Source organism: Pongo abelii, chromosome 4, assembly GCF_028885655.2.
Source record: "Pongo abelii isolate AG06213 chromosome 4, NHGRI_mPonAbe1-v2.0_pri, whole genome shotgun sequence".
Taxonomy (NCBI): domain Eukaryota; kingdom Metazoa; phylum Chordata; class Mammalia; order Primates; family Hominidae; genus Pongo; species Pongo abelii.
This window is the reverse complement of record NC_071989.2, coordinates 121,738,473-121,810,561: the sequence shown is the minus strand read 5'-3', so window position 1 is coordinate 121,810,561 and position 72,089 is coordinate 121,738,473. Positions and strand designations below refer to the sequence as shown.

General features: G+C 39.7%; 1 long non-coding RNA gene across 2 annotated transcripts; it reads right to left on the bottom strand.

Annotated features, from left to right (window-relative positions):
• Positions 1 to 30,359: 30,359 nt before the first annotated feature.
• Positions 30,360 to 66,677, bottom strand: LOC129059498 (uncharacterized). Of its 2 annotated transcripts, none has more exons than XR_008525439.2 (6): positions 66,580 to 66,677; positions 55,770 to 55,865; positions 42,529 to 42,659; positions 34,385 to 34,539; positions 32,273 to 32,376; positions 30,360 to 30,925 (listed from the first exon to the last, which is right to left on the bottom strand). It is a non-coding gene; the product is annotated as an uncharacterized LOC129059498 (long non-coding RNA). The 2 variants fall into 2 exon arrangements; XR_008525440.2 differs by having other exon boundaries at positions 30,448 to 32,004.
• Between the last annotated feature and the right edge of the window lie 5,412 nt (positions 66,678 to 72,089).

Genomic DNA, 72,089 nt, shown 5'->3' with positions numbered 1-72,089 from the left:
TCCATTCCTTCAAAGCCCCCATATTGAAAGACATCTTCTGGTATAATCTTCAAAATACCATTCCCTTGCTAAGCAGAGTTAATGGCTTTGTCCCCAATACATCCACAGCTCTATGAAATACATACAGACCCTCTACGAAAACACTTTGTATCATAGTTATTGATACAAATCTCTCTCTCTTCCTAATGGAGACCACTTATCTTCAGGTATAGGGCCATGTCACCTCTTAAATGCCCAAGACCTAGGTTACCTAGTACAGTGTCTGGGCCTAGAACCAGTCAATATCGTTTAGAACTTTGTTCCCTTCAAATCTCATGTTGAAATATGATTCCCAAAGTTGTAGGTAGGGCGTGGTAGGAGGTAACTGGGTCATGGGGGTGGATCCCTCCTGAACAGTTTAGCACCATCCCCTTGGTGATAAGTGAGTTCTCGGTTAGTGAGTTCACATGAGATCTTGTTGCTTAAAAAAGTTTAGGACCTCCCCTTCTCCCTCTCTTGCTCCTTATCTCACCATGTGACACGCCTGCTCCCCCTTCACCTTCCACCACAGTAAAAACTCCCTGAGGCCTCCCCAGAAGCCACTATGCTTCCTGTACAGCCTGCAGGACCATAAGCCAATTAAACTTCTTTTCTTTATAAACAGCCTTATGTATTTGTCATAAAGATGCAAGAATATTCTAATACATCAATAGTCATAATTTCTTATTTATTTTTTATTACTGAACAACTGTGTCCAGTGAGCATAGTTATAGTGAGCACTTATATTTGTTCTTTGATGTAACTTTCACAGTAGCCCACATTAAAAGACTGAAGCCCAGCCAGGCGTGGTGGCATACATCTGTAATCCCAACACTTTGGGAGGCCAAGGCAGGCAGATCACCTGAGGTCAGGAGTTTGAGACCAGCCTGGTCAACATGGCAAAATCCCGTCTCTACTAAAAATAAAAAAATTAGCAGGGCATGGTGGTGTGCACCAGTAATCCCAGCTACTTGGGAGGCTGAGGCAGGATAATCATTTGAACCCGGGAAGTGGAGGTTGCAGTGAGCCAAGATGGTGCCATTGCACTCCAGCCTAGGTGACAAAAGTGAAACTCAATCTCAAAAAAAAAAAAAGACTGAAGCCCTCAGAGGCTAAGAAGCTGGCCAGAATGACACAGTGAATAAGTGGTATACCAATGGTGGAACTCTGATTTCTTTGAATCCAGTGCCTGGGCTCCTGACTCCTAAGCTATAAAACAGTTCATTTAATAACTCTTCTGGTAAAGAACTCACTGGCACCTCTAAAATTTTGGAAGCTCACTTGAAAAGAAGATGTAGGCTCTATGCCTATGTCATTCATCTGTTATTAAAATGAGAACCTAAAATTCCTTAGGACACTGCAATGTTTTGAAAGTGTTTTGCCAATGTAGGTGTTCACCATCAACTTTGCCCTGTTCAATAGCCAAGGAAGCATCCTTGTCCTCCACATGTATGTAGCCACTAACCCCCACTGGGAGAGCAGGAACATGTAAGGAAAGCATGCCTAAGTGGGTCATTTCCACCAGTCTCAGAAAGGATCTGGAGTCACAGAAATAAACTGAATCAATACTCCTTTGGAAACAATATGTCAGACAATTTATCTGAAAGTTGGAAATAAGGCCAAAAAAAAATGGTGCACAGCACATACTTTCAGAATCTTATGGAGCCAATCAGCACCCAATAACTGTCTAGGGGAATGCACTGTTTACTGCTGATTAAAGGTCCTAGACTAGTCTAGGACCCTTTCCCTACCTTGTAGGTTTCTGTTCAATGGAACAGATAACCCCAAAGATTTACAGCCTGCTGTACATTAAACAGTTTTACAGCTAACTCAGCAATCTTATCCTAATATGTTTTTATTAAATTGTTCATAAATGCCCTAGCTCCTTAAATGTTCTTTGAACCAATATTAACATCTAACTGGCTCCTTCATTAATTAATGAGTTAAATCAGTGATACATGTTCATTATATTTTTGCTTGGGAATCATGATTTTACCTCTTTGAAAATTATACTTCAAAAATATGTTAAAGACTTTACACTCACGTTAAGAGATTCACCTGATATAACACAAGGACTCAGGCAATCTTTTAAAAATCCATCTGTTATTTAAATTTCCCTTGTGAAAAAAAAAACTGTTTTTTTTTTTTTAATGTGCTAAACTGAAATATGCTTCACTGGCCTTAGACATGTTCTAAAAGGTACAGTTATGATTGATCTAAGATAATTCAACACTAGGAAATTACATTGGGAGCATTTCTCAGGCTGATGGAAACTACATGTGGGCTGGATACAGCTAAATAAAAATAAGACTTCACAGTTGTTCATATCACACTCTGTTGTATTAAAGGTAAACTCACAGGCTGTATTTTCTCACTTTATTCCTTACTGACATGAACTATTTTGAACTAAATTTAGCAACAACGGCCTTTGAAAAAATAGTGTTATCTTCAGTAGTAACTCGAGAGTCTAGACATATAACTGCTACCAAAATTCTTATCCTCTAAAGAATGTTTTCCCAGGATGATTTCACAAGGTCTCCTCTGATTATATAAGATTATTCAGTAATTGCCTGCTAGCCATCTTTTCCATCAAAGCTGAGACTCATCTGGGCTAACCTGTAAGATGAGGAAAAGCCAGAGTCTACTGAAACAAGGGCATTTGGATTCAGGGCACTCAAGATGCAAATAATGTCACATTTCTCCATAGTAAATGTGCACATACAACTAAATAATTGAGTGTGTGTGTGTGTGTGTGTGTGTGTGTGTATCAGCTTTCAGTTTAACACATTAAAAAAATAATTTTTTTCACAAGGGAAATTTAAATAACAGATGGATTTTTTCAAAGATTACCTGAGGTCTTGTGTTTTATCAGTTGAATCTCTTAATGTGAATATAAAGTGTTTAACATATTTTTACAGTATAATTTTCAAAGTGGTAAAATCATGATTTCCAGGCAAATATAACAGCCAATTTTCAGGTTTTCCTCCATACATCTTATACCATGCAACAACCTAGAGTTTTTATGGGCCCCGGGTCACGAGGAAGGGCCTGTTCCTCAGCTGTGTGCTCAGCATTGACCTGCTTCTGGCCCAAACCAAGTCCATTTAAGTATAGGTAGTTCTTCTGACAATTCTGCTGCCTCCAGGCCAAGTTTGACCTTGGGGACCTTTGCCTCCACTCTAAAGGCCACAGCTCTCCGTGGGCTCACCATGCAAGCACCACCTTAGAGGCACTAAGCGCTCAAAGACTCCCAACCTCTCCCCATTCCAGCCAGGGAAGTACTCAAAACGCTCCTGGATAGATGTGTCTTCCTTCAATTCCTGGAAGTACTAAGCCTCCAATCCCCTCCTGCTCCACCAAATCTATCTTTATCTTCAAAGCAGACTAAAGCCTTCAAAAACAGATTCACGCTTAGACTGCCTTGCCTACTTCAGGGCCAGAGCTTTCTACTTTCGCCCTATAATGCACAGATTGTAAACTGCAATATGTGGGTGATTGAGAGGAATGGTGGGACAGAAATGAGGAACTCAGAGTGCAAGGAGAGACTAGCCTAGCCGGGGATGGGGAGGTGGGCCAAGGGTGACATATAAGAAACAGACTGGTAGATCTTTCATTGTTCTATAGTTCAAGCCAACTCTCAAGAAAATAAGTTGTTTCCCAACAGATTTTTTTTAAATCCAGGCTCCTCCAAATAATAGCCATATGACCCCAGGCAAGCTATTTAACCTCAGTTTCCTTATCTAAAAATGGGGTTAATTATGGTACCTATGTTATATGGTTGGTTAAGAATTAAATGAGTTAATAAGTGAAACGTGATTAGAACACTTCCTGGAACATAATTATGCCATAAATCCTAGGTATTAGTGTTATTATTATTATTATTGTGCCACAATAAATTCTCAATAAATTGCATCATTATACTCAATGTATCCCATTAGAATGGAATCACAAGGGTTACTGAAGCTGAGACACATTGAGACAAAGTCTCTAATCCCTGGGAAGAACTGCAAATATCCTACCAGGGAAAGTCTATATCATGGTATTGTGCCTGAAAATGAATGTTGTCTCAGAGCCTCATTCAGAAGGGTAGCTACAGCTAGGGACTCATTCACTCAATAATGTGAGGAGCACACAGGTCTGGAAATTCTCTTATCATGCTGTTCTTCTCTCTGAGCCCAGAACATGTCACATGCCTAAGCAGGAAGCTTGTCTCCTTCTAGGAAATTCACAACGCAAATTTGATTTATACTGTGCATACATGGGAAGCATTTAAGCCCTACTGGGGACCATAGGAATATGAGTGATTCAAATGGATTATGTACAGGGTAATGAAGGTAGAAATTTTCTATGAATCCAAAACATTCATATTTATGTATCCAAATCAAACTGGTTATCTGTTTTTATTTATTCATTCACAGATATTTATTGATGGCAGGCACCCTGCTAGTGCTTATGATATAGTGCTGAAAAAGACACAGTCCCTTTCCTCACAGAGCTTCAGTCTAACAGGGCACACTGAACAAATGCTGGATGCTATGGGGGCACATATGTGACTTCATCTGGTGGCTTAAAAAGGATTCCCCAGAGAAAATGAATTCTAAGACTAGAAATAAAAGGCATTTTAATGATGGGTAGATGGAACCATTCAAAAGCACTTGGCTGAAAAACAACATGAGAACTCAGGGACCTGAAAACTCTAATACCACTGGAACACAGAAAGCAAGGGAGTAAGTAACAAGAAAGGCCAGAGACACGGGCAGGGAACCAGGTTTGTAAGACCTACAGACTATGATAAGGAGTTTGAATCTTACCCTGACGAAATGAGATATGATTGTGTTTTCATTTTAAACTGATTATTCTGGCCACAGTGAGGACAATTGATTTTAGAGTGGCAAAATTGGATACAGGGAATTCAACAGAAAGCTATTGCAGAAGCAGATGACCAATAATGTTGACTTAAATTAGAGTGGTGACAGTGAGAAAGGAAAGTAGATGTGGATTCCAGGGCTATTTAAGAGGTGGTGATAATGATCGGTCATGGAGATTAAGGAAGAGGGATAAGCAAAGACCGCTCCTAGGTCTCTGGCATGAATTGCTGAGTGGGTGGTGCAAATCATTTACTCTTAGAAAGAACATTGGAGGAGAAGCAATCTTGAGCTGATGATCATGAGCTCATTTGGGGAACAGGAACTTTGAATTGAGCATAATATATCAAAGCGGAAATCTCAATTAGGCAAATTGATGGTCAGAAGAAAAAAAAAAAAAAAGCCCTGGACAATAAATATTTTGAAAGTTGTCTATATACAAATAGCCATTGGACCCCGCATGGTGGCTCACGCTTGTAATCCTAGCATTTTGGGAGGCCGAGGCGGGTGGATAGCCTGAGCTCAGGAGTTGGTAACCAGCCTGGGCAACATGGTGAAACCCTGTCTCTACTAAAATACAAAAGAAATTTGTGAGGCGTGGCAGCAGGCGCCTGTAGTCCCAGCTACTTGGGAGGCTGAGGCAAGAGAATTGCTTGAACCCGGGAGGCGGAGCTTGCAGTGAGCCAAGACTGTGCCTCTGGACTCCAGCCTGGGCGACAGAGTGAGACTCATCTCTACAAAAAAAAAATCCATTGAAAACAGAAACCGGTGATATCCACTGGGAAGAAAATACAGAGTAAGAGAAGCGGGGCAAGACAACTTTGAATGAATAGACAGAAAGGATCAAGAAAAGAAAACTGAGGAGCTGGCTACTTAATAAGATTAGAGAAGCCAGGGAGTCAGGAGCAGAGCCTGCAGTTCTCACCAGGCCTGTCTATGTTACTGAACCAGAAACCAAAAAGAATCTTCCTATAGGAAGATCCTAGAATTTGTAGGTAGGAGTAATAGATGACTCAATAAAACCTAGGGAGTAAAAGAGATATATAATTTAAAAAATAAGATCCTATGTGAAGGCTGTGTTTATTCTGTATCTAAACAAAGCCTGAAAATTCAACATTAAACAGCCAATCATCACCCAGATTGAATTCTTTGCAGATGTAATTTGGCCTTACAGATAAAAACTGAAGAGCTAGAGCTTTTGAGAGTGGGTTTTAAATCAAACCTCCTAGGTGATGGATGAGTGTACGGCATTGATTTGGTGGTGGTTTCATGGATGTATACTTTTATCCAAACACAGAAAGTTTAAAAGAGAGTACTTCCCGGTAGACATTGTGTCTCATCTTGGTATTCACTGCGTCTTACACTGAGCCTGCCCGTCACATAGCGGGTGTTGAACAATTACTCTTGTGTTTCAGTATTAAACTGTTTATGTGCAAGGTTCTGCATTCCTCTCTGCAACAGTATTACTATGGCTGTGAAGCGAGGTTATGTGTGAGGTTGTGTGGGTAAGACTCATAAAGAAGTACAGAACAAATAAATAAACAAACAAATAAATAAAACCTCTGATTTGCAAAGACAGTTACCTCTCTGTGTTTTGGTATCTTGGACCTCCACAAATTGTTACGGGCATTTAAACCAATTATTTTCTTCCTAAGATTCATTTTCGTGAGTTTTTTGTTGGCTTGTTGGTATAATATTACATCTCTAAACATTTAATGCTTTAGAAATTGGTCAGAAGTTCATGAGAACTACTTGCTTTATCTGTTAAGCAGGACTTTACTCCCGGATGAAATACAAATTCTAAAGCTAACTCATTAGTTATTAAGAGAAAAAAATCACCAAAATTTTTCTTCTATCAAAACGAATAAGCTACTTTTCTTAATATTTGAATTATAAAACAGCCTCCTATTTTTTCCATTATTAAGTCATTAGTTTTGTTGGCATTTCACATTACATCTTCCCGCTCAATGCACTCTTCTTGGATTTCTTTTCATTGTATCATGCCAAAAGAACTAAAAATTAGAAAACGGGAAGCTTATTTCATTTTGAAAGTCATTTGATATTAAGATCAAATAAAATTTCATGTAGTGGCTAAAGCCAGACTCTTCCAAATGCTCTTTCAGCCACTCTCTTCCAAATGCTTATAGTGCATACATCTAAGTCATACAAAAAGTTGTAACATTTTAAAAAACATATTCTATACAATATGAGGTGTCTAATTAAACAACTATAAAGAATCTAAAATTACTAAAAGCAGATGCCAGTCAAAATCTACAACCATGTTCCCCATTTTCTCATGATCCTCTTTTTAAAAGCAATTATTTAACAATGCAATATTGAAATACGAAAATTTTAAACTGAGAATATGACTTTTAGAAGATTTATTTACTCAACTCTTAAGAAGGAAAGCTAAGGTTTCTTAATGGCTTGTTTCTTTTCAGTTGTATAAAGACCAAATGATAACTTCTTTCAAAAAGAATGAGAAGCTGATAGCTACTGATGGAACAGAAGACTCAAGAAGAAAGTTGTAAGTGGAAGACACTAATTAAAGGAGGATCCAGTTTCACTTGCACTTAGATGTAGAAAGCCACAAAATAATGTGGCTTTCACATAAACAGGAACAAAGCTGGACAATCAATAAAATCATGATTTGCCTTGAGCTCAGCAGCGAGCTAAGGTAGCAAGGCAAACAAGTGCACTAAATTTCAGATGACAGGCCACTCTGAAGAGAGATCAGATGCATGAATGGCTTTACCTTTGGCAAGGCACAGCATGAAAACGCAACCACCTTATGGGAGGGTAAAAAGAAAACATCAAATTTTAACAAATCCTTAAAGGCCACGGGTGGGTGAGAGCAATGGTTTAGACTCCTGGTTCCTCCCAACACTAGAAAGTCAGCACTGCCTCACACGCTCTTTGTACCCCACTCTCAGTAGTCCACAGACACACAAAGCCCCATCTGCTCACATTTCTTGAAGAGAGACCATTCTTGAAATGGGAACCAAGGGCTTTGAGTCCCTGGGTGAGGGACCCAAATAAGTCCTCTTGCCTCCAGAGCTCAGGCAAGAATTCCTTGCCTGTGGTCATAGATAGACTCCAGTATCATTGGGACGGTGTGGAGAACCCTTCCTTCCTCCCTCATTCCAAGGCAAAGATAAACTCTGAAGAGATTTCTCAGAAACCTCCGTATTTCCACGATAAACCTTGCACAGAGTAACAAGTGTTAGCAACCTACCACTGGGGTTGGGGTGGGGAGAAACAGGGCAATTCACATGTCCTTGATCTCCAGTAAAGGTACAATGCTGCTGAGGGAAGAGTAGAGCAACAGCTAGCTGACACTAGGGAAGGGACAGGAAACCCCCTAGGATCCAGCCTTCTGTACTGACAGAAAACAGAGATTAGCTACCACTGGAGGAGGGGATGAAACTCTCTCCTGCCCCAAGTGCTTCATAGATAGTAAGTAGGGTTTGGCTGCCACATGGGCACAGGAATGTTGGAAAAAAAACCACTTCTGAGACCCAGGTACCCAGGATCTAGCCAAGTGAGGCTGGCCAAGACAACTAAGAGTCCCCATCCACTCCCATCTTTAGCCTTCCACCAAATAACCAACAATAGCAGTATGCAGTATAAGAAAGATAAGAGCATAGAGAGACCCTTTAGTGGTTCAAGCAGGCAGGGCTTCTTAAATCTGAGAAAACATGGAGAAAAATCCTCTAGCCCCTTAGGATTCACAATCAGTACATTGTAGCAGTAGTCTACCATTGGAGGGGTTTTGATATGGTTTGACCGTGTCGCCACCCAAATCTCATCTTGAATTATAGCTCCCATAATTCCCACATGTTATGGGAGTGACCCAGTGGGAGATAATTGAGTCATGGGGGCAGTTTCTGCCACACTGTTCTCATGATAGTGAATAAGTCTCACAAGATCTGATGGTTTTATAAGGGGAAACCTCCTTCACTTGGTTCTCATTCTATCTTGTCTGCTGCCATGTAAGAGGTACCTTTCACCTTCTGCCATGATTGTGAGGCCTCCTCAGCCACGTGGAACTGTGAGTCCATTAAACCTCTTTTTCTTTATAAATTACCCAGTTTCAGGTATGTCTTCATCAACAGCATGAAAATAGACTAATACAGATTTAAAGACTGTTATACATTAATGGTAGTTATAGCAACAAGACCAAAAATCATCTTAAATAAAAACCAGATTGGCTCAATGCCCCCACACTAAAAAAACTAAGAAGAAGAGACATTATAGTTGGGGATTTCAGTAGTCCTCTAAAAGTGGGTATAAATCTTACTAACCTCAGGCTTTACTGTTTTATACAAAATGTGCAGCAATCAATCAAAAATTATTAGACATACAACAACGAGAATGTATATTCTACTGTTGTTGGGTAGAGTATTCTATATGTGTCAAACAGGTCAAGTGGTTTGACAGTGGTTTTCTTATCTTCTAAATTCTTACTGATTTTCTATCTAGTAGTTCTATTAATTACTTTTAGAGGACTACTGAAATCTCCAACTATAATTGCTAAATCATCTATTCTTTCAATTCTCTCATTGCTTCATGTATTTTGATACTATGTTGTTAGATGTATAATCACTTATAAATTTATATCTTCCTGATGTTTTGACCCTTTACTATTAGAAAATATTTCTCATTGTCTCTAGTAATATTGTTTGTCATAAAGTCTATTTTGTCTGAAATCAATATAGTCACTGCTGTTCTCTTATGACTACTATTTGTAAGGTACATCTTTTTCTATCCCTTTACTTTCAACCAATTTTGTGTCTTTGAAAACACATGTGTTATTTCTTACAAAGAGCACATTTTTGGATCCTGCTTTTTTATCCAGTCTGCCAATCTCTGCTTTTTCATGTAACTATTGATGTAGTTGGAATTGTCTACCATTTTACTATTTGTTTTTCATATGTCTCATGACCTATTTGCTTTTCTGTTCCTTTTTACTGCCTTTCTTTGTGTAAAGTATTTATTTTCTAGTGTATCATTTTAATTCTACTGTTGCTTTTTAAGCTTTTAAAATATTTTTTAGTTGTTTAGAATTACTATGCATTTTTTTTTTTGAGATGGAATCTTGCTCTGTCACTCAGGCTGGAGTGCAGTGGCACAATATCAGCTCACTGCAACCTCCACCTCCTGGGTTCAAGTGATTCTCCTGCCTCAGCCTCCCGAGTAGCTGGGACTACAGGCACATCCACCATGTCCAGCTAATTTTTTGTATTTTTAGTAGAGACACGGTTTCACCATGTTAGCCATGATGGTCTCGATCTCCTGACCTCATGATCTGCCCACCTTGGCCTCCCAAAGTGCTGGGATTACAGGCGTGAGCCACCATTCCCGGCCCTTCTATGCATTATTAACTCATCATAACCTACTACAGGTTAACGCTGACTTAATCTTTATTAAATATAGCAAATTTGATTCACTATAGCTCCATTTCCTCCTCCAACCTTATACTGTTATCATCATATATACTAAACATGGAATCAACCAAGATGCCCATCGACAGCAGACTGGATAAAGCAAATGTGGTATACACACACCACAGAATACTATGCAACCATAAAAAGGCTGAAATCATGTACTTTGCAGCAATGTGGATGCACCTGAAGGCCATTATCCTAAATGAACTCATGCAGGAACAGAAATCCAAATACTGCATGATCTCTCTTAAAAGTGGGAGCTAAATATTGAATACACATGGACACAAAGGTGAGAACAATAGACGGTGGTGACTTCTTGAGGTGGGGAGGGTACAGCAGGGGTGGGTTGGAGGCTTATCTATCCGGTATTATACTCATTACCTTGGTGACGGGATCATTTGTACACCAAGCCTCAGCAACACGCCATTTATCTATGTAACAACCTTGCACATGTACCCCTGGAACATAAAATTAGGAAAAAAAAAGATATGCCTTCTCTGTGGTATGCAGCCACTGATGTCCCTGGACATGTTTTTTAATCTTAATTTTCATTTTTTACCCTAGCTTTTTAGTGGTTTCACCTGTGTCAATGATTTGATCAGCACTTGGACTCAAACATCTTAAGTCCATAAAGCTTTCCACCCTCTCTGCTGATTGTGTGTGTGTGGCCTGGGAATGTACTCAAATTTGCAATTCGTTAAGTATCCCTTGGGATATATTTTTCTCCCAGCTGTCTCACATCTCCCCATGCATCTGTGTAGTTTTCTATTCAACCAGGGATGTTTGAAGAGCTGATCTCATTTCCAGGATCTTTCCATTAAGTTTCTGGCTTTTCTAATACTACTCACCCGAGAAAGAAATGCAATCTCAAGTTAGCAAAGCAAATGATTTTTTCTGTTCCCAACCAGTTTCATCAGTTTTAACTGGCAAAGCCACGTTTTTACCCCCACCTCCCACTTCAAATTAAGTCTATCTCCTATGACAGCCCCATGTCTTTAGTGATCCAGCTGTTGGGAGTGAGGTGTACAGAGGGGAAGACTACCTGGTTTGGTAAAAATAATAATAATTAAGCATTCCCAGTTAAATTTGAAATCCAGATGAACAATGAGTAATTTTTAAATATAAATATGTCCCATTTAATATTTTGGACATACTTATACTAAAAAAGTATTTACCATTTATCTAAAATTTAAGTTTAACTGGGCATCTGGTATTTTATCTAGCAACCCTAGGGGAATGGGAGGAGCCACAGGCCATATAAGCCTGATGTTCTTAGCTGAAATACTTTCATTTTCCAGAATAAACTCTTCTAAATTTTTTGTCTACCTTTGGTCAATTTCCAGTGCCCTTAAGTGTTTGGTTTTGACAATGTCACCCAGTTTAGTATTTACTTTGCAAAGAGAAGTCATGATCATCTTCATCCTGCTATAACTAGAAACTGACCTTCCTTAATCAATAAATATAAATATTTTTAGAAAAATTTAGTCTCAAATGTGCTAAGAAAATGAAGGGGAAAATGCCAGTTCTGTTTATGACCAAACCCAGGTTTAATGATAGCATTTTCAGTTCACTGAAAATGATCCACAGAGAAAGCTCCAGAAAGAAACTGGCCCCTTTCCCATGATTCCTCTCTTAGGGTGGGCTGTCCATATGCGCAGTGCCCTCCTTACCCTTGGGAGGTGAGCACATGTAATGTGTTTAGGAAGTTGTACACATGCCCATATGGGTTTTTTTTTTTTCCTTTTTCCAGTGGTGTGCCCTTGGAAGGTTATACTCTGCCATTTTGTCTCTTAATGTGCATACCCAGAAAGTTGCTTCTCCTTGGCACCTGCATTCGATTAATACTTCAGGGCAACAGGTGTGGACCATCAGGAAATGACCTCTCCTTGGCACCAGCTGCCAATTTATCACTTTTAGAGAGGCAATGTGATAATCACCAAACCGTCATCTGACATTCCTAGTGAGTGATGGAAAGCCCTCCCCTGCCCCTGCCCGCTCATGTCTGTCTAAGTACCTAAGAACCTAAAAAGGGTAAGAAATTATATTTTGTCCTCTATACATGACAGTAACATAACACAGCTATTAGCATTGACAGAGCACTTCATATAATCCAGCTATTGTCATGTTTTAATCTTTGCTATGCCATTGGGCTGCCATATATTTCCATGGAACTGGCCTTGTAATGGCCTGCCACAGAGAAGGGAAGATTTGAGGTCAAAATCAGGCTTCAACACTCATCACTTGTGCAGCTTGGGTTTCCTTGGCCATAAAAGAAAATGCAAAGCATAATGCAGGCCTTGGAAGCTTTGGAAGAAGGTTTTTTTAAACAAGCAGTTTCATTCTTTAAGCATTTCCCCCACTGTGATATTATGAAAAATATATTTGACCTTCTTCCCCATTTTCTGGCAAAATTCTCCTAAAACCCTTGGGATCTCCAGAGTGATATGAGTGTCTTTTGTATGCTAATGAGATGACTGGTGGCTAGGGGCTCCTAGACAGCTTCTAGATGGGGAGAATGGTTATCATGAAGACCAAGGCATGATTTAAGAGTTAAGACTTTAAGCTTCACCCCCTAACCTCTGGGGAGAGGAGAGTCTAAATGTTGAGCTGATGCTCAATGGCCAATGATGTACTCAATCATGCCTATGTAATGAAGACTCCATGAACACCCAAAAGGACTGAGTTCCAGGAGGCTTTAAGGAATATGCAGAGGTTCCCAAAGGGTGACATGCCCAGAGAAGGTATGGAAGCTCTGCACCCTTGTCACATGCCTTGACCTATGCATCTCCTCCATTTGGCTGTTCATCTCTATCCTCTGTAATACCCTTCATAATAAATAAGTAAACATAAATGAAGTGTTTCCCTGAGTTCTATGAGCCATTCCAGCAAATTAATTGAACCCTAGGAAGAGGTTATGGGAACCCCAAATTATAGCCAATTGGCCAGAAGTTCTGCAGGCCCAGACTTAACAACTGGCATCTGAAGTAGAGGACAATCTTGTGGGACTGAGCCCTCAACTTATGCGACCTTCCAGCCAATACTATCACAATTAAACTGAATTAGACACCCACCTCGTGTCCACTGAAGAATGTGCTGAGAACTGATTGCCTCCTTGGTGTATAGGAAAAACACCACACACATTTGGTTACAGAGGTGTTCCTGTTTTAAAAGTATAGTAGAAGAAACTGAGTTTGCTTTTTTCTGTAACTTCAGATGCACTTTACCTCTAACTACCTCCAATTATTTCTCCCTATATTACTCAGAGTAAAATACATTCTTAAAATCCTCGATCTACTAATTTTGCTCTCTTAATACACAGATGAGGTCTCTTAGACCTCTAGTGCCATGTTTGGCAAAGTGTTGTAAATAAATAGTAATATCTGGCCAGGTGCAGTGCCTGTAATCCCAACACTTTGGGATGCCAAGACAGGCTGATCATTTGACTCAGGAGTTCAAGACCAGCCTGGGCAACATGGTGAAACCCCATCTCTGCAGACAAAAAAAGCAAAAATTAGCCAGGCATACTTGTAATCCCAGCTACTTGGGAGGCTAAGGTGAGAGGATCGCTTGAGCTCAGGAGGTCGAGGCTGCAGTGAGCCATGTTCACACACTGCCCTCCAGCCTGGGCAACAGAGTGAGACTATGTCTCAAAATAATAATGATAATAATATCTAATATTTAGTGAGCCCTTACTAAGTGCCAGGCACTGCTCTAAATTCTTTATATGCACTGATACTTTTAACTCTTAAAACAACCTAGAAGATATGGATTGTTATTATCCCAATTCCGTGGATGAGGAAACTGAGATACACAGAAGCTAAGCAACTTGTTCAGAGTGACACAGCTAGTAACTGGCATCCTGGAATTCAAGCCCAAGTAACCCAGATTCAAAGACTACACTCTGACCACAATGTCCTACTGCCTCTTTTTTAAGGAAAGAAAGAGCATGAAGAATGACTTTGTTAAACAATAGGTGAAATTAACTTCACTATCTTTCCTCTGATCTAAAGCAAGTAAGGCTGTTTTATACAGGTACATTTTTAAATGAGATACTTCATTTAAATACCTCCAATGGAAAGAAGGTTTAATTTATTATCCCAGATAATTGTAAGAAGATTAAAAGTAGATGCATTAACTTGAAATAAAGCCCCTGGGAACAATAAAATTTCAACAGAAATAAATTAACATTATTTTCCTACCAAATGTAACCAAGCCTTACTAGTTAACATGTTCCTGAGTATACTGTTTCAATTATATTCCCCTATTCTTTGCATTTCAAGTAACAACAGCAATTGTACTAATTTGTTATTTGTATCAGGGTTTCTATTCTCAATCTATATACTAATAACTTCTACTTTTATGATGTTTTTCAATGTGTTAATTTTTTATACATTATCTCAGTTAATTCAAAACAAGCCTTGAAATGGGCATTTTTTTCTCTCATTTTAGGATGAATTGGATGAAAACAGTGAGTTTAAGTAATTTTCTCAAGGTCACACAGCCTGTAAGTAAGTGGCAGAATACAGGTAAACCTCAATCCAAATTCCAAGCTTAATCCCTTTCCTGTTGCCCCAAAGCTAGAAAAAAAGAGAAATGACTTTCACTATGATAGCAAATTCTATCCCTTGTGGACCATATTTACTAATATTGAGTAATAATATTTGTGCTTAAGCTAGAACCTTGTCTCTGAAAAGCTGAAATAATTTAAGCTCTATTAATCTCACCAAATTTCTTCACAGCTGAAAGGAAAAGCTGAAATATGAACACCAGTCCTACCCTCAATCCAACATCTGTCAGTTCTATGATTTCACAGTGTAAACCAAAAATAAAATTCTAAGGCCCCCCAACCATCTAAATGGACCCCTCCTTTAGGCCGAGGGCTTTCCAAAATTAACCTGAAAAACTTGCTCTGGTCATGATGGAAGAGGGAGTTGAACATGCCTCATTCCCCCTTTTAGAATTCAGGAAAAGCTGACCAACATTAACAATGGCACAGACCTTAAGTCTGATAAGAAATATTTATAATCCAGGAGGCGGGACTAAGATGGCCAACTAGAAACAGTGGCATTTGGAGGCTCCCATCAAAAAGAACAATAAGTATGTGAATCCTTCACTGGCAACCAAGGTATCCAGGTTCTCTCATCAGAACTGACTAGGAGTCTGGCACAATCCATTGAGAGCAAGGACGAGCAGGGGTGGTCCAGCGGCCCATGTGAGAGCCACATGGGGCAGGGGACCCCCCAACCCCCAGCCAAGGGAGGCAGTGAGTGAGCTACTACTCCATCAGAGAAACTGTGCTATTTCCACAGAACCGTGCAACCCACAGATTGGAAGGTCCCACCAGTGAACCCACACTACAAGGGCCTAGCGTCCCAACCCTGGAGCCGTGCAGATTCTCAACAGCCTCTCAGATGGAATCTGCTTAAGCATACCAAGCTCCCATGGGAGGGGTGACCAGCACCACAGCTGCAGCTGCCTGCCATTTAAGCTGTTTAAGCTCCTTGGGGGAGGGGCAGCAGCCAGCACTGCTAAGCTCCCTGGGTGGGGGAAGGGCAGCATCCATCTCTATAGCTCCAGGCTACACTTTTCTCCTGCTGGAGCCAGGGAGGCTGGATGGCTTGGTCCCAAGACATGTCCCCCACAGCCCAACACACCAGCTGTGGCAGACCGCAGCCAGATTGCCTCTTCAGGCCTGACCCTGACTCATCCTTCCTCAGTGGGCCAGGCTTCCCTCCAGGAACTCCAGTAGCTCTAGCCAGAGGCTCAAGGACAGATCCTGGATCTCCCTGGGCCTGATCCCCTAGGGGGAGGGGTGCCCACAGTCTCTGTGGACCAGCAGACTTAGCCTTTCCTTCTGGTAGTTCTCAGGAATCCCGGCAGCCCAGATGAATGGGTTTCCCCCCAGCAAAGCACACCGCCTCCACCAAGGGACAGACAAAGTAGTTCATTAAATGGGTCCTGTTCCCCGTGAGACACCCAACTGGGTGAGGTCCTCCAACAGGGGTTGTCAGACACCGTATATACAAGAGCAATCCTACTAGCATCAGGTTGGTGCCCTTTGAGGTCAGAGATCCCAGAAGAAGGAGCAGGTACACATCTGTGCTGTTCTCCAGCCTTATTGAGTGATATCTTCAGGTACAGGAGTGAACTAGATGAATAGGGCCTGAAGTGAACCCCCAGCAAACTGCAGCAGCCCTACAGAAGAGGGACCTGACCATTGAAAGAAAAACAAACAAACAGAAAGCAACAACAACAGCATCCACAAAAAAAAAAAATAAGGCCCCTCAAAAACCCTATCCAAGGGCCAGCAGCCTGAAAGATCAAAACTAGACAAACTCACAAAGATGAGAAAGATTCAACCAAAAAACACCAAAAACCCAAAAGGCCAGAGAGCCTTTTCTCCTCCAAATGATCACAACACCTCTTCATCAAGGGTGCAGAACAGGACAGAGGATGGGATGGACAAATTGACAGAAGTAGGCTTCAGAAGATGGGTAATAAAAAACTATGCTGAGCTAAAGAAGCAAGTTCTAACCCAATGCAAAGAAGCTAAGAACCTTGATAGAAAGTTAGAGGAGCTGCTAACTAGAATAACCAGTTTAGAGAGGAACATAAATGACCTGATAAAACTGAAAAACACAGCATGAGAGCTTCATGAAGCATACACAAGTATCAATAGCTGGATAGACCAAGCAGAAGAAAAGATTTTACAATTTGAAGACCACCTTGCTGAAATAGGGCATACAGACAAGGCTAGAGAAAAAAGAATGGAAAGGAATAAGAAAAGCCTCCAAGAAACATGGGACTTCATAAAAAGACCAAACCTACAATTGATTGGAGTACCTGAAGGAGAAGGGGAGAATGGAAACAAGCTGGAAAGTACACTTCAGGATATTATCCTGGAGAACTTCCTCAACCTAGCAAGACAGGCCAACATGCAAATTCAGGAATCAGTACACCACTAATATACTCCCAAGATGCCTGTCTTTGGGAGAATATCAACCCCAAGATGCCTGTCTTTACTGCAATCTCTGAACATAAATTGTGAAGATTTCATGGACACTTATCACTTCCCCAATCAATATCCTTGTGATTTCCTATGCCTGTCTTTACTTTAATCTCTTAATCCCATCATCTTTGTAAACTGAGGAGGATGTATGTCACCTCAGGACCCTGTGATGATTGTGTTAACTGCACGAATTGTTTGTAAAGCATGTGTGTTTGAACAATATGAAATCTGGGCACCTTGAAAAAAGAACAGGATAACAGCAATGTTCAGGGAACAAGAGAGATAACCTTAAACTCTGACCCCCAGCTAGCCAGGCGGAACAGAGCCATATTTCTCTTCTTTCAAAAGCAAATTGGAGAAATACCACTGAATTCTTTTTCTCAGCAGGGAACATCCCTGAGAAAGAATGCATCCCTGAGGGTAGGCCTCTAAAATGGCTGCTTCGGGGGCAGCCATCTTTTATGGTTGAAGCTGTAGGGATGAAATAAGCCCCAGTCTCCCTTAGCGCTCCCAGGCTTATTAGGATGAGGAAATTCCTGCCTAATAAGTTTTGGTCAGACAGGTTGTCTGCTCTCAAACCCTGGCTCTTGATAAGATGTTATCAATGACAATGCGTGCCCAAAACTTCATTAACAACTTTAATTTCACCCTGGTCCTGTGGTCCTGTGATCTCACCCTGCCTCCATTTGCCTTGTGATATTCTATTACCTTGTGAAGCACGTGATCTCTGTGACCCACACCCTATTCGTACACTCCCCTTTTGAAAATCACTAATAAAAACTTGCTGGTTTTAAGGCTCAGGGGGCATCACAGAACCTGCCGACATGTGATGTCTCCCCTGGACACCCAGCTTTAAAATTTCTCTCTTTTGTACTTTGTCCCTTTATTTCTCAGACCAGCTGACACTTAGGGAAAATAGAAAAGAACCTATGTGAAATATCGGGGGTGAATTTTGCCTGATATCTGGCTGAATTTCCCCTGATACTCCAAGGTCAAAATGAAGGAAAAAATGCTAAGGGCAGTCAGAGAAAAAGGCCAGGTCACCTACAAAGGGAAGCCCATCAGACTAACAGCAGACCTCTCAGCAGAAACTCTACAAGCCAGAAGAGACTGGGGGCCAATATTCAGCATTCTTAAGGAAAAGAATTTGTTAACACCAGGCCTGCCTTGCAAAAGATCCTGAAAGAAGAACTAAATATGGAAAGGAAAAACTGATACCAGCCACTGCAATAACACACCAAAACATAAAGACCAACAACACTATGAAGAAACTGCATCAACTAAGGTGGAAAATAACCAGATACCATCATGATGACAGGACCAAATTCACACAAAACAATACTAGCGTTAACTGTAAATGGACTAAATGCCCCAATTAAAAGACACAGACTGGCAAATTGGATACAGTCAAGACCCATTAGTGTGCTGTATTCAGGAGAGCCATCTCATGAGCAAAGACATTCATAGGCTAAAAAAAAGGGGGGATGGAGGAAAATTTACCAAGCAAATGGAAAGCAAAATAAAGCAGGGGTTGCTATCCTAGTCTCTGGCAAAACAAGACTTTAAACCAACAAAGATAAAAAATGACAAAAAAGACATTACATAAGGGTAAAGGGAACAATTCAACAAGAAGAGCTAACTATTCTGAATATATATGCACACAATACAGGAGCACTCAGATTCATTAAAAAGTTCTTAGAGACCTACAAAGAGACTTAGACTCCTACACAATAATAGTGGAAGACTTTAACACCACGCTCTCAATATTAGACAGATCAATGAGACAGAAAAATACCAAGGATATTCAGGACTTGAACTCAGCTCTGGATGAAGTGGACCTAGTAGACAACTACAGAACTCTCCACCCCAAATCAACAGAATATACATTCTTCTCAGGGTCACACAGCACTTATTCTAAAGTTGACCACATAATTGGAAGTAAAACACTCCTTAGCAAATGCAAAATAACTGAAATAATAACAAACAGTCTCTCAGACAACAGTGCAATCAAATTAGAACTCAGGATTAAGAAACTCACTAAAACTACACAACTACATGGAAATTAAACAACCTGCTCCTCAATGACTCATTGGTAAATAATGAAATTAAGGCAAAAACCAAGAAATTCTTTGAAACCAATGAGAACAAAGAGACAACATACCAAATTCTCTGTGACACAGTTAAAGCAGTGTTAAGAGGGAAATTTACAGCACTAAATGCCCACATCAGAAAGCTAGAAAGATCTCAGACTGATACAATAACATCACAATTAAAAAGCTAGAGAGGCAAGAGTAAACTAATCCAAGAAATAACTAAGATCAGAGCAGAATTGAAGGAGATAGAGACACAAAAATCTTTCAAAAAATCAAGGAACCCAGGAGCTGGTTTTTGAAAAAATTAACCAAATAGATAGACCTCTAGTTAGACTAACAAAGAAGAAAAGAGAGAAGAATCAAATAGGCACAATAAAAAAATGATAAAGGGGACATCACCACTGACCCCACAGAAATACAAACTACCACCAGAGAATACTATGAACACCTCCATGCAAATAAGCTAGAAAATCTATAAGAAATGGATGAATTTCTGGACCCATACAACCTCCCAAGACTAAAACAGGAAGAAGTCAGATCTTTGAATAGACCAATAACAAGTTCTGAAATTGAGATAGTAATTAATAGCCTATCAACCAAAAAAACACCCAGGACCAGATGGATTCACAGCCAAATTCTACCAGAGGTACAAAGAGGAGCTGGTACCATTCTTTCTGAAACAATTCCATACAATTGAAAAGAAGGGACTCCTCCATAACTCATTTTATGAAGCCAGCATCATCCTGATACCAAAATCAGGAAGAGACACAACAAAAAAAGAAAACTTCAGGCCAACATCCCTGATGAACATCGATGTGAAAATCCTCAATAAAATACTGGCAAAAAAAATCCAGCAGCATATCAAAAACCTTATCCACCAAGATCAAGTCAGCTTCTTTTCTGGGATGCAAGGCTGGTTCATCATACATAAATCAATAAATATAATCTATCACATAAACAGAACCAATGACAAAAACCACATGATTATCTCAATAGATGCAGAAAAGGCCTTTGACAAAATTCAAAATCTCTTCATGTTAAAAACTCTGAATAAACCAGGTATTGATAGAACATATCTCAAAATAATAAGAGCTATCTATGACAAACCCACAGCCAATATCATACTGAATGGGCAAAAACTGGAAGCATTCCCTTTGAAAACTGGTACAAGACAAGGACGCCCTCTCTCACCACTCCTATTCAGCATAGTATTGGAAGTTCTAGCCAGAGCAATCAGGCAAGAGAAAGAAATAAAGGGTATTCAAATAGGAAGAAAGAAAGTCAAATTGTCTCTGTTTGCAGACAATATGATTTTATATTTAGAAAACCCAATCATCTCAGCCCCAAAGCTCCTTAAACTGATAAGCAACTTCAGCAAAGTCTCAGGATACAAAATCAATGTGCAAAAATCACAGGCATTCCTTTGCACCAACAATAGACAAGCAAAGAGCCAAATCATGAATGAAATGCCATTCACAATTGCTGAAAAGAGAATAAAATACCTAGGAATACAGCTAACAAGGGATGTGAAGGACCTCTTCAAATCGCTGCTCAAGGAAATAAGAGAGGGCACAAACTAATGGAAAAACATTTCATGCTCATGGATAGGAAGAATCAATATTGTGAAAATGGTCATACTGCCCAAAGTAATTTATAGATTCAATGTTATTCCCATCAAACTACCATTGATATTCTTCACAGAATTAGAAAAAACTTTAAATTTCATATGGAATCAAAGAAGACCCCCATATAGCCAAGATAATCCTAAGCAAAAAGAACAAAGCTGCAGGCATCACACTACCTGACTTCAAACTATACTACAAGGCTACAGTAACCAAAACATGGTACTGGTACCAAAGCAGACATATAGACCAATGGAACAGAATAGAGACCTCAGAAATAACATGACAAATCTGCAACCATCTGATCTTCGACAAACCTGACAAAAACAAGCAATGGGGAAAGGACCTCCTATTCAATAAATGATGCTGGGAAAACTGGCTAGCCATATGTAGAAAACTGAAACTAGACCACTTCCTTACACCTTATACAAAAATTAACTCAAGATGGATTAAAGACCTAAATGTAAAACCCAAAACCATAAAAACCCTAGAAGAAAACCTAGGCAATACCACTCAGGACATAGCATGGGCAAAGTCTTCATGACGAAAATGCCAAAAGCAATTGCAACAAAAGCAAAAATTGACAAATGGGATCCAATTAAACTAAAGAGCTTCTGCACAGCAAAAGAATCTATCATCAGAGTGAACATGCAACCTACACAATGGGAGAAAATTTTTGCAAGCTACTCATCTGACAAAGGTCTAATATCCAGAATTTATAACAAACTTAAAAAAATTTTCAAGAAGAAAACAACCCCATAAAAAAGTAGGCAAAGGATATGAACAGACACTTATCAAAAGAAGACATTTATGAGGCCAAGAAACATATGAAAAAAAGCTCAACATCACTGATCATTAGAGAAGTCCAAATCAAAACCACAGTAAGATACCGTCTCACACAAGTCAGAATGGTGATTATTAAAAAGCCAAGAAACAATAGATGCTGTCAAGGCTGTGGAGAAATCAGAACGCTTTTACACTTGGTGGGAATGTAAATTAGTTCAACCACTGTGAAAGACAGTATGGCAGTTCCTCAAGGAGCTAGAACCAGAAATACAATTTGACCCAGCAATTCCATTACTGGGCATATACCCAAAGGAATATAAATCATTCTACTATAAAGACACATGCACACATATGTTTACTGCAGCACCATTTACAATAGCAAAGTCATGGAACCAACCCAAATGCCCATCAATAATAGACTGGATAAAGAAAATGTGGTACATATACACCATGGAATACTAGGCAGCCATAAAAAGGGGCCAGGCACGGTGGCTGACACCTGTAATCCCAGCACTTTGGGAGGCTAAGGCAGGCAGATCATGAGGTCAGGAGTTCAAGATCAGCCTGGCCAAAATAGTGAAACCCCATCTCTACTAAAAATACAAAAATTAGCCAGATGTGGTGGCGTGCATCTGTAGTCCCAGCTACTCAGGAGGCTGAGGCAGGAGAATCACTTGAACCCAGGAGGCGGAGGTGGCAGTGAGCCGATATCATGCCACCACACACCAGCCCAGGTGACAATGCGAGACTCCATCTCAAAAAATGAAAAAAAAAAAGGAATGAGATCGTGTCCTTTGCAGGAACATGAATGAAGCTGGAAGCCATCATCCCCAGCAAACTAACAGGAACAGAAAACCAAACACCACATGTTCTCACTCATAAGTGAGAGTTGAACAATGAGAACACATAGACACAGGGGAGGGGAACATCACACACCAGGGCCTGTTGGGGGGTGGGGGACAAGGGGAAGGAACTTAGAGGATAGGTCAGTTGTAGGTGCAGCAAACCACTATGGCACACATATACCTATGTAATAAACCTGAACATTCTGCACATGTATCCCAGAACTTAAAGTAAAAATTTTTTTTAGAAAAGAAATATTTACAGTCTATTCTCCCTGAAGTCTGCTACTTGGAGGCTTCATCTGCATGACAAAACCTAGGTTTCCATAGCCCCTTGTAGTAACCCAGACAATCTTTTCTATTGATAATAAATCTTTCAACCAACTGCCAATGAGAGAATTTTTAAATCTACCTGTGACCTGGAAACCCCTCCCACCTGCCCCCGACTTTGAGTTGTCCTACCCTTCCAGATTGAACCAATGTAAATCTTACATGTATTTGATTGATGTCTCATGTCTCCTTGAAATGTCTAAAACTAGGCTGTGCCCTCACCACCTTGGGCACATGTTCTTAGGAGCTCCTGAGGGCTGCGTCACAGGCCATTGGTCCCTTATATTTGGCTCAGAACAAATCTTTTCAAATATTTTACAGAATTTGAATAATTTTGTCAGCAGCAGTGAGCTTCATAGTTAAGTAACTTAGCCTGGACTTTATTTGCTTTTAAGTCACAGAACAAAAAGTAAAAGAAACAGAAGGTAACTTCACTGTTTCCAAAGCTCTGGGAGAACTGAGATCTGTTTAGGAGTCTTTTTAACCCTGCAAAAACAGCAAAGTGGAGGAAAGATCACAGCTGAGTAAGCAGATGAGGTGATCAACCTAGTTCTTCCATTCACACTAGCTGAGTAGCTTAGGGCAAATATTTCAACCTCCTCTAGGCACAGATTCTTCATCTCTTCCATAAAGGGAAAGGGATCTAGGTCAGGTGTCTGCAAATTAGGGCCTTTGGTTCAAATTCTGTCATGTTTCGTAAATCAGGCCGATCGGAACACTGCCACATTCATTCATCATTTGCCACTTTTGCACTACAAAGGCAGAGTTAAGTAGTGACAGAAACCTTGTTGCCTGCAAAGCTTAAAGTATTTACTATTTGGCCCTTTATAGAAAATGTTTGACAATCCCTGGGCTAGATCATGCTCCAGCCTTCTTCCTCTGACTGCAAATCTCTGTTCATGACAGAATATAAAAACATATATAAAATCTGTAATAGCCCTGATAAACAAGAAGAAGTGTTCTTGGGCACTTAAATTTATGAGGAATCCCTGACAGACACAAGGCAAATGGGATTAGAGGAAAATGGAAAACTACGACACATAATACACCCAGAAAAAAAGGCAGGCATAAAAGGCAGGAATGACTCCAGGGAACATCTGGCTCAGAAAAACAATTAAGAGAGAGTAGAAGGGTCCATCAGCAACTGGGAGAGTGGTTGGTCAGGACCTTTCAGCGGGAGTAATCAGATAGCCTACCCCTCCCCAACCTCCCCATGTCCAGCCTCAGCAGCAAAGGCATCTGCCACCAGACTTGGGCAGTGAGGTGGTGCAGATTAGCCAGGGTATTAGGACAGATATGAGCTCCAGGTGACTAGCAATACCCAGGAAAAACAGGGGAGTTACATTCCTAGGAGAAAAGCTACAGGTATATTCCACCTACTGGCATAGACCCCCAGTCCTTAGAGATCAGGAGTCAGAAAGAAATAAAGCATTGACAGGAGTAATTACAACATGAGCTCAAAGAAACATTGGTGGACACAGGAGGAATACCAGCACCAGGATATTCTGAGTGGCCCCAAACAAAAACACAACCTAACGGGACACTGAGTAAACAGTGTTACTACAGCAAACAGAACAAGACTTAGAATAAAACATAAAATATATAAAGAATGCTTAGAAATAAATTTAAATGACAATGAATCTCAAAAAAAAAAAGAGAGCAGCCAAAGCATATGAACAGGCAAGGCAATTCACAAAAGAGGAAATTCAGACAGCCATAAATACATTAAAATGTTCTAATTCTCACCAGTAATCAGGAAGATTCAAACTCAATAGTTACCAACTATCCCTGCTTCCCAAAGATTGACAAAACTTTGAGAGAATGATAACTGTTGTTGAGTAAGGGGAAATAAGTATTCTTACACCCCATTAGTAGAAGTGTAATTTAAATCCACCTATTTAATATTAAATATGCATATTTCTTTTAATCCAGCAATTCTATCTCTTAGTATCTACCTGAAAGAAGTATTTTTACATATGCAGAAAGATGCACAAACAAGAAAATTCATGCAATACTGCATAAATAAGGAAAAATTAAAATAGCATAAACTCCTCTCAGTAATGGATTAACAAACTCTGGTATGTGCTAGCTAGGAAATACTTTGTATTCTAGGGCACACCAACTCCAATGAAATATGAACTCCTGAAGGACAATGACCTTTTTGACCTTATTCCCTTAACCGTGGAACAATGTCTGTCATAAAAAAGCACTGAGGATTCTTTGTTGAAAGAATTAACAAATCTATAAGAACATGCCAATACTGTTCCTTGGAAGGTTGACATATATGGATAGCATCAACATACTCCCTTTCTCTCCAGCTTCTGACTCTGTTCAGCCAATGAGAATCTCCCTCCAAGATCAAAGAGGGTGTTTTGGTCTAGTCAAGCTACCGTAACAAAATACCACAGATTGGGTAGCTTAAACAACAAGAATTTATTTTCTCATAGTTCTGGAGGCTGTAAAGTGCAAGATCAAGATTCAGTGGGGTTTGGTTTCTGGTAAGGACTCTCTTCCTGGCCTGCAGATGTGCAGATGGCATCTTCTGTTTTTATTGTTTTTGTGGTTTTGTTGTTTTGTTTTGTTTTTGTTTTGAAACAGGTCTCATTCTGCCACCCAGGCTGGAGTGCAGTGGTGCAGTCACAGCTCACTGCAGCCTCGACCTCCCAGCCTCAACCAATCCTCTCACTTCAGCCTCCTGAATAGCTGACACTACTGGTGTGAGCCACCATACCTGGCTGATTTTTTTTGTTTTTTTGGTAAAGACGAGGGTCTCATTATGTTGCCCAAGCTGATCTCAAACTCCTGGGCTCAAGGGATCCTCCCACCTCACCCTCACAAAGTGCTGGGATTACCAGCAAGAACCACTGCACCCGGCTGCCACCTTCTTGCTATGTGCTCCATGGTCTTTTTTCAGTCTGTGCACATGGAGAGAAAGAGTGCAAGCTCTCGCTCCCTTTTTCTTTTTGTATAAGGGCACTACTCCCATTATGAGGGTCTGCCCTTATGACCTCATCTAACCCAAATTACCTCCCCAAAACGCCATCTCCAAACACTATCATGTTGGAGGTTAGGGCTTTAATATATGAATTTTGAGGCATTGGAGGGGGATAGAAACATGCAATACACAATAGAAAGGAAGGGATGGAGAGTTTTTTATTTCCTTGATTCCCTCCCTGTGGAATTGGTTTAGACTGACTGCTTCCCTCCACTGAAGGTCTCAGCCCTGCCCAGCAGCCCATTCCACACAACTCTGTCTGTCTCTGTCTCTCTTTGTCTCTCTCTCTCTATTGCTGTTTCTTTTTCTCTGTCTCTCACAACCTCTCCCTCTCCCCAAAAACTCCTCCTCACCCTTCCTTGTTCTGGTCTAGAGGTGGTAGGAGTGTCTTTATTATTACTAATCTCGGGGTACTCGCCTATGATTTCCCTATACATGGCCATAAAATTTAGTTTATGAAGATTCAATCAAATTACTTAGTTGGAGTTGATCCATTTGCTTTCTATCTGGACCCTGAATTACATGATAGATTGATATGAAAAGATGTTTAAAGTATTTATAAGTGAAGAATGCAAACGTCAGACAAATGCACAGATGGTGACATGATTAACGTTATATATATAAAACAAAACTAAATATTTTTATATGTACATAGGTATATGTAAATACAGGGAAATAGATATGAAGAGATGCAGACTAAATTGATTACACTGATTATTTCTAGAAGAAACAGATTTGGGATATGCGCAAGGAAGAGAGGTTAAGGGAAATTTTCAGTGTATATATATTGTTAGCATTGTTAACAATAAGTAAGCATTTCTGTATAACATACTTAATTAAAATATCTTAAAAGAAAAAAATGAAGAAAATTAAATGTCCATACAATATTTTTAAAATTACAGACATAATACAACATTTTTTAAAGTATATACATCAAAATATCAGCAGCGGTTACTACCAGACAGTAATACTACATACTGACTTAGTCTGTTTTGTGCTACTATAAAAGAATACTTGAGACTGGGTAATTTATAATAAACAGAAACTTATTTTCTCACAATTCTGGAGGCTGGGAATCTTAAGATCAGTACGCCAGCAGGTTCATTGTCTGGTGAGGGTCTTATGACATCCTCACACGGCAGAAGGCAAAAGGGCAAGAGATGGAGCATTGCGTAAAGCCTCTTTTATGTGGCCCTTAATCCTATTCACAAGGGAGGATCCCTCATGGCCTAATCCCTCTTAAAGGCTCCACTTCTTAATACCATCATACTGGCCATTTAGTTTCAACACCTGAATTTGGAAGGGGATTCATTCAAGCTACAGCATTCTGCCCTTGGCTCCCAAAATTCATGTCCTTCTCACATGCAAAATACATCTACATATGATCTTTGTTATTTTCTCCTTTCTGTTCTCGAAGTTTTCTGAACTCAAAAACATATGACTTTTGTAATTTGGAAATAATTTACATCATGAATTGGACAAATTAAATAGGGTTTAATTAGATAACCTCTAAAGTTGCTTCCAGTTCTAAACTCTGAACTCTGACATTTCATTTAAAATAAACACAAAATTATCAAAATAGCAGAAAGCTACAAGGAAATTGGAAGTTTGCCCAAGTAACAGTGGGTTTGAGGGGGATAAATAACACATAAATATTCAGAAGAGGAAAACATACAGAAGAAAGCCATCTACAGCTATTCAGAGACACTCAACTACTTCTGTGAGTGGGGACTGGGCAGATGAACACAGCCTTCTCTCTACTGGTAAGTATTCAAATTCTGGGGCCTGGTGTATGTCACAAGGAAACAGCACATGGATCAATTGATTCTCCTGCGAGTAAGAGGGAATGAAGGATAAGAAGGTGTCCAAGGCCTAAGTTTGGCTTGTGTATGGATCAAAGACAAATCAGTCTATCCTCCAAAGCTAAACACAAGTACCAAAACAAACTGGTGTTGATAGCAACTGGCAAAAAGGTACTTTCCATCCACTGATGGAAAGCCTGTAGGACTATAATAAAAAAAAATTTAATGTTGTGGAAAAAGCAATTGGGAAACCACGGCTGTGTTCTAGTGACAAAGACATAACACAACACACCCCACTAAAAAGAGCCAGTGCTGATCCTCCTGTTCAAAAATGGAGTGAGCAGAGGGCGTAGCAGCAGTCCACTAATACCTCACAGCCATATGGCTATGAGAATGGAAAAACCTGGAAAGGCCAAAGAAATCCTATAGAAATACTACAGAAAATGAGCCAGTAGCAATTAAACCAAGACTGATGTGTTTGCATCAAGATAATAAAAGTAATACTATCATAACATGTAAGAGTGCAGTTTTTCCTAGAACACAAAGGAACTTAATTTCACTAATTTCTATTCTGTTCTGGTTTAAATCCCTGGCTGGATCATCACTGTCTGTGTGTCCTTGGGGCAAATTCCTTCACTTCTTATCCTTCAGATTGCATATATAGTGTGTACTACATGGTAGATTCTATATTCACATTCTTCCCCCACTTCACATTTTTTTCCCTTTTCTTCTTATATTTATAGCTTTATGCAGATACCAGATATATTTTTAGCATTCTTTTCAACCCACTAAAATAAATTATGCTATAGAAAGCAACTTGTTTACAAAGCAGATTCATGAATCTGAATGCTAAGGAGAAAGAGGAATTCCCTTCTCAAGTATAAAAATAACTTGAGTTTCTTTTTATTAGCAAATAACCTGCTAATAGGAAAAAAATGGAGATTTAGTCAAATATGCTATGAATTTTCTAAAGTGCATGCCTATCTTAAACCCTATAAAGGGCCATTGAGCAATTTTTGAGGGGGAAAAACAGAAGCGATAATGTTCTAAGAGAAAAGTCAGAGAATAAAAATGTATTCAGAACTACAGTACAATTCCAATTCCACATGGTAAGTGTCTGAGGTGGGGTACCGGGGCAGATACTAAGATGCAGATTCACATAAAACTGATTTACTGGGAAGTATTTCAGGGAGCAAACAGTAGGGAAGTGGGGAAAGGAAACATGATAGGAAAAAAAGCTCGTCAAGGGTGAGATTTCAAGTCAACTCTTTGAGAATGTAGCTTAGCTCAATTCCACAGGGACCTCTGGAGATAGTGCAGGCTGCTGTCCCATTAAGGGCAAGGAAGTTGGAGTGTTTATTACCTTGCACCTGTCAGTCATTGGTTAAGGACTGGCTCTGGGAAGCCAAATTCCCAGGCACTCTCTGCTCCCTTTTGCACAAAAACAAAGCCATTTCCAGCAGCCTGAAAGCAGCCCTTCCAGAGAGAAAGCACTAAGGAGGCAGTACACAAGTAAATGGAACTGACCTTGGGATGTGAGCCGAGCAGTGATAGTACATATGCAAGTGTTTGAACATGTGTTGATCTCTACCTTTATACTTGCCCTGAAAGTCCATCCCTAGGACCTTTCCTGTGAATTCATTTTCAAAGAAATAGAGTATATACTCTGGCATTTCTCAATAGTATAGATTTAATTTCCATAGATAAACACAAATTAATCAATATATTCCTATAAGCAAATTTAGTGGTAAAATGAAAGCCAATCTTAACTCTTCGTGTTGGAAGAAATTCTATATTCTCTGTTACAGTCACATTTGCAAATCTTTGAAAGAGAGCCTATTCAGGTGTTGTTTTGGAACTGTTCTTACTATATTTAGGAATATCAATCCCTCAAAAAGTAAGATTTATTAAGGTATAACAATGTCAGTCCTCTTATAAATGTGTATTAAACACATAATGCAGCAAAACCTGAAGTAGGAGCTCCACAAAACAATGGTCATTATGAATGTAAATTTGTCCATGTGCATCCTATTCTACTACTTGACTCTTATTTCAGTCAGCCAACTTGAAAATTGTTATCTGCATAAGCAAAGAAAAGATCATCATATTAAGCTCTATTCAAAATCATCTGCTGCAAATTGTAGTGCAGAATCAATAGATTCTTAGGTCTCAGAAAGTTCAGGCTACTTATCTACATGATTCATCTTTAATTCTCTAAGGAATTTGCAACTTTGGTGTCTTTCAACTCTGATGTCCTTCATGGTGGCTATACATTCTATGAACATATATCACTAGCACTTTTGGGAAGATTTCTGTAAACATCTTTCTCAGCTCCTGGGCTAATGTCAAAGGTTCAGGCTTCCACTGACACCTTCCAGAACCTCCACTCCTGTACCCACCATCTTATGCACTCAGAAACCAAGAAGATCTCCTAGTTCTGCAAAGCATAATAGGGCATAAACCACTCCCAGGACTGAGCCCACTGTCATTAATACAATTCTAGAATGCTGAGACCAGCTCGGTCGGGGAGACCCTATCCCAGCAGCGCTAGAGGAATTAAAGACACACACACAGAAATATAGAGGCATAAAGTGGGAAATCAGGGGTCTCACAGCCTTCAGAGCTGAGAGCCCCAAACAGAGATTTACCCACATATTTATTAACAGAAAGCCAGTCATTAGCATTGTTTCTATAGATCTTAAATTAACTAAAAGTATCCCTTATGGGAAATGAAGGGATGGGCTGAATTAAAGGAATAGGTTGGGCTAGTTAACTGCAGCAGGAGCTTGTCCTTAAGGTACAGATCACTCACGCTGTTGTTTGTGGCTTAAGAATGCCTTTAAGTGGTTTTCCACCCTGGGCAGGCCAGGTGTTCCTTGCCCTCAGTTCGGTAAAGCCACAACCTTCCAGCGTGGGCATTATGGCCATCATGACCATGTCAGAGTACTGCAGAGATTGTGTTTATGGCCAGTTTTGGGGCCAGTTTATGGCCAGATTTTTGGGGAGGGGCTTGTTCCCAACATGTCCCCCTTATTTGATTTGCAAATCAATAAAAGCGAAGGCAGCTTTGTCACGCTGAGCTACTTCTCGCAGGAGTCAGGATCCACATCTGCAGACTATACAAAGACAAACAACACAGATTAAAAGCACAATCATCATTGAAATCACAGAGCTTCCAAGTGTTTTTATCCATTTTAATGGGTTACTAGCTGCTAATTTGTCTGCAGCTCCTTTAAGCACTCCAGTTCCTCGCATTAAGTTCAGGTGTGCCTGGGATGCTTTAAATATTTGTTCTTTTAATTTTGCAATATCCAAAAACAAGTTTGTACAGTGTCCTTTTAGATGCTTTTTTATTCTTTCCCAAACTTTGATCTTATTAAGAGCTATTAATAGTTTCCACAAATCCTTATGTTTAGCTTCTACAACGGGCCATATCATTTGAGGTTGAGGTGCCACTATACTGCCATGATTCCAGATAATATGAACTCTTGCCATACTTCTTATCATTTCTACCATCTGACCATTTTGTTCAGACCAGCTGAACATAGTTTGGCCATGGCACACAGACTAAGAGGTGCAATTCAAACTAAACATCCCCTTAGGGGACCAATCAATAATGATTCCATAGGAATCACTGTGCAGCATCTCTGCCTGTTCTGCAAAGCAATCTTCCTAAACAAGTACATTTATTATTTCTGGCCAGGTTCTATTGTGTTTACAAATAGGTTTTTGAAGGCGGTATGCCTCAATTATAGGAGCAGATTATGGTAAATACTGAGATCAGAAAGCATGTGTAACTGTGTCATAGAGTGATTATATCCAGGCATTATTGCCAGCCAGGATTGATAAATATGCTCAATAAGTATAATTGTTCTCTGTGTCAGCCATTGTTGAAGGAATACTCACAGCAGTGGTGATAACTGCTATCATAGCTACCATTAAATTACTCATTGTGACTGGTTGCCCTGCTTTCCTCAGGTTTTCTTCCACCATCTGTGACAGCTTTTTGACTGTCAGGTGGATGGCTGTGTTTGACAGGTGTTGCTCATGACAGTTGGGGTACTCCTCAGCATCAGTCTTGACATGGCTGCAACCAGGGGGTCCTCAGGATCCTCCTGGCATCTCTTCCTCACATCTGGCTCATGATAAGGTTTTAGGTGTCTTGATAGTATCCAAATCAGCTGTTGATTTTGGCCTGGAGAAACACAAGCATAACCTCTACTCCAAGTTATTATTTTACCTATTTCCTAACTTTTTGTTATTGGATCTTTTCACCAAATAATGCTAGATTCAATTGTGTATGGGCTGTCCTGTAATCCCTGTTTCTCCTCCTTTTTTATTTTTGTCATCAGTTGTTCATCTGTATGAAATCATAACTGAGCATTTTCAATTAACTGTGTGGAATGAACCATGTATGAAGAATCAGAAATCACATTAATAGGCACATTAAAAGTAGTCAATACCTCAATTACAGCTACAAGCTCCAATTTTTGAGCTGAAGTATAAGGCGTCTGGAAAACTTTACTTTTTGATCCAGAATAAGAAGCTTTACCATTGCTAGACCCATCTGTAAAACAATGAAAATGTTTAGCAGCCTGCAGGGTGTTTACTGCAGGAATTGTAAATGCAAACCATTTACAGTCTTGCTCAGCTAAAGGGATAGTAAAGAAACAGTCTTTTAAATCTATGACTATTAAAGGCCAATTTTTTGGCATTATAGCAGGAGAAGGCAATCCTGGCTGTAATGCTCCCATAGGTTGTATAACTGAATTGATGGCTCTTAGGTCAGTTAACATTCTTTATTTACCTGATTTTTTCTTAATTACAAAAACTGGAGAATTCCAAAGGGAAAATATTGGAGCTATGTGCCCATTTTCTAATTGTTCAGTCACTAATTTCTCTAAAGCCTCCAGTTTCTCTTTACTTAGCGGCCATTGTTCTATCCAAATTGGCTTATCTGTTAACCATTTTAAAGGTATAGGTTCTGGAGGCTTAACAATGGCCACCATCAAAAATTATTTCCTAATCTTTGGCGGGAACTTTGTTTTTCTGCTTGAAGTGGTTCTTTCAAAACTTGCAAATTTTTTTCTAGTCCAATACCAGGGACATACCCCATTTCATGCATCATATGTTGACTTTGAGGGCTATATAATTGTTCTGGAATTAGAACTTGTGCTCCCCATTGTTGTAATAAATCTCTCCCCCATAAATTTATAGGTACAGAAGTTACAATTGGTTATATATTCCCAGGTTGTCCACTGGGACCTTCACAATGCAAAATATAACTACTTTGATATACTTCAGGGGCTTTACTAACTCCAACCATGTTAAATTGAGTGGGTTGAATTGGCCACATGGACGGCCAATGCTGTAGAGAAATAATTGAAATGTCTGCTCCTGTATCTAGCAAGCCTTTAAATTTCTTTCCCTGAATAGTTATTTCACAGGTAGGATGTTTATCAGTAATTTGATTTACCCAATAAGCTGCTTTGCCTTGTTTATTTGTGCTTCCAAATCCTCCTGTTCATTTAGTTTCACTTTTCCCCATTCCCATACACAGCACAATCAGGAGCTGTGCTATGCGCTCTCCTGGCTCTACCTTCCAGGGAACAGAAGTAGATATAACAATTTGAATTTCCCCATTGTAATCTAAATCAATGATTCCTGTATGTATTTGTACCCCTTTTAAACTTAAACTAGACCTTCCTAGAAGTAATCCTATTGTCCCCACTGGCAAGGGTCCACAGACTCCTGATGGGACCTTTTGTGGGGGTTCCCCAGGCAGAAGGTTCACAGCTTTTCTGCAGCATAAATCTACTGTGGCACTACTGGCTGTGGTGGGAGACAGACATTGCACAGGGGTGAGGGAATGGGCTGAGCTGGAAATGCCCCGGTTTGGAATGGGGCCCGGGACAGGCCCCTAATGGCATTTCCTGAAATCAGATTCCCATCTTTATGAAACTTAGAGTGATGCTGATTAGCCCAATGTTTTCCTTTTTTACATTTTGGACATATTTCAGGCTCAGCAGTTTTCTTTTTTCCCCTATGTGGTGGCCTGACTCGCTGATTTTTTCTACATTCTTTTTTAGTATGAATAGCTTGTTTAAATTCTTTGAGTAATTTAAAAGGAAAAAGCTCAAATGTAGCTATAATATTTCCCTGTTGATCTGGGGGATGTATTCTAACAGGAAACTGCCAAATCTCTAAATCACCCTCACGTTTAGCTTGCTGAATTCCTGTCTGAATAGAACTAACAGTGGTTGCTTGAGGTGCTGCTCCAACAGTCACTGGGGCAACTAATTTTCACCCAGTGTCCTCCAGAAAAGAAAGACCCGGAGGGTCTTTTTCTTCAAAATAATAATGAGGGGGTGCAGAAGGGTGGGGATGAACCTCTCCCTCCTTTGCCACTTTAGCTTTAGCTGGCAAATAAACCTGGTCTGTAACCTCTTCTGTTACTTCGTTATACTCTCCTTCCTCTGCATCATCAGTGTGAAAAAGTTCCAAGGTAGAACAAACCAGAGCGCATACTTGTCCCATTGTTACCCTGATGCTTCTGAGCTCCCCTTCTTACTCACCACAGGGATTGCTTTAAGAGTACTCGGGTGTCCTCCAGCTAGTTCCACATTCTCCAACCATCACTCCAGTGACCCTTCGACCTGGATTCAAGCCCCCACAAATGGACGCCACTGGCCAAGACCAGCTTGGTCGGAGAGACCCTAACCCAGCAGCGCTAGAGGAATTAAAGACACACACATAGAAATATAGAGGTGTAAAGTGGGAAATCAGAGGTCTCACAGCCTTCAGAGCTGAGAGCCCCAAACAGAGATTTACCCATGTATTTATTAACAGAAAGCCAGTCATTAGCATTGTTTCTATAGATCTTAAATTGACTAAAAGTACCCTTATGGGAAATGAAGGGATGGGCTGAATTAAAGGAATAGGTTGGGCTAGTTAACTGCAGCAGGAGCATGTCCTTAAGGCACAGATCACTCACGCTATTGTTTGTGGCTTAAGAATGCCTTTAAGTGGTTTTCCACCCTGGGTGGGCCAGGTGTTCCTTGCCCTCATTCCGGTAAAGCCACAACCTTCCAGCGTGGGCATTATGGCCATCATGACCATGTCACAGTACTGCAGAGATTTTGTTTATGGCCAGTTTTGGGGCCAGTTTATGGCCAGATTTTGGGGGGCTTGTTCCCAACACTAGGATAAGTCTGAGATGATCACAAAAACTACACAGTGCCTTCCTTAAATGTTCAGAGAATTGATTAAATAAATTGGTACTTTTATCAAAGTAATACGCACAGTTGAAGAAATCAGATATACTAAAAGGCTCATAATGAGAAACAACACTCATTTCTCTCTCTCCTCTCAAATGTCCACTGGAGTTTCCAGGACCAAATACTTTTAACCACTTACAGTGTTTCTCCTAATATTTGCTTACATGTTTCTAAATAATATGTTTATTCGGCTATTTTCTAACTTAATTTTTTTAATATTACCTATTGACTTCAAAATATGGTAAGTGATGAGTTAGCACTCTTAGATTTTCACCATCTTTTCACAAATCTCCAAATATGTTTATTACAGAAACTATTCACAATAGCCAAGATATGGAATTAACCTAAGTGTCATCCATCAATGGATGAATAAAGAAAATGTGGTATAGACATACAATGGAATACTATTTAGCCATAAAAATAAGGAAATCTTGTCATTTGCAACAACATGGATGAACCCAGAGGACATTAAGTGAAATAAGCCTGACACAGAAAGACAAATACTGCATTATCTCATTCATATGTGAAACCTAAAAAAGTTGACCCCATAGAAATAGAAAATAGAATGGTGATTACCAAAGTCTGGGGAAAGCATAAGGGTGGCATTGAAGAGATATTGGTCAAAAGACAGAAAATTACATTTAGATAGGAGAAATGAGTTCAAGAGATCCACTGTACAGCATAGTAACTATAGTGAATGATGATATATTTTATTCTAGAAAAAAGCTAAAAGAGTGAATGTTAAGTATTCTTACTACAAAAATGATAACTGTGAGGCAATGCATATATATGTTAAGTAGTTAGATTTAACCATTCCACAATGTATATACACTTCAAAATATCATGTTGTGTATAGCAACTACATACAATTTGACCTGTTAATTTCAAAAAAATTTAAACAGAATTTTGTAAAAGTATTTTACTAGAGAGTTAAGTATATTATTAATTCATTTCCTTTGTTATATAAACTTTGTATAATTATAACCGTATCATTATATTTATTATATATTAAAATGTACAATATAATATGCAAATTATGACCTATAATCATACTAAAACCATATATTACCTAATCAAATTAGTAATTCATTATAATTATGATATAAACACTAAAATTATATTATTAATTTTATTTGTTATAAAATTTTTATATTGTGCATAATTATATATTTATATTCCACTGTTATAATAGTTATAATATAAATATTAAAATCATGATTTACAGTGTTATATTCTGTGACTATTGAATTCAAGTTTAATGTAGTTTGATTTCATTTATATATAAATTCTCCCAGAGCTACAAACCGCTTGTATTTTTGTTTATGTTTGCTTAAAATGTTCATCTGTTCAACTGGTATTTCTTTAACTCCCCTATGTACCAGGCTCTATTCTAAGCACTTAGGATACAATTGTGAACAAACAAGCAAAGATCACTGGCCCCTTGGCTTTGACATTCCAGTAGAAAACAGTAAACACAATAAATAATTAAATTTACAAGGTGGTAAGTAGCATTAAAAATTCTATTTTCTTCATTTTCCATGTACTATGCTTAATTTTTTCCCACATTCTCCATCGTATCTATCAAATGTCTTCCAGTGTCCTTTTTTAAATGCTCAAACATCAGATAATCTGGTTGTAAAAGAGATCTCTCCATCAGCAGAGAGCTGTATATTCATTGATAGTCCCAAATACCTATACATGCACCTTTTAGCAAGAAACTTTTCATCTCCTCCTTGGCTGTAGGTGTCCTGAGAATCAGTCTGTCCTGAAAGGAGAAACTGGAAGCTCTGTTCTCAGCATGTAGTTTTTCTTTAAACTTACTGTATTCAACCATGAGCTTCACCCCTGCCTTATGTAAGGGACCCCTTAAGCTGCAGTGCCATCTAAGAGGAAATACTCTGTGAAGGTGGGGTGTCATCCTATAGGATGTAGGATACACACTGAATTAGAGACCTCTATGCCCCAATAAGAATATAGGAATCCAGGAACCAAGGCATAGAAACAGAAATAGCCCCACTTACAGTCCCAGTGTCCCACTGGGGCACTTAATGCTTCCTGTTCCCACAGCTTTGGGCTCTTTGGGTCCACAATGGGGGCACATTCTTGCCGGAGAACAAAACAAAGGTCTTATTCAACTAAAAGTTATGACTACAACCTGGGCACTTTGAACTTTTTGTGTCCAGGGAATAACAGACAAGAAAAGTAGTAACCATTGTGGCAGGGGTAACAGACTCTATAAGGTAGAGGTGAAGGAAAGGAGAAATATGTGTGGAATTCACCTGAATTCACATCTCTTTGTACTCCTTTGCCCAGTTTCAACTGTGAATAGACAAGGGCAACAGCCCAACATGAGAAAAATAGAATTATCAGGGACTCAGATTCCTCAGGAATGAAGAGTTTGGTCATCCCACCAGGTAAGCCACCAAGGCCAACAGAAATAGTAGCTCAAAGCAAGTGAATTTAGAATGGGTTTTATAAAAGAAAAACTGAGTACCACTCACAGCCCCAAGATCAACTGCAGCTATTAGGGCAACAGATCATCCGACTAACTTTCCCTCTCTAAGTTTCCCCTCATGAAGAGAGGCCACTAGAACTCTGAAAGAACTGCCCCTTGAACATGTGGATCCACATGGCTCAAGGCATAGACTGTGGCAGCTACAGAAGCATGCAGCTCAAATCTCCCTCCAAGAAATAACAGGCTCCTCAGCTGCAAGGAGGGCATTTAGGTAATAGCCTCCAGCTGTTAATGTCTTTAAGCTCTGCCTCAACTTTTCAGTCAAGGCTACACTTTTCCTTGGCAGCCATCAGCCAGCAACAAAGCATCTCTGCCCAGTGTGGCACTCTAAAGGGCAACCATTCCTCTAGGGCTCCCAGTTGATTTTGTAAGGTCTACACTATGGTCTGAGTCTTGCTCTCCTTCCCAATCCTTCTTCCTCCCCTCTTTTCACAAATGTCAGATTGAATCCCAGTCTAAAATCTTTCCCTGTCCAATTTTGTTGCATTCCCCTTTAATCCTTCAAAGGCATTCCCCCATCCAATATCATCTTGCACTCCTGCTTCATCTCAGTATTTTTTTCCTGCAGGACTCAGCTGATGCTTTGAATACAGTAGCTTCTGTATGATCACCAAACCCCACAGTCACAAGCTGCCTGTCACACCTTTTTTTCTGTGAAGCATGTGCCTTGGTCGTATGTGATGTTATGCAGGATCCCATGTTTGTGAGTCAAACATCTAAGCCCTTGGATAGTGGTTCTGGTTGAGACCTTATGGGTGGAAAGGACAAACCCATAACTAGAATATGTATCCATTCAAAATGAATTGTTGCCTTTTCCACAGTAGAAGGGGGTTAATGTAGTCAATCTGACACCAAGTACCTACGTGATTACCTTGAGGAATATTGCCATCTCAGGAATTCAGCATAAGACTCTTGTTGATAGGCCAACCAGTCAGCCACAGCAGCAACATCAGCCTTAATGTGAGAGATCCCATGCTAATGGGTTCATACATGTCCCTTGTATTCCCACCTTAGTTACTCCATTCATTAGCTCATTGCAAAATTGCTGGGGTGGCCAAATTCAGAATCACTTAGCCAGTTATTCTGTCCACTTGGTTTGTTAATGACTCTTGCCTAGTAGATGCTTTCTGTTTTATACTAACTAGCCTATGATACCAAGAAATTCACACTTCATGCCTACTCTCATATGTCCATCCACATGTCACTACATAAAAACTTCTTGTCTCCTACCTTACAATCTTGCTTATTCCAGGCCCCAATCAATCAGCTAAGCCATTTGCCACTGTTCGTGAATCCATATATATTCTTACCTTTGGCTGCTTCTCCTTTTACATGATTGATAATCATTTGCACTGCCTATAACCAGAATTATTTCTCCTTACCACAGTCTTTCAAAACCAGTCTTGAGTGGGGATGAAGTACAACAGCTGTCAATTTTCACTTGCACCAATATACCAGACTAACCATCCATAAACCAAGCTCAAGTTTTCCCACATTTACCAGCTGACTGTAGGAAACCTTCCACAAAATCACAGGTATAAGCTGAGGGAGAGGCTTCATTGCAACTTCTCCAAAGTCAGCCATAACAATTCTGGCATTCCTAATCAATTTAATGGGGGTCATCACTTTTTCCAAGTTTCGAAGACCCATCTCAGTAGAATATTAGAATTGGCTTTTCAGGGTCTTTGCCAGAATGTTAAATCCCATATCAAAAGAGAGTATCCCATTTTTTTAATTGTTCTTATTTAGCTTTAAATTCCATCTCCCTTAATCCAGCACACTCAAATTCACTCCCAGGCATGCTCTCCTGGATCTTGACAGGCCCTGTACCTCCTTTTGCATATAATTCCTCCCCTCTATCAGCAAGCTTAGCTTTTCCCCAGTTGAGTCATGCTGAGATTTGGCCTGAGGTATTGGCTAGGGAAACAGATGGGGACAGATGCTGAGAAGGCCATTATTGTCCTGACAGCACTTCTATCACATGCAACTTCTCCACAGTAGTCAAACAAGCAAAGGACTCTGTATTCCAAAAAGGGAGACTACGAGAGTCTCAAGAGTTCGGAGGAGTCTGGGATTCCAGTTATTCTCGTACATCTACTCAGTTTATCTCCATCCCAAATCTCAGAGTTTCAATCCCTCCCTAATAGGGATCTAACTTTCTCATAGAAGACTTGAAAGGCCAAGAATTCAGCCTTTTTCAAAGATCTGTCACTCGTAAAATTGAGTCCTGAGACCTGTCTTTAACCCTGTCATTCCTCAAGCAGCAGGACAGGAGGATCTCTTTAAATTTTGCTGAGGAGGCCCTATGACTCTCACACTTGAATTTTAGTTGGCAATTAATATCGTTTGGATCTATGTCCCCACCAAATCTCATGTCAAATTGTAATCCCCAGTGTTAGGGATAGTGCCTGGTGGGAGGTGATTGCATTGTTGGGGTGGATCCTTCATGAATGGTTTAGCACCCTCCCCTCAATGCTGTTTTCATGATGGTGAGTTTTCACAAGATACGGTTGTTTAAAAGTGTGTAGCACCTTCCCCCTGCACTCTGTCCTCCTACTTCCACCACATAACACACCTGCTCCCACTTTGTTTTCTGCCATGAGGAAAAGTTCCCTGAGGCCTCCCCAGCAGATGCTGCCATGCTTCCTATACAACCTGCAGAACCATAAGCCAATTAAAACTCCTTTCTTTATAAATTACCCAGTCTCAGGTATTTCTTTATAGCAGTGCAATAATGGACTAATACAGAAAATTGGTACTGAGGAGTGGGGCACTGCTATAAAGATACATGAAAATGTGGAAGTGGCTTCAGAACTGGGTAACAGGCAAAGACTGGAGAAGTTTGGAGGGTTCAGAAGAAGACAGGAACAGGAGGGAAAATTTGGAATTTCCAAATGTGTGACAACCAAAATGTCACAACCATTCAACAAGTCATAGTCATATAAACAATGAAGTCCAGGCAGAGGAGGTCTCAGATGGAAATGAAGAACTTACTTGGAACTGGAGTAAAGGTCACTTTTGTTATGCTTTAGCAAAGAGTTTGGTTGGATTGTGCCCCTGCCCTAGGGATCTGTGGAACTCTGAACTTGAGAGAGATGATTTAGGGTATCTGGTGGAAGAAATTTCTAAGTAGCAAAGCATTCAAGGTGTGGCCTGGCTGCTTCTAACAGCCTATGCTCATATGTGTGAGCAAAGAAATGATGTAAAGCTGAAACTTATAGTTAAAGGGGAAGCATAGCATAAAAGATTGAAAACTTTGCAGCCCAGCTATGTGGTGGAAAAGTCCAGATGTAGGGGAAGAATTCAAACAGGCTTCAAAAATTTGCATAAGTAAAGATGAGCCAAGTGCTAATATCCAAGACAATCGGGAAAAGGGCTTCAAGGCATTTCAGAGACCTTCACAACAGCTCTCCCATCACAGGCCCAGAGGCACAGGAGGACTGAATGCTTTCATGGACCAGGCCTAGGGCCCCGCTGCCCTGTCTTGTGCAACCCTAGGACACTGCTGCCTGTGTCCCAGACACCCCAGCCCCAGCCATGGCTCACAGGGGCCCAGGTACATCTCAGGTCACTGCTTCAGAAGGTGCAAGCCATAAGCCTTGGAAAAGCCTGAGTATCCAAGCAGAACCCTGCTACAGGAGTAGAGCCTTCAGAGAGAACCTCTACTAGGGCAGTCCAGAGGGGAAATGTGGGGTTGGAGCCTTCATACAGAGTCCCCACTGGGGCACTGCCTAGTGGAGCTGAGAGAAGAGGGCCACTGTCCTCCAGACCCCAGAATGGTGACTCAACCAACAGCTTGCATCCTGTGTCTGGAAAAAAAGCCACAGGCACTCAATACCAGCCCAGGAGACCAGCCATGAGGGCTGACCCCTGCAAAGCCACAAGGGCAGAGCTTCCCAAGGCCTTGGCAGCCCACCCTTCACATCAGCGTGGCCTGGATATAAGACATAAAGTCCAACAAGATTATTGTGGAGCTTTAATATTTAATGACTGCTCTGCTGGGTTTTGAACTTGCATGGAGCTTGTAGGCCCTTTCTTTTGGCTAATTTCATTTTGCAATGAGAGTATTTGCCCAATGCCTACACTACCATTAAATCTTGGAAATAACTAACTTGTTGTTGGTTTTACAGGCTCATAGGCAGAAGAGACTAGCCTTGTCTCAGATGAGTCTTTGGACTTGGACTTTTGAGTTAATGTTGGAATGAGTTAAGAATTTGTGGGATTGTTGGGAAGGCATGATTGTATTCTGCAATGTAAGAAGGACATGAGAATTGAGAGGGCCCAGGGATGGAATTATATGGTTTCGATCTGTGTTTACACCCAAATCTCATGTTTAATTATAATCCCCAGTGTTAGAGGTGGAGCCTGGTGGGAGGTTATTGGATCATGGGGTGGAGTTCTTATGAATGGGCTAGCACCATTCTCTTGGGGTTGTTCTCATGATAGTGAGTGAGTGACTTATCATGAGATCTGGTTGCTTAAAAGTGTATAGCACCTCCCTCTTCTCTCTCTTCCCCTTGCTCCAGCTCTGTAAGATGTGCCTCCTTCTACTTCACATCCACCATAATTGAAAGCTTCCTGAGGCCTCCCCAGAAACCAAGCAGATGCTAGCATCATGCTTCTGTACAGCCTGAGGAACCATGAGCCAAATAAATATCTTTTCTTGATAAATTACGCAGTCTTGGGTATTTCTTTATAGCAGAGTGAGAACAAACTAATACAATGATTGATTGCCATGAGCATGAAGGGCATTCAGCAACAGACACCCAATTAAGTCCTTGTAATGCTATTGCTCCTTCACATCTCAAATGCCAGAGATACTACACAAACCAGTCTCTCTCCCACCTGTATCCCATCCCAGTTCACTACAAGTAAAAGGCTTGGCAACTTCACTGTTTCTACAAGCCTGGGGCTATCAGTACTTCACCTATCACTGGTGATAGGGACTCACTGCTATTACCTGGGAAGTTATCCAACTTCCGAATCCCTTACAGTCTTCTTCCCAGTTCCCCTCATCTGGTACCAACCATCACAGGTCAGGCTCTCTAGAAGCAGAATCTGAATCAGAGATTTAAATTAATGATTAAAATAAATACATAAATTTTAAGATAGATAGGGATTCAAAGTGAAGCATGCCTACTATTAACTTTACATAAGGCTAAGCCTAAAATATCTCATAATTAATTATATCAGAAAATTAATGTACTATGTAAATTCTAAGGAGAAAATATGTAAGGAAGTATTTCAAAAACATTTTTAGATCTGGGCAGGGCATCAAAACAGCGTCCACCAAATTCCCCATCCACTAAATGTTTCAAACATGAGCACTGCCTTCCCAGATTGATACTTATTGGGTTTAAAATATCTATTTCAAAATGAAGATATTGAAATGGGAGTTTTTCCCAACCATAAAAAGAAATGTATCATTTTCACACTATGGACTTAGAAGAGGTCCAAATGGTGCTACAAACTCAAAAAAAGTTTAGCTGTCATAGATTTTCAACAAGGGATCAAGTTGAAGAAACTAGGAATTAATAGTCAAGGAGATGTGGGTTCTAGTTATAAAAGGTCTCATTCCAACCAGTCTACCAATGGCATAACAGAATGCAAATTGTTAAAATAAATACTTAAATCTAAAAGTAGTTAAGGATTAAAAATAAAGCATGCCTACTATTAACTTTACATAAGGCTAAGCCTATAACATCTCATCATTAATTATGTCAGAAAATTAATGTACTCTGTAAATTCTAAAGAGAAAATGTGTAAAGAAATATTTTAAAGACATTTTAGCTCAAATTTCTCTGTTTGAATTCATAAAGCTCCCTTCTGGTTTCCAATCTGTCATGAGAAGAAGTAACTAATTGCAATTTCAGAATTGGTGGAAAACAGAAACAGTCCAAAGACCAATAATAGAGTTGAAATGTCTTTCTTCTTTACCAAAAAAACTAGATTTGCATCCAAAGATGCAGGCTTTGAAAAATGCATTATTTATTTAGCACTAAGAATAGGGAAGCCAGGCTCTGTTCAGGAGTTTTCTTGCTTTCTGTTATCAAAATGACATTCTGCTTTATAACCACACTTCCTACATAATAGCCTTGCTATTTCCATTTAAAATACTTAGACCTTTTTCTTAGAGGGCAAAAGGCGAGTCACATAGTAGAGCATTTTGAGCCTTTCGATATGGAAATTGTCCAAATAAGAGTGCAAATTCACAATGCTATTTTTAATGACCTTGAGCAACCATTGGTATTTCTGCATTTCAGTTCCAAAGATCAGAAATTTCCATCATTAATAAGGAGAAAAAGAGTAAAATCTGCACAACTCCAGTATACTCCCAAAGTACTTACTATTATCAACATTTTCTCTGGTCTTATATTTAAAAAGAAACATAGCAACTGAAGTAAAAAGGAAACAAAGTTGGATGTGAGGAAAACTTTACAACCTCAAAGTGCTAATAACAAATGCTGCCTTTGATGTGGACAAATGTTTTTCCAAAATAAACAAAACAAAAACCCTAGAAACAGTTGAATTTCTACACTCTAATTTCTAGACCAAAGAATGTAGTATGGAAACTGTAGAATATCTTCGATATCAGTGTACATGAGGAGACTTCATTCAAAAATTATAAGGGAGGAAGTTTTAAGAAGCCCAAGTCCACAGTTACAGCATTGATAGCAGCTAAATGGGCTATAAAAGTTACTTTACAAATGAGGAGACTCAAAACTGGGATCAAGGGAATTTCAGTTAATTTCAAACCCCTAGGGTTTTAACTTGAATATTTCTTTCTTTCTTTTTTTTTTTTTTTTTTTTTTCTGAGATGGAGTCTCGCTCTGTCACTCAGGCTGGGTGCAGTGGCATGATCTCGGCTCATGCAACCTCTTCCTCCCCGGTTCAAGTGATTCCCCTGACTCAGCCTCCCAAGTAGCTGGGATTAGAGGTCCCCACCACCACGCCCAGCTAATTTTTTGTATTTTTAGTAGAGACGGGGTTTTACCAGGTTGGCCAGGCTGGTCTTGAACTCCTAAGCTCAGGTGAGCCACCCGCCTTGGCCTCCCAAAGTGCTGGGATTACAGGCATAAGCCACCACACCCAGTCAAATATTTCTTATAAAAGGTAATATTCACAAGGTAGTAATAGTTGTTCATTAATAAATTTCTCTGAATAGTAGATGCCAATGTAAAATAAAAATTCTGTGAAGGCAGAGTAATTTTCAATCAAATGTAAACCTTGACCACAATCCACAGGAATTACTTGCTATCCTGTGAAATCCAGGCCTAGATTCCTAAGTACATTCAACAATTCTTTCACAAGAAATATTGTACAAGCAGTCTAGATGTCAGATATTGGCATTTCAAGTCAATGGAGAAAATAGTTGTCTATTAAATAAATGCTATTGTAACAAAAGACTGAATTGGAGGATAAAATTAAGTTAGACTTCTACTTCCTAACAATTACAAAAATAAAATACAGATCAATAAAAGAACTAGAATTTTACAATTAAGAATTCTAAATATAGGCAATTCTGTTAATACCTGTTACTGTATTTCACTTGATACCTGTATGATGGGAAGGAAGCTTCCATGTTAAGATCTGTAGGAAAGAACATTCCTACAGAAGGATAACAGTGCAGAGGCCCTTATACTGGAATGAGACTGGCATGATGAAGGTCAAATAAATCCAGTAAACTTATAGAGAAGAGAACAAGCAAGAAAGCAGAAGATGAGGTCCCAGAACTAGGAAAGAACAAGAACACGGGAAGCCTTGTATACTATGTCAAGGAGACTGAATTTTATTCTATGCATAATAGAAGCTTTAGAGTGTTTTAAGCAAGGGTGACATGATTTCATATGTGTTTTAGAACTATCACTCAGGAAGATTAACAGCAGGAGTACAAAAGTAACATCAGGGACTATAATGCAAAGAGAGATGATGGGGACTTGAATAGGGCATGAAGATAAGAGAGAAATCCAGGATGATTCCTCAGCTTGAGCCTAGTATGGAGGGTGGTGCCATTTACTTGGGGGGAAGGGCAATTTTGGAGGAAAGGAGTTAATAGTTCTATTTGGGGACTGCTACATCCAAGATATGTATTAGATATCCCTGTCATAATGTCCAATAATCAGTTCAATATCTAAGTTGAGGAGCCCCAGGAAGAGATTTGCGCTGGCAATATAAATCTGAGGATTTACCAGCACATAAATGTTATCTCAAGCTAGGTCAGATCACATAGGATGAGAACATAGATAAAGAAAAAAACACAACCAGACTGATAGACTTCTACTTTCAGAGGTCTGACAGAGGAAAGGACAGAAGCCAGAAGTAAGACTGAGGAACAGGGACCCAAAAGGTGGGGGAAAACAGACTTACAGGGTCACTGGAGCCTAAAGAAGAAAGCATTTCATCAACCATGTCAACTGCGTTGAGAGGTCAACTGGGATAAGGAGAGAGAACTGACAATTGACTCTGACATAATATAAATCATTGGTGACCTTGGTAAGCATGACAAGAGCTGCTTCAGTAAACAGCTTTGGATAAAAGCCCCATTCCAAAGAGTTAGGCAGAGAAAGAAAATGAGAACGACACACAGTGTACAGGCAACTATTTAAAGCAATTTTTGTATGAAGCAGAGATGAAAATAGGGCAGTGTCCAGAGGGAAACATCAACCCAGAGGATATCTGTCAATGCATGATAACAAGCCATATTACATGCAATTGCAAATGATTTTTAATAATCTGCTAATTTACATTTATTCAGCATTTACACTGTGCCAAGCACTGGCACACATACTTTCTTGTACTGCTCATTTAATTGTCAAAAGTATCACTGACTCAGTGGCAAAGTTACTGAGACAAAGAAAAGTCAATAAATGTGCCTAAAGTCACATTATTAGCAAGTAATAGAACTATGATTTGAAAACTGACAATATGAGCTCTTTACCACTGCACTAGAAGATGCAAGAAAGAAAGCAAATAATTGTAGAAAAGTAATCCCCGAAAAGGAAAGGGAGAGCAGGCACCGGGGCACAAGCTGAGGGATCAGTCTTAGATACAAAAGCAGGTGGAAAACAGTCTATTGATACAGATGCAAGTAGTGAGAATTTGTTGTGGGAAAGGCATTTCTTCTCTAATTGCATTTATTACTTGTATAATTAAAAATAAAAACCTTTAAAATATTGTTAAGACTTTCCTGTCCTTAAAGGGCTTGCAGTCCCATAGGTGAGATGGATATGTAACCAAGCAAGTGGTTTATGTAAAGTGCTTAGAATGGAGCCTGGAACCCAGGGGCTTTCTAAGGTGAGCTTCTATTAAGCTTCTATTAAGCTCGATAATGGTATTACCTAATGCTACTGAGAAACGTGTGAAGTATAGTGGGGACTTAAGAGTGGACAATTCTACTGTGGGAGAAGAAGGAGCAGGGAGGTCTCAAAGGCTCCCAGAAGACTGTGGAACTTTGAACTTGAGAGAGATGATTTAGAGTATCTGGTGGAAGAAATTTCTAAGTGGCAAAGAGTTCAAGAGGAAGCAGAGCATAAAAGTTTGGAAAATTGCAGCCTGATGATGTGATAGAAAAGAAAACCCCACTTTCTGGGGAGAAATTCAAGCTGGCTGCAGAAATTTGCATAAGTAATGAGGAGAGAAATGTTCATCACCAAGACAATGGGGAAAATGCCTCCAGGCCATGTCAAAGACCTTCACAGCAGACCCTCTCATCACAGGCCCTGAGGCATAGGAGGGAAAAAATGGTTTCCTTGGCTGGGTCCAGGGTCCCCCTCCTGTGTGCAGCCTTGGGACTTAGTGCCCTGTGTTCCAGCACCTCCAGCCATGGCTAAAGGGACCAAGGTACAGCTCAAGCCATTGCTTCAGAGGGTGCAAACTTCAAACTTTAGCAGCTTCCATGTGGTGTTTGGACTGCCGGTGCACAAAAGACAAGAATTGAAGTTTGGGAACTTCCGCCTAGATTTCACAGGATGTATGGAAATGCCTGGATGTCCAGGCAGAGGTGTGCTGCAGGGGCAGAGCCCTCATGGAGAACCTCTGCTGGGGCAATGTGGAAGGAAAATGTAGGGTCAGAGCCCCCACACAGAGTCCCCAAGGGGGCACTGCCTAGTGGATCTGTGAGAAGAGGGCCACCATCCTCAGACCACAGTACAGCAGATTCGCTGACAGCTTGCACCATGCACCCGGAAAAACTGCAGACACTCAACAACAGCCCATGAAAGCAGCCAGGAGGTGGCTATACCCTGCAAAGCCACAGGGGCAGAGCTGTCCAAGGCCATGGGAGCCCACTTCTTGCATCAGTGTTACCTGGATGTGAGACATGGAGTCAATGGAGATCATTTTGGAACTTTAAGGTTTAATAACTGCCCTACTGGTTTTCAGACTTGCATGGGACCTGTAGCCCTTTCATTTCAGTCAATTTCTCCCATTTGGAACAGGTATATTTACCCAATGCCTGTACCCCCATTGTATCTAAGAACTAACTGGCTTCCTTTTGATTTTACAGGCTCATAGGTAGGAGGGATTTGCCTTGTCTCCAATGAGACTTTGGACTGTGGACTTCTGAGTTAATGCTGAAATGAGTTAAGATTTTGGGGGACTATTTGGAAGGCATTGTTGGTTTTGAAATGTGAGGACATGAGAGTTCGGAGGGGCCAGGGGCAAAATGATATGGTTTGGCTGTGTCCCCACCCAAATTTCATCTTGAATTGTAACTCCCATAATCCCCACATGTCATAGGAGGGACCCAGTGGGAGATAACTGAATCATCAGGGTGTATTTTTTTCCCATGCTGTTCTTGTGATAGTGAATAAGTCTCACAAGATCTAATGATTTTATAAAGGGCAGCTCCCCTGCACATGCCTACCACCATTTAAGACATGCCTTTGCTCCTTCTTTGCCTTCCACCATGATTGTGACACCTCCCCAGCCATATGGAACTTTGAGTCCATTAAGCCTCTTTGTCTTTATAAATTACCCACTCTCAGGTATTTCTTCATAGCAGTATGAAAATGAACTGTTACAGAGTGTATGACCAAGGAACAGCTAAGTAGGTGCCAATAAAGGATGCCTGGATCACCAAGCCACATCATTTGTTAAATATGAAAATATAAGAAATTAGAAATAGAATATTATATACAAGTAGGTGACTCTGTAAGACTACCAGGAGAGTCCCAGATGGAATCTGTCAATGTGTTTGAGAAGTTTTGAGGCACTGTAGCTCTGTTGATTCTATAAAGGATTCCAATCCATTCAACATATATAACAAACCATATCCACAATACCATGCTTAGTGTACTAGTTGGTTTCCCTGCATGGAAGAAACCAAAGACAGAGAAAGAGAAATGTTCCTGCTCCTGATGCCCTGAGTGAGTTGCCAGAGATTGAAGTAGCCTAAGCAGCCTGGGTCAAAAATAGAACAAGGGATCAACAGGAGCACTGGCAGAATTGAAAAGGAGGAGATAGATTTGAAAGAGTTATGGAGATAGAATCTACAGGATTTGATGACTGAACGGATTTGCAATATGAGGGAGAGGGAAGAGTCAAAGTTGATGAATCTATTTCTAGCTTAGAGGACTTTGTGGCCATTTACAGAAATTAGGAACAGATTTGGGCAAGTTGGGGAGGAATATAATAAATTCAATTTAGGTAGAGTCTGAGAGGCTGGTGAGGCAGCAGGAGCTTATGAGAAAGGTGTAGACCAGGAAAGTGCTAAATCATGCAGACAGCACCCAGGTCTAGCAACACAACAGGAGCAGGCAGAAGAAGAGGATCCAGCAATGGGGAGCAGAAGAAGACATTCAGTCTCAGAGGGAGAAAGAGTACTGGAGAGGACTAGATTTCAAAGAGCTGCATTAACTAATGTCAGGGTCCAAACTGGTTTGTATTAATATTTTAGCTTTTAGTCAATGAACAGAAAATATTTTGATAAATCCATCACTGTTCACTTAATACAGCTGAAACAAAGCAGGCATAATGAAAATTTCCAACATGAGCATAAGCAAATATTGCTATAACAATAACATGACTTTCAAAGGAGAAAAGCTTTGAGAGACAATTCTCTCCCTGTACTCTCTCTTCTCATGTGATTTTTTTCTCCTGAATAACTTTGGATCATTAAGAGGCACAGCTTCTAATTAACCTAATAATACCTCCTAATTACTACATGTACTCAAGTTAAGACTTTGAAATCTCTCTAGACAGCTGTCATGAGACAAAAAAAACAATTTTTGATAAAATATAATATTATTTTTATTAAAAATTGATACCTTCCTATTCTAAGCATTAAAAATAACTATAATATAGACCCTCCTTTTTTTCTTTTGAGGGAAGTGAAGTGGATGAAGAAATACTAAGGATCTATGGGAAACACTGATTAATTAGTTTACAATTGACCAATAACTCTTGCAAAGAAATATTTCGTGCACTGAATCTCTAGAAAGATTTGCCACATTCCTTTCTACTTTCAACAATCTGACAAGCTACACTCAGATGTTGAAAGGCACTTAAAGTATGTGCTCTCATTTCCTGTAATTGAACCAGATTTATAAGAAGTGGAAAACAAATTTACCCCAATTGGTATAAGATTTAAATTCCCTCAAGAGTAGAATGAAAGAGCTAGGTTAAATGATTCAAAAGGTCTCTTCCACTTTCAGACATGTTATGATTTCATAATTGATGCACATGGCACTTATTGACAGCAATTTTCTTTGAAGCTCAGAAGCCATATACATTGGTTTCCACAGTTTCTTGTGACCTCTAAACAGGAAAGCCCATAATACTTTCTCTGATACCTCACAGAGGATTTTCAAAGTGGTCATTCCTGTTTTTTTTGTTTTTTTTTTGAGACAAAGTTTTGTTCTTGTTGCCCAGGCTAGAGAGCAATGGCACGATCTCAGCTCACTGCAATGTCCACCTCCCAGGTTCAAGTAATTCTCCTGCCTCAGCCTCCCGAGTAACTGGGATTACAGACACCCACCACCATGCCTGGCTAATTTTTGTATGTTTAGTAGAGATGGGATTTCACCACATTGGCCAGGCTGGTCTTGAACTCCTGACCTGGTGATCTGCCCATCTCGGCCTCCCAAAGCACTGGGATTACAGGCATAAGCCACCATGTCCAGCTGAAAGTGGTAATTTCTGATGCAACAATTTTGTGATTTTTTTGAAACATTTTAAACTTCCTAAGATATAGGCTCTCAAACTCTCCTCCAGTTCCCTCCTGAATACTCATGAGGGGTATGACACAATCCTATCTATACAAGAGCACACATAGAACTGATTCGCAAAGTGCACTCTCTGTGAGCATGTGAATAGAGGAGATAAGTGGTAAGTTGCCCCCCATTGTTTCCTCCCCATTTGTAGGCACCTGTGGGACATAATTTCTTAGGAAGAACAGATCAATGATTAAAAGCACTCCTAAAAGCTTGATGGTTCAGCCATCTTTTTTCCATTAGGAAAGAACTTGCTGACATCCATCCAAGTCATTGGGAAACAAGGACAAATTACATTCCATTATCACTTTTCTTCAGCTTCCATCCACCACCCCATGCATACTTTGACCAACAGCCTGCTGAGGAAACCAGACATGACAGTAAACCAAATCAAAATACTGTAGACATCTTTACTTCTTCCAGGCCACGTGATTTTATTCCTAAACAAAACCTCACATTACACCAAAACCAGAGATTGCTTTAAAAGGGCAAGATACTGTAAATCACTAGAAAGTAAATACCATTTTTGCAACTTAGCAGCATAAACAATGTAATACATATAAATAAAACAAAAACGTTCTGTGACATAAATCCTGCTACTGGACACAAACTTGAAAGGATCCTTGGGAGTCACAGCATAACTGGATCTGACAGCCTGCACTCAACATTTACATGCTATGAAATTGGCTTTCTGAAGAATTATGAATAATTCTTCTAATAATTACTCTAAATAAAATCATTTCCCTGCTGATTGGAGCTCAAAAAGGAGGGGAGACACTTTAAATTGAACTCACCTTGGAATGAAAATTATTCACCTTTTCTGCTCTTAGTGAGGCAAAGGAGTAGCAGACAGTAAAGAAAAGTGAGGTGTGGCCATCAAGATGACTGCAGGATGTTGAAGAAATGTCATAAGACTAATGCCTGTTCATTTATCAAAAAGTCTTTCCCATGGGGTCTTCACCATCAAAATGGGCAAGATGCAGTCAGTCTGATTTAAAGTCATGTTTTAGTCTCTGGATCTGCAAATCCTAGTTCCAGCATTTTCACTCCCTGTGGGCCAATATTTTCACTTTTTATCAGAACAGTAGCTTATGCTTTGGCTCTCCTGATTCTCTTCTCCCCACCCCTCCCTTCTCCCTCATAATTCAGAAAAATCACACCTTTATTGAGGATATGCTACATGCCAAAAAGTACATATCCTACCCTTCCTGACTATTCCATAGACACACATTCCTGCAGTAGGACCAACTGGGGTGACTCCAGTTGCCTAGATTCAGTGGCATCCAAACTATGAAAGAGAATTGGAGGAGAATGTAGTGGTATTCCTTCATGCTAAAAATGAGGTTTGTACATGTGCTTACATATTCATATTTATGCCTGCAAACAAATATGTATATGTATGCAAATACACATAAACACATAAAAATAACCACAATTATTTTCTTTCCCTCTCCTTCTCCTAGAAGACTATGGAATGCAGCCAGCCCTGCCCAAATACCATTTCAGAACTTTTTTTTGCTTTTTTGTGTGGCATCTTTTTCCCTTCAGCGTTACCCTTGATGCTCATCTTGCCCAGATTTCAACTGTATAGAAATGCTAGGGAAGAAATAACATTTTATAATGTACTGTAATTTGAGACCATGAATATGCACTGTTGGTTTCCCTTGAGTAATGTATAACTAACCCAAACAGCATCTCTAACATTGAAGACTCAGGAACTAAAGGCATTTGAAAACATGCAAACACTAGGGTTAATAGTATGCTAGCAGGCTTTGCTAATTCAACCAAAATGACTTTTATAGATTATTAGCAACTTTAAGAATTCCACTAAAGTATTGTACTCTGCTCATTTTAGTTCAATCTTTTAAATGTCCAAGTTTTTCTGATGGAAAATCATCTCATTGATCTGTCAGGGGTTAATTACCCAAAGTGCTAATGACAGTTGTCCGCCAGACCAAGGCTCATTTTGCTTTGGCCTTCATCCGTCAGAGTTTGGGAAAATGACAGATTTTAAAGACAAAAACTTCCTAGGCCGGCAGTGTGAAAAGACTGCAGATTGAAGATCTGTCTTTCCAGCCCCACTCATACTCAACCCCCAGAATTGTGGAAACTTCCCTGTAAGTCTTCCTAGACTTTTGTCTGCCTTAGAAGAAAAATATTAGCGTTGTCGTTGATAAGCCTTAAACAGCTCAGCCTCAAACCAATTGCCACACTAAAGGGCACATCAATTTGGCAAGCTTCCTGTCCAGGGTCCAGATGGATAAACACAACAAAACACCAACTGTACACACACACTCACACACTTACACACCCAGCTATATTTTCTAGAGACATAAACACTATTCAAACAGATCATTTCTAACCACATGTTGGGCAGCAGGCTTAGTTAGCCTTTGTTCCATTGAATTTCAGATGTTCTTCAATTCAGCTGCTTTTCTATCAAACGGAAAGAAAACTACTTAGCCCCATATTCCTTGACAGGAGTGGAGTGGAGAATGTTCTGTTTGGTTTTACTGCATTGCAAAATTACACATAAAAGGCTGATTTTTTTTAGTAGAAAAGAATGGGTTACCAATAAGTTTTTAAAGAAACAAAAGCAAGCAATTGGGGTGAGTCTCCTCAGTATGTCATGAGTGTTTTCTAGAGGCAAGGAAATTCACAGCAAGGAGGCAGAAGAGCTTGAATTGTTGAAGCAGGATTAATGCGCTCAGGCCAACTGAGAATCCCCAGGGGGGACGCGTGGGGTTTTTCCACTGGCTGCCTGAATACCAAGCAGGAACACCGCTGCCCTTTACGTTACCACCCTCTGGTTTTCATCCCGATGTTTCCTGTTGATTTTCTAACAGCTTAAATGTTTAAAAACAACTGCGTCCTCTGAAACATTTTAGCAACCAACAGGTGAATGTTATTAGTTAGACCTAAATAAGTAGGGTGGGGGAGAGGTGTTCTTCCCTTCCTCTGTATGAAACGAGGCTTTCCTGAATCGGAAATAAAGTAAAAATGGAAATCTGCGGGTACCCTGGTTACCTGGCAACCCAAACCCATGGGCTGCGTCTATTGGCATCCTAATGTCCCCCAGCATGAAAGATGCTGTCGGAAGGGATTCCTTTTATGTGGAGCCTCTTTACTCTCGTCCATTCATTCATCCCCAATTATTTGGTTTCCAAGTCAGTAACCCAGATTTCTGAGGGCTCTAATGCTTGTCTCTGTAGGGAAGGAGGCTTCTGCTAGGGAATTTACTATAACACCTTTTAAAATCAATCAGTGTTTTGCAACCCCCCTGGGAACATTTATGTTAAAAGGAAAAAACAAGGAGGGGCTCTGGGGGAAGACTGCTTCTGGCTGCCCCACAGGTCCTTCCCTATTGCTCTAGGGAATGTGCAGGTCTTTCCTATTTCCTCAGGACCTCACTGCCTGAGGCTTCACTTGGAGAACTGCCTGTCACACTGCAGAGTCATCTATAAATAATCAGCCCAAATTGGCAGCTGCCTGGAGTGACATTAAGGGAGAAATAATGCATTCCACATTGGCCCCACCCCCAACCCAGGCAAACCCCTGATACTTATTGTCAGTTCCATTACTGGGTCTAGAAATAATTCTAGGATTCTTTTGATATTGTTGTTTTGATTTGCAATGTTATGAAAAAATTTGGACACTACTGAAGAGCCACGTGCTGAATTCCAAAGCAGAAAACTTCAAAAAATTAACATTTTGCCCTCCTCTGAAGAAAAATGCTATATTAGCTCACTAGATTTTTAGAGTAAATATCAATGATTCTCGTAGTGATTCTGTTCATCCCTAACTAATCAAAACAAGTTTATCTGCTCTGTGCCTTTTAAAAACTTAATTCTCTCAAGGCCTTGTCCATTCTACTATTTGTTTGTATTTCTATCAGAGGCTTTAAATTGTCAAAGAAAATCAAATCTCAATGTTTTTCCTATTTGTCAGCACCTTTTTGAAAACTTTTATGAAGGATAAGAATTTTAACTACAGGTATTACAATATAGAAAGAATAGTTAAATCCCTATAAACCTAATTAAGTCAACAAAATAGATTGAGAAATTAGCAGATGTAACACCCTGCTAAAATACATGTATGTGTGTGTGTGTGTATGTGTGTGTGTGTGTGTGTTGCAAAGATGAATACAGTACAGTCTGTTCTTTGAGAACTTACATTCTAAAGAGAAAGATATAATGCATATGCTTTACCAGGAAATAATAATGTATGTGCTTTGCAAGGAAAATATACTAAGTACCAAAAAAGACATGAGCAATGGGAACTTTTTGAGATATATTCATTTCCAGCTCTGGCAATGGAAAAAGCCACCAAGGCTTCAGGAGAAATGGAGAAAAAAATAGCATTTGATCTAGTCCAATGGCTGGGTAGAATTTTGATACACAGAGATGGAAAGGACATTAGAGATTAAAGAAATGGAGTGACCAAAAGCATGGGGCAGGAAGGTGCTGGAAACATTCAAGAATTGGTCAATGGTCCAGTTTAGTCAATGCACAGGATACACTGTTGTCCATTTCAACTGTGGTGTATCAATCAATCTATAATGCTGCCTTCTATAATTCATTCACTCATTTATTCAACAGATACTTACTGGATGCAACAAATATTTAAGTCTCTTTTTGGCAGAGAGTTAAGAGGATTTAAAAGAACAATAATAAACAAGTGATTCTCAATTTTTCACAAGGCCCTTTGCCAAAGTTGTTGTTCACAAACTGCCACTCCTGCTTTAAGATTATAATAATATCACAGTTGATGTTGCTAAAAAAAAAATTCCTGTGCATGTTTAATGTGACTTATTCATGAAGAAACTGCATTATTCCAAGGGCGGGTAACACAACAGCTTGTTGGAAGAAACTGGTTCAAAGCACAAAGCATCAATACGTAAAACACTCATACCATTACAACATGCCAACTACATGCAGTTATACCTCCAAAGGATTACCTGAGAAGTTGAGTGTTCAAAGGGGTGAAGCTTAGCCATTTCATTTGGAACTAGCCACCATACCATACCAATTCACTTAAAAGCTGGACATTTCACCTGCAGGGGAAAAAAAAAATAAAGTGTAAGAATATTCTCAAACAATATTCTTTAATCTTATGGGTAAAAAAAAGATAAAAACATTTGCTGGATCAACTTCACTGGGTTAACGTAAGGATAAAATGAGACAATAAATGAGAAGTAATTTTAACCTGCAAAGCACTAAATAAATATTCGTTCATTTTATCACAAAAGTCAGTCTTTGCTGAGTCAGTGCCACGTAAATCTCTCACTGAAAATGGTCCCAGCATGCACAATAGGAGACACATTAACATTACACCAAGTTGGGAGGCTATCACGATTTTTTTTTTCTTTTCTTTTCTTTTTTTTTTTTTTTTTGAGACAGAGTCTTGTTCTGTCACCCAGGCTGGAGTGCAGTGGCACGATCTCGACTCACTGCAACCTCCACCTCCCAGGTTCAAGTGATTCTCCTGCCTCAGCCTCCTGTCGCTGGGATTACAGGTGCCTGCCACCATGCCCAGCTAGTTGTTTGTATTTTTAGTAGAGATGGGGTTTCACTATGTTGGCCAGGCTGGTCTAGAAATCCTGACCTCATGATCCACCCACCTCAGCCTCCCAAAGTGCTGGGATTACAGGCTTGAGCCACCGCGCCCAGCCAGCTATCATGATTATTTGGTGGAATTCAGAAGAGAGCTGGGGACTATGTTGGTCACCAATCAGTCCAGATAAGCAAGTGGCAACCACAGCAGCAGCAAAATTGAGACAATAGCTTGGAGAAGCTGCAAACATTAGGTAGTTGCTAGGGAGCTTCAACAAGATATATCCCTGCCACTAAAATTGAGATCATGTGGCCTATATTATAAAAAATTAATCCAAGTTGGGGCACAGCTGAAAAAGATACTTCCATCCAAGTGGCTTGACAGCAGGAGTCATTTGAAGTGTTGTCTTTGGTTTAGAGCCATCTCACACTCCTACTTTGGCTATACTACCTGAGCCACCAAATGAAGCAAGGACATCAGGTCGTCATAACTCATTAGATCATAATTGCTGAAAATGAATTACATAATATTTTCTGAACCATCTTTACTGGTCAAAAGGTTATTAAAGAAAGACAGATAGAAACCAGCAGTTATTAACTGCTTGCTCTGTACCAAGCCCTCTAATTATTATTTACACATTAATTATCTCATGTCACATCCAAAAGACAGATGTACCCCAAGGGGTATATGACTGAATGTAATGCTTTTGTTTCTTGTAAGTTGTTATAAACATAAATGCCTGGCTGGAATTAGCCCAACGTCCCTTGACCTCTACTCCCCCAGCATTTTCCAGGACTTTTAGGAGTTATCTGCTGAGAGACTAGGACAGAGTGAGGATGAGGGAGAGTTGCAGAGATTTGGGACCGCTCCTCTGGGGAAGCCAATAAGGAGGGTCAGCAAAAATGACCACTGAGAGCAAACAGAAGGAATTCATAGCAAACTGATCAACATGACATCATGACATCTTCCAAGAAGAGGACAGTAAAGGACACAGCATTAAGATTCTCACGACTTTTTTCCCCTGGGAGAAGAAAGATGCAGCTAAAACAATTACAGTGAACATATTAAGTAGCATGCAAATTAAAAGGCCTACTATTCACTAGGGCATATCCTCCAAATCCACATGGATAGACACAAAGGTTAAATGCACTCTAGGAAAGAGTCTCCTTTTTTGAAAAATCATTGAATGGAATTCCATAGTTTGGCATACACTAGGTAAGTAGGTAGACCTTCTTGTTTGTAAATACTGACAAATAGAAGATCTGAGGATTTTTTTTCATTAACTGCTTCTCCTTTTTATTGTCACCCACAAAAGACTCTCTTTTTTTGTGCAAAACAATGCTAAAAGCTCAACTCCATTATAATAACCTTTCCCAAAAGTCATAAAGCCTAAGAAATGTATGATGATATCCCTGAACTATACTCCCTTTTCCAAAATCAGTATCCTCTTCCCTCGTCATTTCAAGCCTGCTTTCATAAGGAAACTGACATTAAATCTCCACTGGGTCTGTGAGCTGTCGGTAGTCAGGAAAGACATTTCATCTAAGCACACACTCTAGAACACGTACAAATCATTAACCACGACCCACAATATGACTAAATGTAATTTATATAATGCTACTATCACAGCAAGGTATTTCTTAATTATTTGGGCATTTTAAATATTTAGCCTAACTACAGACTAAATTTGAGAAACTGTCCTGAATATTATCAAAATGCCTTTTCTAAAACTGAAAATTTCATTAAGAGACTAGATATTTATACATGTGTCCCTAAAGGAACACAATATTCTTCTGTGAGATGGGTTTTAGGGTGGCATAAAGAGCAAATGAGGCCAGGTGTGGTGGCTCATGCCTGTAATCCCAGCAATTTGGGAGGCCAAGGCAGGCAGATCAACTGAGGTCAGGCGTTTTGAGACCAGCCTAGCCAACATGGTGAAACCCCAACTGTACTAAAAATATAAAAATTTAGCCAGGCATGATGGCATGTGCCTGTAATCCCAGCTACTCAGGAGGCTGAGGCAGTAGATTGCTTGAACCCAGGAAGTGGAGGCTGCAGTGAGCTAAGATCATGCCACTACACTCCAGCCTGGGCAACAGAGCGAGACTCCATCTCAAAAAAAAAAAAAAAAAAAAAAAAAATCCCAGCACTTTGGAAGGCCTTAGTGGGCAGATCATGAGGTCAGAAGTTCGAGACCAGCCTGGCCAACACGGTGAAACCCCATCTCTACTAAAAATACAAAAATTAATTGGGTGCTGTGGCATGTGCCTGTAGTCCCAGCTACTCAGGAGGCTCAGGCAGGAGAATTGCTTGAACCTGGGAGAAGGAGATTGCAGTGAGCCAAGACTGTACCATTGCACTCCAGACTGGGCAACAGAATGAGACTCCGTCTCAACAAAAAAGCAAATGAAATGATGCATGTGAAGGCATTCTATAAATGGCAGAACATGATGCAAACTTGAGAGATTAGCTCCCTTTCTGTCCTCCATGTTCTTCATTTCAGACTGATTCATGCTGAATGGGGAGGAAATCTGAGTCTGTCTCTCATAAATGTCTTGTTCATTTTCAATCACTGATACTGCTTTATGCTAAAGCTTTTTGCTTGCATTTAAATTAGGTATGAAGTCCACTAACATATTTAGATTGAATTACATAAAATTGCCAATATTCAATGATTTTAACCTATAAAAATGGTCATTTCATGGTTCAATCAAATACAAAACATTTTCTTTTTATGATGCTGTAGAACTACAGACATCATAAAAATAGCTATGATTATTTGGATAAGATTTGTATTTATAGAAGATGAATAAAAGCTATGCCGCTCTGAAACTGGGGGTCCCCCACAAGAACTTGAATGAAGGAGATAGGAATGGAGGAGCTTTTCCGACTGAGGCTGACTGGAACCTACATACCAGGAAGAAACCAGCTACATAAAGAAATCTGCAAACATTACAAATCTTACACTGTAATATGGAGACATGTTGCTTTCAGCCTGTAATAGGATGTTGAAGGACTCTTTTTCCCGTCTCAGAATTTCAACTAAAACCCAAAGCTGAGGATAGTAGGTGCTAAGATCCTCCACATTCTAAAGAGAACTGCCAGACATATCTCTGTGGAACTTATCAGTTATGCAGCTATCACCCATTACTCCCTCCAGCCTGCAAAAGCAATAGATTAGAAGTTCTAGAATTCCAATGTGTTATTGAGTTGTTGGCCTACCAATGGTTCTCAGGCTGAGTGGAGGTTGAAAACGTGGGGAGGCGTTGGGGGTGCAATTGGCATCTAATGGGCAGGATCCAGGGATGCTAAATATCCTGCAACTTAAGGGAGAACCCTGCACAGCAAAACCTGATCTCACTCTAATTTCCATTAGCTCTCTCATTAAGAAACACTGACAAGGTGAAAGTCCTATGGCTTTTCTTCTTCCCTGCAGGGATGGGGCTATTTTCCTATGCCAAAGCCTAGTGTCACATGCTCAAAGAAATTAGCAGTAACTGCAAGAAGACTGACATCCATTCTCCAGGTGGACTCTGTGTGTGGGCGAGTTTGTTAACCTGCTCCTGTGCCCGCTTTGAGCAGAGAGTAAAAGGGAATTAAGTGTGGGTGGCGGCTGCCTGAAGAAAGGGAAGCAACATAGTAGTCTGCCCTTCCACCCTTAGGTGCATCTCCCTGGGCCAAGTGGACACCACGGAAATTACCCAGGCTTAAGCTGGGTGGCCAGAGGGCTGCCCAGTGGACAATGAGAGAACTGTCATTAGATGCCTGCCATACAGAGCATGTGGCCAGCCAAGGAAGAAACACAGGACTTTTCTTATGCAGGAGGCATTTGTTCCTTCCCCCATTATTCCACCCATACCCTAGCACACTAGAGGGAAAAAAAGAAGACGTCAAAAAAGAAAAGTAGCAAGACAGGCTCCCACCAATGCAGTTCCCTCAACAATGCAGGTTTTGTGGGTCCTAGCCCAAGCTTGGTGAGAAGAGTTCTTTCTCCATTGGACATGAGGCTGACCTTTCAAACTTATTAAATTAAGTGAGACTGGAATTTCATACCCAAAAATGTCCACAATGCTATGTGATTCATCTAAAATATTGTTGAGATGGGAAATATTTGACAGTACATGGTTGATGGCAAAAAAGAAAAATGGAGAAATGACATAAAGCTGTTTCATGTTTGTATGTCATCAAAATCTTAGTTAATAAGGAAAATTCTTAGCTGATAACTTACCTACATGAAATTTTAAAAGTAATTCCTGTATGTGAATGGAAACACTTTAAAGGTAACTAAAACTACTAAAAACACTTCATAATGATAGGTATCTCCAGGGTCCATAATTACAACCAAAAAATAGATTTTAGTTGTTTTAGGTAAATAGTGAATTTACTAGAGACTATAACAAGCTCACAGTATTCATTCATTCAATAAGTACTATCTAGTACTATTACGTTTCAGGTATTGTTCTAGCCATTGGCACATGACAGTGAAGAAAAGATAAAATTTCTTTCTTCCTGAGGCTCAGCTTCTAATGAGAGAATCACACAAAATCAAATCAGAAAAATACCAGAATAGTAGAACATGCTAAAGGGAAAACTAAAGCAGGGATGCAGAGAGGGAGTTACACATTGAGGAAGGTGGGTATTGCTCTTTAAAATAAGAATAGTCAGGGAAGAGATCCCATGAAGTTCACATGTGGGCAGAGTCCCTGAGGATGTGAAGGCACTGAGCAATTTTGGCAGTAGATACAATGCCACAACCATTGGCTGCTGCTGCCACTGCAGATGGACAGATAGGCTATGACCACCACCAAATCCTAACCATCCTCCCATCTTCATCTCCCTCACTGATTCCACCTGCTCACTCCAGGAAGAACATCTATGTGGCCAAATGAGAGTTATGTGTCCCCCTGCCCTGGCAGCTGGAGGTTGGGCAGAGGGAGAATGGGTTACAGTTACACTCACTGGGGACTTCCCTAAATGGAAAAGGATGATGACACTGTAATTTTTGAGAACCCACTCTGTGGCATTAGCCCACTAAGAAGCAATTGTGACTTAAGAAGTTAAATGGCTCACTCTGAACATGCCAGGTATAGCAGGAACTCAGATTCAAGTCTCAGCTGACTTCAAAGCCTGTGACCCTAGTCATAAGGACAACTCCTTCCCCTAGAGAGCAATCACTGTATTTGTTTTTGTTTTCTTGCCAGTGTACATGGAGGGGGGAAGAGTGATTGTCCCCAAAGTCAGTGTCATCCATAGGCTTCCTTAAAAGCATTTTGCATCAAGACTCGAGGTCTTCACCCTCATGTTAGGTGCTCCCCCCGGCTTTCCTTGCCTCCTGTTCTCTCTGCAAACAGCCAGCTCCTAATCAAGCCAAGTGATGACTGGCCCACTAGGTTAATCTTTTTCAAATGTGGTCTTCGAACAGCTGTATCAGCATCAACTGGGAACCTGTTAGAAATGCAAAATTTCAGACTCACATCCAGATCTACTGAATCAGGAACTGGGAATGGGAACAGCAATCTCAAACAAGGCTTCCCGATGATGCTGAAGGAGGCTTAATTTGAGAAACACTGCCCTGGGCCATACAAGTATTCTGGATGCTGTGCCTTCCCAACGTGGTTCCAGACACCTGGAAGAGCCATCTTCCTGCCCATCAGGGACAGCCTGCTGACCTCCTTTCTGAACCTCCCCTCGCCTGGACACAGGAAATCTCTGCCTCAAAAAATCCTTACTTCTAAAGTCCATATCAAGCCTGTAAAACCTTAAAAGATTAAAATAAACATTCCTACAAAAGCAACGTGCACATATGTCCAGTTTTGTATTTCAACAACCAAAGATAGGATAAATACCATGATGCCTTGAATTATGAGGCCATGGAGGAAAACCATGCATATTTCTATATGGCACTATTTGGCAGTGCTTAACAAACCTTTTTAAAAGCTTATCTACTTATTAGAATAGTTGAATCCTGAGTATGTTTTTGGGTAACTACCTAATCATATGCTCTCTGTGGGTACAGAGTTGACCCACAGTACAATGAAACCCATGGAATGGTGAAATAATTAAAAACAGGGCTTTACTAAAATTTTTATTGCTTTTTATAAATGCAAATTCATACCCCTGGTAAAGCTTCACACGGTTCTTTTTTGCCAAAGAAAAATGAAACTCCTCAGTTTCCATGGATTTATGATTCTCACGGGTGTTGAGAAAAACAGTCTAGTATTCTTCCCCAATGAATTTTACTTCATAATATGACTTTTTTTCCTACTTGTTTTCTGTAAATAGCTCCCATATATCTTTTGATAGGTTAATGTCTTTATTAATAACATTTAATTTTTCATAGTGTAGAAATGATATAGTCACTGTTAAAATAACTGATTAATTTCCTTAAATCAGTGTTATATTTTTCTTTAATTTTTTAATTCAATTTTATAATTAGTAGATTTATCAAGAGAGTGGAAGTATTTTGTAGAGATGTTACGAGAAAGCAATTATGAACCCTCTCTCTCTAATCCAAAATGGTGGTCTCCAACCTTGTTTTTAAAAGATATTGAGTACCAACATTTGTTTTTAGAGACAAGGCCTCACTATGTCGTCTACCATGGTCTCAAACTCTTGGCCTCAATCACTCCTCAGCCTCCCAGAGTGCTGGTATTACAGGCATGAGCCACTGTGCCCAGCAAAATATAGTTATTTAATATGTAGGTAATATCACCCTACATAATAAATGGAGTCACATTTTTGTCCAAAGATTTCTTAAATCATTGAGTATAAAACTCTCTCCCACTTTCCCAAGGACTGAATAGAAGTGAACATATTTCATGGATGTTACCCATGAGAAAAATCTGAGAACAGGGGAGGCAAGGGGAAGTAGGAGATTTAGTGTTTATTCATCAGTGATCCTGTCTAGCTACATAACTCCACCTTGCTGTTCACTACTTCTATTACTGTAATTTTTCCTTGATACTAAGAGAACATCATCCTACTCCCTACATTAGCAATGAATAGTCTAGCAACTCTAATTAGATAAGAAGAGTTCAGGCATAGGACTTCTTATAGGTAATATTTTATATTTATGGTAAGAAAATATATGTATTGTATTAATATCTCATATTCTTAATATATCTAAATGTGCTTTGCTAGACATAACATGTTATTATTGATTCAAAGGTAATAACTCATGAGATCACAAATATAACAATGAAACTTTAAAAAATAAAACTATTTAGCCTAATACTCAGGGAGAAGAACCATAATAGATAATTCTCAAACCTTTATTTTTTAACAAACCCAGAGCTTTAGCAGCAAAGAACCTAAAGTAGACCCAATTCTGTCAGACCACGGGGCTGGAGATTGCAGCATGTGCCCCCAGTGCTGAGGGAACGAGGACATCTCAGGGAGCTGCAAAGACACCACCTCAGCCTGAAGAACTTCATTGACTGAGGTCATGCTGGGAGCACAAGTGATCAGCCTTTCAGTAAACATCCCAGGTCTTGAAGGAGAACACATGCTGGGAAAAGAGGGCTACTCTAAAATATAGCTTAGGGGGCAAATAGGGGACTAGGATAGAACATAAAAGGTGCTCCATTTTCTGCTGCCTGAGTGTAACAAACAGACTCAAGGGTGAATGCCAATAATTCCCATTTCTTTGTGTTAATGCCTTTGTGAAATCCACTCCCTTTGAGTGTGGGTGAGACCTGTGATGGAATGTCACCATCACAATTATGCTACACTGTATGAGACTTTATCTCAGCAGGCAGGAGAGAGATTCTCTTTCTGGTCTTCAAGAAGCAAACTGCCTTCCTGGGAACAGGCTCTGGAGAGGGTCACATGGCAGGGAACTGCAGGTGGTCTCTAGAACCCAAGGGCAGCCTCTAGCTGACAGCCGGTAAGACTGGGGATCCTCAGTCATTCAACCTCAAGGAAATGAATTCTGCCAACAATCTGAATGAGTGTGGACAAAAATCCTTCACAGTTGGGCCTCCAGCTGAGAATGCAACCTGCCTGACCCCTTGCTGGCAGCCACAGGGCCTGGCCAGCTAATCCATGCTGTGCCATCTCCTCACCTGTGATAATTATGAGGTGAGAAATGTGTGTTGTTTTCAGCCACTAAGTTATGGTAATTTCAGCATGGAGAACCAATACACTAAGTCAACATGGAATCCTTTTTACTTTGGATCAAACTTTGGTGAGCTCCCTTTCTCATTTATTTGTAGTAATTACAACCATCAGTACAAGACGTATGGTACTTACCTGTGTGAGCTGTTCTTCACCTCAGAGAAGACTGAAGTTTTAAATTAATGCCTTGTGATACTTTCTAATTCTTTCACAGAACGTTGGCCCCTACTGGATGACAACTAAAGGAATTTAGTAAGTAGAGTTATGCATCTTTTAATGACTAGGATACATTCTGAGATTTTGTCACTGTGCGAACATCATAGAGTGGTCCACTTACACACACCTTGACGGTAGAGCTCACTACACACCTAGGCCATGTGGTAGAGCCTATTGCTCCTACGATACAAACCTGTGCAGCATGTTACTGTACTGAATACTGTAGGTGATTGTATAACAATACAAATAATGTATTTGTATATGTAAACATAGAAAGTGTAAATAAATGTAAATAAATGTAAATAAATAAATGTAAATAATAAATGTGAATAAATAAATATAACATATAATATACAATATATAATATAAATAAATAAATAAATGTAATAAATAAATGTAAATAAATATATGATATAAAAGATTAAAAAATGGCACACCTTTGTAGGGCTCTTACCATGAATGGAATGTGCAAGACTGATAGTTGCTCTGGGTGAGTGATTGGATGAGTGGGGAGTGAATGTGAAGGCCTAGGACATTACTGTATGCTACTGCAGACTCTACAAACCCTAAGGCTACACTAAATTTATTTTTAAAACATTTTTCATGGCCGGCACGGTGTCTCACGCCTGTAATCCTAGCACTTTGGGAGGCTGAGGTAGGCAGATTGCCTGAACTCAGGAGTTTGAGACCAGACTGGGCAACATGGTGAAACCCCATCTCTACAAAAATACAAAAAAATCAGCTGGGCATGGTGGTGTGCGCCTGTGGTCCCAGCTGCTCAGAAGACTGAGGCATGAGAATTGCTTGAAACCAGGACACGAAGGTTGCAGTGAGCCAAGATGGTGCCACTGCTCTCCAGCCTGGGCGACAAAGTGAAACTCTGTCCCAAAAAATATATATATATATAATTTCTTCAATGATAAATCAACCTTAGCTTACTATTACTTTTTTACTTTAAAAGCATTTTAATTTGTCTAAACTATATGATTCTTTTGTAATAACACATCTTCAAACACAAACACATATAATGCTATACAAAAATTTTTTTTATCTTTATAAGATTTTTCTATTAAATTTTTCTTTCACTTTTTAAGCTTTTTTTGTTAGATACTAAAACACAAACACACACATTAGCCTAGGCCTACACAGGTCAGGATCATCAAGGCATCAATAGGTGAGGAATTTTTCAACTCCAATATAATCTTTTGGGACCAACATCATATATGAGGTCTGTCATTGACCAAAATGTCATTATGTGGCACATGACTATATAGCTCTAGGTACATATTGGCTTATGTTAAAGAATGGGAAACTAAGAAAAGTAAGAATACAATTTTTGATGTACTCATTCTCTCATTCTATAAAGCAAAAACATAGGATTTATTTAAGCAATAACAACCACAAAAATGTCTCAGTTAACTATTCTTCCAATATATGAATCACAAAACACCTCAGAGCTCCTAAGGTATTTTATTCTGTATAATTTTTATATACATTTTTGTAAAATAAATAGATACAAAACATATATGTACCAGGCTTGAGATGCCACTGACAAATTTTCATCCATTCAACAAATATTTACTAAGAGCTCTATATGTCAGGCACTATTCTAAACACTTTTTAAATTTACTAGTCTATTTTAAAAAAAACAGCAAAGAACCTTGTCCATGTGACACAGTTTAGTGAGAGGAACAAACAATAAACAACAAAAATAATAAATAAATAAATAATGTAGGATATTAAAAGTGAGATGGATGAGGGACAAAAGGGGAAATAGAGAAAGGAAGAGACAGCTGAGCTCTGGGGAGGGTGAGCAGGGCAGGATGAATGAGGGTGGTAAGTGGAGGCCCCCAGGAGTAGGTGAGATTTGAGCAGAGACTTACTGCAAGTGATGAATTGGGTCAACCAGTTATCTGAGGGAAGTGCATTCCAGAAGAAGGACAGTGACAGCCAAGTCTCTGAGGCAGGAGTGTGTCTACACCTCAAAGGACATCAAGAAACAGTGTTAGCCCAGAAGTTCAAACTTTCTAACTTCCTGGCACCCTCAGTGTCTCAGTAATCTTTTAACCACCAAAAAAAAAAACTACATAGCCATTCCTTTCATTAGGTAGTTAAATCCAAAAATCTTAAGTATGTATGTCCTAATAATTAAGTAGCTATTTGAAAAAAAAATACAAATTGAAAAAAATAAGTTTCATTTCAGTCTTAAATAACCACAATTACTTACAAATGGGGCATGTGTGTCCCTTAGGCCCTGCACTGCCTTTCCATCATTGGAATGAGACTGGACACTGCCATCCTTGTTAACTATTCCTGTTCATTTTTGCATACTACTTGCTTTTTATCCCATCAACCTCCAAAAACCTCGCTTTGCAGAAATATGACGTCACCTAGGACTGTAGGAATGTAATGCAATTTAGTATGAAAACTCTAAAGTCATTTGCTTGGTTTCTGGTAGATGCTGCTCCATTTCCTTCAAAAACTCAAAATATCCTGGGGCCTCTCTGTGAGTTGGCTGTAGTCTGGAAACAGCAGGGTTACTTTATACCTTAGCCTCTTTCATTCTCTTGGATCAAGCTATTTCTATTCTCTTGAGTAGCTTCTCCAGCTGCCTTTCTAAAATTTCTCCTTCCCAATTTTCTTTTTGAGTAGCCACAGACTGTCTTCATCAAATATTACTTAAAGTAAAGTATGTAGAGATATAGAGATACATAAGCATGTATATCATTATGGTAATGCCACCATTCAGAGGCCTATATCCTGCTGAAGGACTCATTTCCTTCCCTCTCAGCTTCTGTAAAGGAGTTAATCGCCTTTGAAGGTTTTCAACACCAAACAGATAGAAACATACATTAACACACTAAAACACCATGTCACCTCACACCTATAAAAGATGGGAGGCTGGGAGGAATATTCTCTGTCCCCACAAAGATAATTCTAGTCACAGTGGAAGCCAGTGATCTCCTCTGCTAAAATGTGCTTGTATACAGTACTTTAAGGCTTAGCTGTTCAATTATTTTCAAAATCATTGACCATTTGAATCATTACAAACTGTTCTTAGAGGGAAAAGGAACATAACATTTTAGCCCATTAGGGGAATTTCAAAGGACTATGAGAAAACCAACACTTTTATTCTAATAAAAATTGTCATTAGCTTTTCAGAGAAGGAAAGACTAGAAAGCATGTTCTCATTGTGAGAATCAATTACGCACCTTCATTTCTTCACATCTCAAGTCACCTTCCGAAGGCTCATGTGACACAGTTAGCGGCAGGAGGAATGCTGTCAGAGCTCATTACCAATGCCACACACTGTGAAACAGAGCAGGAGGCAGCCTGGCATTCTCTCCTTCAAAGTGAGAATTAAAGCAAATTGAATTTTCTTATGCTGAGATAAAATAATACAGTAGGTCCCTGTCCCCCCTCCAAAATAAAAAGGTCATGATTTCTTATAAAGTATAATGAGGAGGGAAATGACTTAAATTAAACCTCTGCTTATCTGCATTGTTGGCTAATTACAAAATTAGAGATTCACCCCACCACCACCACCAACCACCCTGGCAGTCTTCACGGTAACATAGCGCCATCTAGTGGTGATATCATGTTAGGGGAATTCAAAAGCACACACGTAAAGGGCACCTAAAAAGCAATGGTAAAATGAAATAAAATAAACAAATATTTACTCAGTACCCACTATATAAATACCATATGCCTGCTTTTTTTTCCTTCACAATTCTGGGAATTGTGTAAAGCTTTCATAAGCAGGAATTGCTCTGACTTTTGTGGAAATTATTTACATGATACTGAGGGGGGAAGAAAGAAATCCTCTGTTGGAAGTTGTGTCAGCGATTTCATCAACATTAAATATGAGCGTAGAGGTGGCCATCCGGCTTCTCAGCTTGAGCAGAGCCGTGATTACATTTACTGCACCTCTTCCCAGAAAAATATGCGGCTACTTAGCATTTATATTGCACTTTTCGTCTCCAAACCACTTTGCAGAACCTCTCTGAATAATTCCCTCAACGCCCTTCAAAGTAGTTATTACTCCATACTATTAGCCTCTTTATGAAAGCTTTTGATGGCTGTTTTCACTGCGTGTGAGTGAATTGCATTTACCAAAGAGAATTTCTCCAAAGACTCATGTCCAGAGTCAAAGAACAATTACTATCTAAAACCTTAATGTTTCCCCTTTTTACAGAGCGAAAAAAGGCTTATAATTAATTTACATAGTGAACACATTACCCCTTTCCTATTCAAAGATAAGAATGTCAGGATCAAGGAAAGCATTGCATCATCAATATGAAATGCTTCCCTATTTTTCCACCAGTGCTACCACACCTAAAATAATAGCATTGTTGTGTCCTCAAAATATTAAGAAAACCCAGGAGACAATTGAGATGGGCAGACTGCTAAAAGAGGATGACCTTATAAATTAGGACCCTGTGATATATTAAGGATCTGACTTTTTTATTTAAAAGGTAAGTGTCTGTCACTCCTAACTTAATCACCTTTTATAAACCAGTTATTCCTTACAGTATTTGAATTACTGGTGTAATTTAAAACCAAAAATAAAAAGGTACAGAAGTTGTCATTTTAATGAGTAATATTCACATTTTTCTATATATAATTCAAATTTAAACTTCTTAACTGGGCTTGTACCTTTTGTAAAAGAAAACAGAAAAAAAATTTTTTTTAATCACAAATCATTTTTACTGTGTGACTCCCATAAACTATGTGATAAAATATGAGTGTTTCAAGAGAAAGGACCTGCATTAAGACGCATCCCAGAGAGAAAGAGAACAGAGTAAGGCAGAAAAGTTAAGAAGTCAGATCCTAAGGAAAGTGTAATGTCAACAGTGGAAGAGGCCAAGACACATCAACGTAGTTAATGAGGGGCCAGGCTCCCTCACAAACATTCTTTCTCTGCTTTCATCTTTATGTATCTTCACCCCAGAGATTACCAGCCCAAGAAACACATATGATAGGCATTTCACAATGCACATTTTATGACTTAAAAACATTTCACATTAGAAATAATCATCCAATATTTTCAGCTTTAAAAAAATGATTATTCCATGGTATGTGGGAAGCAGTAAGTTAGAATTAATGTATCACATGCCATTTCCAAAATCCCTTCTGCAGACCTAGGAAGATGCTTTTGGTGATGTCTCAATGCCAGCTTTTTAAAAACAATCTCTAGTTATAGTCACTTTATGTAAGGGGATTCATCATCATTCTGTTACCTAATGTATTTTCATATATTTTAGGATTTAGGAAAAGAAGATAGTGTGAACTGAAATAAAAACTTTAATGAGCATATTCATTAGGCCAGATTATTTTAGGGAAATACAGAAATCTCCCAACTATTCCCTAACAGGAAACCTTATAATTTCCATTAACAGGAGTTCGGGAGGTGGAGGTGGGGTTCTTGTTCCAGGAGTGGTGTGTGTCCTTTTTGGAAGAGTTGGGACGTTCAGATGAGCAAAGAGGGAAAGGGAGGCATATTCCTGGTCTGTAAAGCACAGGAAGCTGCTGACACCAACAAAGGTTTAAAGGCAGCCCATTGCCTATGAAATGAAGCCTAAACCTCTCAGCTGGTGAAAGACAGATACTCATTTTTCACACTGCATTCTGATGAGACCAGAAAGCTTTGTTTCTTCTGTCTGTAAGACTGACCCGATTTTCCTCACCAAACTCTCACCTAGCTAAGTAGCATGGGTAATTTAGAGTAGCAATTAGCGATATTTTAATCTCGTCTCTTTTAAACAGTCAGTTTGGATGATGAAGTTTAAATAGTGTATTCACAGTCAACCTAATATCATGCCTAGTTTGCATGATCTCTTTTGGATGAATCAGACCCTTTGCCAAACGTTCAGTCTTTCTGATTTTGCACCCTCACTTCCAACTCCACCATGACAGCCACTATATATGTTACAGGGATTTACTATGCCCTCCTACCAGCAGCAGGAAGGGGCCCTCAGACCATCATGGCCTCCTCTGGCCATTGATTCTTGCTGCAGAACGGCTGGATTGACTGACCCTGAGGTGCAACCAGCCACGTCTGACTGTGTTGGGGGTGATGTGAGAACATCCACTTCAGGCCCCAGTCATTTGTTCCCAGTCCAGAGGGCCCCACCCATAGTATTCCCTATGTGCTCCCTCCAGGCCTTAATGAGACCCCATCACGGTTAACAATTCCATGCGCCCTCCCAGGCACAAATGGGAATTTCAGCATCCCTTGCTCATGGGGAACCAGAGGGACTGCTATAGGCCTGTCTGTCCAGCTCTTCCCATCAATGCTGCTGAGCCATCATTTGTATTTTTCCCGTTAATAGGGGCTACATGAAAGGCTGCTTCTTAAATCTTGCAGTGTCCTCTAGTGTAACTGAGTTTACTATTAGTCTTAGTCATCTCAGGCTCTGATATACTTGTCTGGATAGTTCTAATCAACCCTTGATGCTTGATTTACTTAGCCTCCCTTCTTAAGCTCTGTAAAGGGAGTAGAGTGTTCTTTGTCAATACTTCTCACCCATTTTCATAACAAACATAAAATTTGATAATATTTGTACTGCACACTGGGATAAACTGAAAGGGATTTGGGCACACCTATCCATGGCTTGCTGAAAAAAATTATTACATTATTTTTCTAACATATAATTAATAAAAACCCAAGTACTAGAAAAGTAACTAAATTTTGAATATTTATAAAACACATAAATCAGGTATTTTCCAATCTTTTAAGAGAAACTTGAGCTTGATTCTATGCATGTAAATTTTACATCAACTTTTATCCATAAAAATAGGCATAAACAATTCCTGTTCAAGTTTTTAATGACAAGCTCTTCAAACTCTAGACAGTCTACATTGATAAGAAATGTATTCTTATCACATATTCTCACAAGTGGGTGATAGGTTTAAAACCATTTTTTACACCAGATATTTTACAGCCATTTAAAATTTTGGAAATAACTATCATAAATATTTGAATTTTGAACATTGTAAATTCAAAAATTGACAATAGTTAAAATTACATTTAAAAGACCAGTTCTTCCTTTTTCTTTTTCCATTGACAAATGAAACATTGAAATTTTTGGTGATAATACAAAGGCACTTCGAGTGCAATCACACTTTTTTCTACATCAAGTATTCAAACTAGTGGTGAAGTTAATTTGCAGAACCACATGCATTGTTAGAGCAGTCACTCTGGGAAAGGAGAAAGGGAAAAACTGGGTCGGGTCAGGCAGGCAGTTAGGGTGGGTCCTCGGTTGAATCCTTTCAAACAAAAAAACAGCCTGCAAGCACAGATAAGGGAACTTGCACAGAAGGGCGTCCCTAAGACATGCCCATAGCCATACAAATAAGAAAGGCTACACAGGTGACTTGCCCAGACATGCCC